The 72089-nt window shown below is 34.8% G+C and overlaps 3 protein-coding genes and 1 long non-coding RNA gene across 10 annotated transcripts; all 4 read right to left on the minus strand.

Annotated features, from left to right (window-relative positions):
- Positions 1 to 4457: 4457 nt before the first annotated feature.
- LOC112287434 (callose synthase 9) lies at positions 4458 to 23092 on the minus strand. Of its 3 annotated transcripts, none has more exons than XM_024530395.3 (48): positions 22339 to 23092; positions 21443 to 21540; positions 21185 to 21321; positions 20793 to 20916; positions 20355 to 20465; positions 20027 to 20155; positions 19691 to 19795; positions 19343 to 19437; positions 18834 to 18960; positions 18358 to 18492; positions 17864 to 18037; positions 17528 to 17704; positions 17073 to 17175; positions 16503 to 16626; positions 16103 to 16292; positions 15820 to 15872; positions 15424 to 15484; positions 15232 to 15313; positions 15009 to 15058; positions 14638 to 14724; positions 14230 to 14324; positions 13988 to 14101; positions 13695 to 13800; positions 13328 to 13494; positions 12785 to 12911; positions 12435 to 12583; positions 12226 to 12313; positions 11841 to 12001; positions 11517 to 11626; positions 11047 to 11250; positions 10743 to 10811; positions 10407 to 10599; positions 9926 to 10040; positions 9527 to 9646; positions 9235 to 9356; positions 8971 to 9054; positions 8608 to 8720; positions 8334 to 8386; positions 8038 to 8214; positions 7828 to 7875; positions 7485 to 7640; positions 7248 to 7361; positions 6898 to 6986; positions 6606 to 6764; positions 6278 to 6500; positions 5996 to 6046; positions 5586 to 5768; positions 4458 to 5392 (listed from the first exon to the last, which is right to left on the minus strand). In XM_024530395.3, exons 1-48 carry the CDS (start codon positions 22574 to 22576, stop codon positions 5156 to 5158), a joined length of 6027 nt encoding a protein of 2008 aa, XP_024386163.1. In that variant the 5' UTR covers positions 22577 to 23092; the 3' UTR covers positions 4458 to 5155. The 3 variants fall into 3 exon arrangements, with proteins under 3 accessions (XP_024386163.1, XP_024386162.1, XP_024386165.1); XM_024530394.3 differs by having other exon boundaries at positions 10407 to 10602; XM_024530397.3 differs by having other exon boundaries at positions 10407 to 10602; positions 18830 to 18960; positions 22339 to 22573.
- A 3623-nt stretch (positions 23093 to 26715) lies between these two features.
- LOC112287344 (histone H2A.6) lies at positions 26716 to 28336 on the minus strand. The gene is made up of 3 exons (XM_024530258.3): positions 28059 to 28336; positions 27709 to 27886; positions 26716 to 27336 (listed from the first exon to the last, which is right to left on the minus strand). The coding sequence occupies exons 1-3, from the start codon at positions 28233 to 28235 to the stop codon at positions 27104 to 27106; spliced, it is 588 nt and encodes a 195-aa protein (XP_024386026.1). The 5' UTR covers positions 28236 to 28336; the 3' UTR covers positions 26716 to 27103.
- A 2839-nt stretch (positions 28337 to 31175) lies between these two features.
- On the minus strand, positions 31176 to 31759 carry LOC149988277 (uncharacterized). Its single transcript, XR_016505162.1, has 2 exons — positions 31683 to 31759; positions 31176 to 31208 (listed from the first exon to the last, which is right to left on the minus strand). It is a non-coding gene; the product is annotated as an uncharacterized LOC149988277 (long non-coding RNA).
- A 77-nt stretch (positions 31760 to 31836) lies between these two features.
- Positions 31837 to 38773, minus strand: LOC112287945 (uncharacterized). 5 transcript variants are annotated; one of them, XM_090253737.1, is made up of 15 exons: positions 37627 to 38773; positions 37130 to 37414; positions 36498 to 36526; positions 36137 to 36248; positions 35861 to 35958; positions 35582 to 35678; positions 34966 to 35055; positions 34787 to 34849; positions 34591 to 34665; positions 34279 to 34344; positions 33946 to 34023; positions 33681 to 33788; positions 33420 to 33497; positions 33071 to 33114; positions 31837 to 32384 (listed from the first exon to the last, which is right to left on the minus strand). In XM_090253737.1, exons 2-15 carry the CDS (start codon positions 37169 to 37171, stop codon positions 32252 to 32254), a joined length of 1113 nt encoding a protein of 370 aa, XP_090109863.1. In that variant the 5' UTR covers positions 37172 to 37414; positions 37627 to 38773; the 3' UTR covers positions 31837 to 32251. The 5 variants fall into 5 exon arrangements, with proteins under 5 accessions (XP_090109863.1, XP_090109864.1, XP_024387373.1 ...); XM_090253738.1 differs by having other exon boundaries at positions 31837 to 32389; positions 37627 to 38572; XM_024531605.3 differs by having other exon boundaries at positions 31837 to 32389; positions 37130 to 38758.
- Positions 38774 to 72089: the final 33316 nt, after the last annotated feature.

A 72089-nucleotide genomic window follows, 5' to 3' on the forward strand; every position in this document is an offset into this window, starting at 1 on the left:
TTAGTAAATGAATGTAGCATATGTGTTTTATGTTTGTCAAGAAACATAAAATTCAATTTAAAATGCCAAAAATTAATTGACTTAGAATAAGAGCTTATTATGAAAGAATAGATTTAGGATGAAGAATCTTCTTGACATGGCATTTTTGCCAAGTCAAATCCTATGAATGTGTCTATCAAAAGATAGATTCTTCGTGGGATGTGTATGACAATAGAAATTTAGGACCACTTTATTCTTGTGGGACAAGGTGAGAGAACTTAAATTTTAAATGTTTTGATTGGTTGAAATCTCTTTAAGTTGGCTTTATATTTAAAAGAAGAAAATATTGCATTCCATTTCATCTTTTCATATTAGGGTCTAAAACAAATATACTACTTTTTGTTAGCCAAGTTTCAAAGGCTCTCAAAATAGCTGCTGAAAATCTCATATTCCAGCTTTGTTCGAGGGATAGAGTGAGGGCACTCACGAACACCAAAACTATTTAATGTTTTGTGCTATGGAATGTATTAATCGAGGTGCCTTTTGGAAAAAAAATATTGTTGGTATATTCATGTTCTTAAGAAATAAAAGTATTACCATAGATTGTCTTGTACATCGTCTTCATTTCTGACTAGGCTGGATATGGGATAAGGAATTTTTATTGGCCTTCTCTATCCCCTCCACACGATGAGACTTTGTATCTGAAGTACTAATTAACATCTGCTCCCTACTCAGACACCACCTCTCTCTTGAACTAAGAATACATTGCATTGTGAAATCTTTAAAATATTGTAATTTAGATGGTTGATTGGTAGATTTGTTGTAAATCAAACAAACTTTGATGTTTATAGATCACATTAAAGTAGAATATTATTTTACTTGTTTTTTAGTCATTATATATATATATATATATATATATATATATATATAGTTTTCAGTTTTTCTTTGTTTTAAGAAACTAAAACATTGGGGAAAATAAAGATGAAATTTACTGCTAATTTATTATTATTTATTATTGATTTTCTCAAAATCAGTAATCTTAATGTTTTGAAGAAAGAAAATTGAAATCAAAATTAAAATATTTGGCATAACAGTGAAATTGTAAAACTATCAAATACACATGGTGATTGGCAACAAATTCCATTAACTCATCTTAGAAGGCACAAGTTTTTAATAAGAGACATTCATTCAAATTATTTAAGAATCATATGTTATACACATCTTGTGATTAGGTTTAAATGAATAAATTTTTACTATTTATTTAAATATTTGAATTATTACTTTAGATTACTTAACAAATAAAGAAGAATTTATTTAAAGTAAATAGGTTTTAAACACTTGGTATTAAATAATAATATAAAATCTCATATACAAGGCATTTAAAATCATCATTTAAATATATATATATATATATATATATATATATATTAGAATTTATTTTAATATTCTTTTGATAATATAAATGATAAAATATATAGCCATACTATTACAAAAATAGACGATTTTCTTTAAAGGCATTTTTAAAGGCATCAACTTGATTTAAATCAATAAATAAATTTACTATCATCTAAATTCTACTTATTCTATCTATAAGTTTAAATATTAATATATATTTTTAACAGTGTTAAAAATAATTATATATATATATATATATATACATATTTTTGCAAATCTAAATTATGATATATATTTTTTTTAATAAAAATTATTATTTTAATCTAAAATTATAAAATAGTTACAACTATTATAAAAAGTTCAAGTCTAAGATATATTATAATTTATTTATTTTTGTATATATATATGGAATCCTGAAACTTATATATATATATATATATATATATATATAGAGAGAGAGAGAGAGAGAGATTTATGTTATACATAAAAAAGAATAAACTAAGTTATAAAAATACTTATAAATAATTTGCAAAATAAATAAAAAAATATGACCTGGAACTCCATTGTGTTAGCGTATTATATATATATACATATATATATATATATATATATATATATACATACAATATCAAAATAATTCTAAATAATTTTTTTAAATCAATTTTAAACCTCGTCAATAAAATGGAAAAAACAAATATATATATATATATATATATATATATATATTGTAGTTTAATTTTTTATTATCATTAATTAAATTATTAGATTTTTCTTCCTAAAAATATCTTCAATTCAATTCTTCTAAAATAATATTCTATTGTTAAGAAAAAATAATACAAACACTTATTTTAAGTATTAAATAAACAAAGAATAAAATGCAAGAAATTATAATAAATTTTTATACAGTAATATAATAATTGGTCTATTAATATCTATACCTACATAATTTAGTAATAATTATTATAAAAAATTATTATATATTATATATTAAGTATGCTATTAATAATACTAGAATTTTCTTAAGCTTAAATATATTTAAACATGGTTGTTTTTACTTAAAAAGTCTTAATGTTATGATTGTTAATATTTTAAATTTAATTTTAATAGTTAAAAGCTATATATATATATATATATATATATATATATATATATATACAAACATACATATACTTGTAAAGCTTTATGTTGTATATTTTATTATATTTTATGCATATATAAATAATTTTTTAAAACAAAATAATATAATTTATTTTAAAAAAGTATTAAAATGACCTACTATTTACTAAATCAACCCACCCTATTCTAACCATCATTAGAAAAATGGATCATCCCAAAAAACAAATAATACAATCATGGCCCTTATTTCAATCTTCTTTGAAACCAAACCCGACTCCCTTTGTTCTTAGCCTCTATTTTGACCTACCTCATTTCTTCCATTCTTAAATCCTCCTCATCTCTCTCTCTCCTCTCCTTTCTCTCAATTTGCAGCCTCCACTCTTAGCCTATAATAACATTTTTAAGCTTGCTGAATTGAATCCACCAGTTGGAGTATTAATGGTTGAAGAAGCTAAATTCATCTCAAGTATATCCAAAAACAAAAACACTATAGGTGGTAAAAGCACAATAACAATTAAATAATATTTAGAGCCAAAATCATGTATTGCCATTGACTTTCATTTTTCTTTGGCTCTTCAACAATCTTGATTGTAGTAGTTTTTAGAATGCTTGTATTGGTAGAATGTGAATTTAGAACTTGAAAGTTTGATGTTGGACCAATTTTATTTGCTTTATTTAAAAGAGATTAAAGAACTACTACCTCTAAAGAAAGTATAATAAGAAAAAGACCAAGAGAAATTATGTAAATGTCCACCAATACAAACTTGCTAGGACTACAAAGAAGATTCAAAAAAATGATAGGTGAAACTTCTCCAACAAGTTGTTCGTCAAGTGCATGACTCCCTCCACCAACCTAACTTAAACTATAAGAAGATGAATATATAAAAATATTGAAACAGAAGGACTAAAGATAAATGGTATTGCCAATCAAGATCTATACAAAAATCGAGTCCAATTTGAATCTTTTTCTTTTTCTTTTTGTCTTGCAATAGATTAAGATAAGAGAAGTTTAAAAATATAAACTTTCTATATTTGATAAATAAATTGATCTGATAATTGGAACTTTTCAAATCACCACCCACAAACATATTCAATGTCATTGCATCAATTTTGTAATTTAAAAATATTTCATGAGTACAATTGATTGTTCATTTCCTTGAAAAAATTCAAAAACATAATATTAATGTCATGAATATTGTCAACTAGATCAATAATAGAGCTTTGAGGATGCAGTAGAGGAAAATTTTTTTTGCATAAACCACCTCTTCAAGACAATGGAGATTATTATAGCACAATACCTCTTAATTTAGTTCTCTATCATACATTAATTGAGTTCATCATGCTTCTAACAATCATGTGCAAAGCATATTTGATTTAAGAAAGATATGCACAGAGTTGCAAAGCTTTCTACATATGAGGAAGCATTCATGACAAAGTTCCAATCTCTATGCACTTTCTCTGCAAAGTAGCCTATATTTTCACTTAATGAAGTCCATGAAATAACATTGATTCTAACATACCTATAATGTCGAAATGAATATTCAAGCGCCTCCATTGTGCTACTGTATTGATAATATTGATGAGATCCAAGTTTGGCATTTGCCCATTGCGCCCTTCAACATAATCTTGTTATCTCTCATCTGACTTTGTTGTGTTTCTACTTGGAGTTGTAGTATTCATACAACATTTGGCATCCAACAATTGTTACCTCTTTGGACTATGACGTGTAACATTGGCTTCAATATTATCTTCCCACTTAATCAAAAACGAAATAGGTTCTTGTTTGCGTCTATTATCCAATATTTACCATGCACACTTACTTTATTGAAGCTGCAAGTCAAGATGAGGGCTAGTAATGGTGATAGATGCAACAAAGAGGAATTAAAAGACTAATATTACATACACCTGAATGAAGGAAACTCAATCATCGTCATCTTCCACATCAAGGATTCTCAGAAAGCTACAGATAATTTTCAACGTAGTATCTTGTCCTTTCAATTTGTGAAAGCATGCTCCTTATCACATAGGCTACAGGGCAGAATCTGTTGTTCGAACCGAGGCAATGATCTGAAAGGGGACAAGACGTTCCGATCAACAGATTCACTGATCGATTGTAGCTTCCAATACACTTGGTCTCTCGAACTAGATACTAGCCCGGGATATCCGAAATCAAAAACTAAACTGATCATGGTTGCTATGTCTGTGTCACATACAATAAGCAAAATTTCTGGTGAAAAACATAGGTGCTATCCACTCCTGTAGATTGCTCTAAATTACTGCCCTATAGCCTCCATCGGTGTTCTAATCTGACGCTACCAATTCCTTGCGCTCCTTGAAAGACTCGGACGCCTCATAATGTCTACCTCTATGACGTCAACTTAAAAACGTGAAAACAAATAGAGCGGGACCACACATTGAAAGTGTAGGTCCTTATCCTTGACAGACATGGGATCAAGGGGCCAAATATCCAAATAAAACTTCTGGCCGTAATAAAAAAAAGATCGACCGAGAGATATAGATCGCGGGGTCGAAAGGAAGAAAAAAAAGAAAAAAAGAAAGAAAGAAGAAGACACTACTGAACGCTTAAGACATAATTTCGGAAAAACCAAACTTCAACCAGTGGAACTGGCATCAGGATGCTTCGAAGTTAAGTAAAAACTCGATACTACATATTACTGTTAGGATTATTTCCAGCCAACAACGTCGAGATCTCCAGTCCCCTACTGAACGCCTGATTAAATACAAGGCGAGTTTGGAAAGTTGAGACAAAAGGAAACCAGGATAGTATGGCAATGGGAATGAACACAATAGCTCCCATGAAAGCTTCATAAAGTCTTGCTATAGCTCGAATCGACTTCCACAAACCCAGCCGCTTCATAACAGGCCGAATCGCAATTGCGATCTGCACACAAAAAGATAAAAACAAACAAAAAAGAAAAAAGTTGGTTCAGATTTCTATGTTTGCACCTTCTCCCACCTGATTAACGAATCCTGCTTCTGACCAGACTTAGAATCATAAACAGCATTATTCTAGATGCTAAACAGATGCAAAGAAAGTGCATACAAGCGAAGAACACCGAAAAAATAACACTTACAGAAATTAGGCCCCAGCCAGTAGGGATGAGTGACAAAGCACATGCAAACACATCGCCAATTGTAAGAGCCGTCATCGCCACAGCGACAATCACACCGCCGATAATGGCCAAGAAAACCGTCATTTGAAAGAGCCGCAGAAAGAGTTGAAAGTTTGCCCATGATTTTTGGTTCATAGAAAACACCTGAAAACTCAAGATCAAAAAAATGATCAAGTAACGAAACAAAATGAAATAAATACATAATTTGTGTCATCTAAACCCCAATCTAAGCTGATTGTTATCTTCTTTATACTTATTTACTTAGTTCTTTTCTTTTCAAATTATTTTTTAAAGACGATTTTTCCCTAACGAGTTCAAAAGAAAAAGCACGAATTAGGAAATTAAGGTAGTGAAAGAACAATGCTGCTTACTTTGAATGTGAGTACAATCCCGACCAGCACACACCAAGAGAACCCATAGACCTGCATATAGAACAACCACAAGGCGCACAAAAATTCAGAAAGTGTAAGGAAGCAATGGACACATTAGGTATATCCAAAATGATCAGAGCCTCACATTACACGATACAAGACAATCTCTCGAAGATCTGGTACTTAAACCAGGATTTACTGAAATATTTATAACAAACTTGGTCAAATATGAAAGAGACATAGTAATGTAGAAGCTGAAAGGAAAGGGGGCAGAGATCTAACCCGGAATCCTTTGTCATGACCAACAACATTAAGTGCATATATAACACCATACTGGACTAAGAAGAATCGCAAGCTGAGCACTATCTCCCAAAATCGCCCTCGAGGTGTTTGAATGTGTGCTTGCTCCTCCAGCCACCAGACTTCCCAACTTTTCTTACCCTCGTCTCCGATGCCTCCTTTGTGGAATAACCAGTTCGTCCAGTCATCGAAGTCGGCCACAGTCCTGCGTGAGGGTCCATCAGTTGAGAACAAAAGGATAGATCACAAAACAGAATAGATAGACAAAGTAGGAGAACAAAACAAAGGTAAGGAATTCTCTGGTGCTCACTTTTGCCACTCAAATCCTGAAGGATTAAATATGTAAGGAGCCCACAGCCATGAAATGGCGAGAAACCAACTGCTAAATGTAAGAAGAACGTAGGTGAGAGTCGTCCGTTCTGAAGCCCCGTATGCAAGGTATACAATGAGCAGCAGCATAATCTCTAAACTGCATCCAAAAAAAAGTTAATAAAAAACTGAAGGCAATGCCACTTTTACTATTGCATCAGAAAATATTGAGTTAAAGATAATGTTCACTAACAGACAATGTGCACGGATGCTTGGACTGAGTAACAGCTTACGCTTTTACGAAGTGGCTCCGGGAGTACATTCGATAATTTTCAGCAAATGGAATATGTGCAACCACAAACCCTCTCCCAGTGCTTGCATACTGCGTGAACAACAAAACCAACTATCAACAATACACGAATACAGGTTGCATGTCACAGTTAATTTTGCCGTCAATTCGATTACTGTGTAGAATAAAAGGATTAGCACCGACTATTTTCAAATTACATTTTAGTACTGAACATTCTCGAAAAATCTAGATCTTTATTTAGAAAATATTGCAATGGTGTGCCTCGCTACCAAAAAACTGCAGTAATTCATCAGCAATTTTAACAAGCAGGAGGAAGAAGTAAGAAAACTGCACCTTGGCACCTCCATGGAGAATGGTGCGGCCAAAGTAGTGCGTTCGTGTGCCAAGTGAGAAGGTAAAGAAAACCGAACTCAATTGAAGCTGCATCGTAAGAAAGCTTATAATTGCCTACATTCCCAAAAATAGAAAGTTAGAGGACAGATTAAACAGCATAGTCACAAAAACTGACAAACAGATACGATTTAAAGAAAATATAACAGGAGAAGAAGAATGGTTGAACAAGTTTCGTACCTTCAAAATTCCTTCCTCTAATACGAAGTTCATAATCATAGGCACTGCAGTGAAAACACCTATCTGCAGAAGGAACTGAGTGTCGAGTGCTGATTGCAACGCCACATTAGTGGAAAGACCTTGGTCTTTAAGATTTTGGTCCACTCCTGATAGTGCCTGTAACAACATGTGAACCTCTATAACTTAGAAAAACAAAAAATCAAAAAAATAAAAACAAACAAACAAACAAACAAACAAATAGAATTAAACTTGAAATTATCCCACATAAAGTGAAGCTACAATTCAAACCCATGAATGTTAGCAACCATAACATGCTGATTGTAAATACTAGGACTGGACATACCAAATATACTTTGCCGTATAGAAACACGTAGACCGTCAAAACAGTCAGCTGTCAAACACAAAGTACAACAGCCTTAATCGTAAATCATAGAAAGTACAAAATGCATAAAATGGAAGAAAGCCTCCTCTAAGGGAAACACAACCGGCTTATGTTTGCATCCATCCAAAACGGCATTGATTCATCTGTAAACAGGTTACATATGAAACATACCATAGTCGTGAAATAATAACCAACAGTTGTAAAGAAGAAGGACAGCATCCGGAAGAAGTCAAAGAGTTGACCCAACCGATAGATATCACGACTAAGGGTTTGTTCCCCGTTTCCAGAGGCCACTTTCCCTTCAAATGCCGCAATTTGATTCAAGCCTACGTCTCGCCCCTTGCCACACTGGAATTCCCAAACAAGTAAAAATTATCAACTTAACAGCCATTGAAAAGTAAATATCTAGCACTCGAGATAAAAATCTGCAATCGAAGTACAGTAGGTCATGTGAGGATGCAAGTGACCTGAATGTATTCATGATGGGTAACATTCCCTAGTCGTAAAGTAGAATTGAATCCTGCAGAAAAGCAATAGAGCTTGGTTGTAGCTGACCAGAGGATAAAGTTCCATAACAACGATTAACAACGATTAACAACGATTAATAACATGAACTCATTATGTACCCTCATCATGAGTCTGCATCAACAAACCCATCATACTTTATCTGTGGTTCATGGTATTTCTTGGGAATCACTACATTCAAAGTAAGAAATCAAGATATCAGGTGAATGATGGAACCTGCAAAAATATCTTCACTAAGGTTAATCTGCTTCGATGCCTTACTGATGCCTCCCCTTGTGATATGGAAAATGCGGTCAAAGACATCCGGGTGTCCATAGTGCATTCTCACCCTACAGCAAATGGTGCGGTTACAGCAGAAATAAACTTCATCGAATACCATTTCCGCAGAATGTTTGAAGCGTACGAGCATGACCGTAGCGAAATACGAAGCATTACGAGTCAATTCGTACACTGCAGCATACTATAAGCCAACAGAAACATGAAGCTGAAAGATTCAACCTAATAAAAATCCATTTTAGATTAAACAATAATGACCATGTAGTTGGCTATCAGTTTCTCATAGGGTTTCGAATTACTTACTTGAGTGGATTTGCAAGAACCCGTTGGCCAAGTGTTACGAAGCTCCGCTCCTGGAGAGACATGAACCATGCCAAAGAAGACACACTGCAACCAGAAAGATAGTAATTCAGGGGTTTAGCAACATGCTGTAGAACGGAAGCTTCCTGCTGAAAACGCAGATTGAGAAGGTGTAGTTAAAAAGCCATTTGATCATAAGTAATGCTCAACTTCCACCTCAAAATTTCAAGCTCAGAATTTATGGAAGATAGTGATGTAGACTTGCACCTTCCAGTAAACACATGCTCACGAACACCAAGAATGGTGGGATTTCGGTGCCCATATCTCCTAGATTCATTAAATTCTTCCAGAAGGTTCCTCATCTTGAAAGTTTCTTCCAAGTAATGCTCCTGCATCAATGAGAGGGTATCCACAAATATGACGTCAAATCCCACCAACGTTCAAACTCTACTGAAATTCTGCAGGTAAAATATAAAAACCACTAATTCATGTTTGATTTGAAAGGAGAGAGCTATCAAAATAGTTGCACCACGCAGAGTCCTTCGCAAGGTAGACAAACCTGATTCATGTCAATAGTCTGAAGGGCTTCCCCACGAGTAAAAATAATCGCATGGTTTTGATTTTCAGGCTTGCCCTCCCCTAAAATTACTTCTCCGGGCAATTTTATAGAGTAAATTTCCTGCGTCCAATTCCATACCGTGAGGATTTTGGGGATTTCAATCCTTGTAAAATAACAGGAACAACATGATGAAAAGTTACTTAATTAAATGAAATCAAATAAAAAATATAATAATGTGCTTCTTTGGTCATCCAAAAGCTAGAAACTTTAGGTGTTGCATTGCAACTCAGAAATAAATCAATGTAAATAAGTATTATAAAGATGTGATGACTACGAGGATATTTGCGGCATGTCATGAGAACTAATAAGTCAATGAACCAGAATTGATTGTATCATCACCTGATCATTTCCACTAGGATCAGCTTTCATAAGTTTTGAATAATATTCAGTCACCTCCTTCCCTTCAGTCTTCACCTTAGCCTTATGGATGTAGGATATTCTCAAAGAATCAAACCTGTCAAGTCAAATGGCAACATAGGCAACCTCTATTAGATGTGGTGGCATTATCCAGTCAAGAATGCCTTGCGTGCTTCTGCGCACATGGTTACTGAAAAAGCGTAGAAAAGTTTGTTAACTAGCTCAAAGGGCCAACGTTGTTTTGGCCGTCAAAGCATGCTTAAGAAATTCCAGAGGTTTAAGACTTGACGACGAAGAGAACAACGTTGTGTAAGAGCGGTGAGAATGCCGAAGGTACGATAGCTGAAAATATGAATGAAGAACAAGTCGCACATTCCACATGGGAAAATTTAATCCTAACAAATGACTGTAAAACCACAAGAACAAAAGCATTAACAGAAGGCAATTCGCAACAAGCACTCACGTCTTCATCAAGTACGAAATGTCAGCAGCTTTTTGTCGGCCTTCAGCTCCCTTATCTCCCTGGTTTTGTTCACCATAGATTTGGGCACTTACCACATAAAGAAACTTCAGTTCTGCCTGAGCTCTTGCATTCAGGACACCGGGAACTTGAGAGGCAGCCGACGTCAAATACTGACGTCCTTGTTCCAGATCTTCTGCTGAAATCCATACCAAACCCATTAAAGTGAAGTGAAAGTATCTAGCACAAAAGAACTTGAAACTGGATGAAACCTGATCGTTGCAACGTTATCCAACAAAACTAAATCTCGTTAACATCTTTCAACTGCAGAAAAATCACCTGATACAGTTGCTCCTTCTTGCTGCGACTGTAATACAAGAGCTCTTTTGTAATACATCATTCCACGAACTACAAGACAGCACAAGTATGTTACTTTGGAGCCATGTCTTGCAGCAATACCAGCACTACAAGAAATAAGCAAGAGAATCAAAATAATTAATTGCATCGCAGCATGAAGCATAGCGACATTGGTAAAATAAATACCAAAAGGATTCTGCCCACTCTTACTATGAATACTCGTAGATCCAACTCACCCAAAAACAGGAGGCAGAGAAGAGACCAACATGCCCAACAATGCACTTACCTGTTCGAGCAAGGGTCTGGCCTCGATAAGAAGCCCAAAGGCGCAACTTCAACTTGACATCTTCATTAAGATCTTCGGGTTTCCTTGGCTGTTCATTCTCCTTGAACTTGAACTCTTTAGGAAAGATTGTCTTCAGAAGAGCCTTTTTCGCTTCACGGTCTTCCTTCTTTGGATAAACCCTCTCCAAAAAATTATTCCACTCATCTGTAGAATGCCATGTACACAATCGAACTCATGTGGATAAACAACTGCCTCAGGTCAAATTATGAGAGTATTCTGACGAAATCTAGATTACAAAGGTGGTACGTATCATGAACGTGAGAAACTAGAAATAAAAGAATCCTCAAATTGAACCAAACGAATTCCTTAAAATATTAGACGTGCATATCCAGCAGTATTTAGAAAAGTGTTTCATATCACATGTAGTAGACGAAGAGGGTAACCGAGGGCCAGAACATAAAGACACAAACCTGGAACAATTGTCCTCAAATAGTACATCATAGAGATGCCATCATCGTTTTCTTTGGCAAGCTGTTGGGGACTGTAAATCACGTCTTCCGAATAATACGGTGTAAAAACACTGTACCCCATCACTCAAACAGAGAAAATCTTTATTAATATCAATCAACGATACTAACAAAAGTTGCCAGCAATGGCAGTGAAGATCCTTGTACCCATCACTAAAGGTTAAGTGACAAAGCATGAAAACATTATGCAAACTCCATGACCTCCGCTCTAATTTATTAGATTTCTCACCAAAAGATTGAAATAAAGACCACAGCAGTATGGCTCACCTGAAAGAAAGCATTTTACGAACAGACGGTGCGTTGGGCATTCTCATAAACAAAGAATTACTGAAGAACTCCAATCGTCGACGAGCTTCCAGATTCTCTGGTACATTTAAGGCTGATTCCTTAAATGTCAAAATGCTATGTAGTCTTTCAACTAGTGCTTTCTGTACATCGGAACGATTGTGGTTAGGTAGAAATCTATTGTCTCGGTAATACCAGCATTCTTTACATCAAGTCCTAGATAATCTAAAACTCCAAGACAGGCAAAGTATTCGGAAATACTGAAATATAGTTCAAAACATGAAGATTCAGGAAGTGTATATCCCTCAGAATCTAGAATTGCATTAAGTGAACCGAATAATTCAGAGGAAAATGTAAAGAAACGTACTGATTCTTCGGTAGGTAAAGCCAAATCTGAAAACAGCCGCCCAGACTGTTTTGCAGTTTGAAGCTCGTAATTACCTTCAGCGTCGTTTCTATTCACGAAACCATACAAGGCTCAGATTACGAACAGGAAAACATATGACCCACTTCAGCATACATATTGACTACTTGTAAAGCACCAAGCGACAGTGTCCACTGATCTGAATGCCAGACCTCAATTCCGAATCGGCAATGAAATCGCGCATCACCACGTCATAGAAATCTAGCAATTCTTTCCGGAGAGATTCTGTATATTCCTTTTTCATTTTGTCGTCTAGAGCACCTTCCTTCACGAGATCATCGATTTTTTTAGACTCGCGGATCTGTTAAGTAGAGAACGAGACCCAGCAAAGTTAATTCACAAACGACTTCCCAAGTCGCACATGTTGAGCGTGTCGCTGAACTCAATGCCTCATATTCTATAACACAACATTTACTTGAACCATTTCTAAACTTGCAGAGCCATGATCTTATAACAAGTTTTGTGTAGATAAATCAAACAAAACACTGTACAAGTCACTTACCACAACAGTAGTAAGCCCTGCAGCCTTATCCAACAATTTGCGGAGTTGGCTCTTCCTCAAATTGAATTTATTCCTCAACTGACGAACATGCATAGCCTGTTCCAAACCCTCGTAGACCTTGGTCACCCTGCCATCCAGCCGGGAGCAGAAAAGGACGTAATTGCGACCTCCAGTCAGACAACGCTCAAGAGCTAGTCTTATGCATAAAAAGGAACAATGAGAAAAGCCCCCTGCCATTAAGATGTTGAAGCAGTCGACCAAACACAAGATAGTATCTTCGGCCATTCATAACTAAACAACCTACAGGAAGGATCGAGGTAGCAACTTTAAACTAGACATTTATGATAGGTAGAATGTAGACCTACCGTGCAAACAACATTCCTCAATCTAAAGGTGAAGTGAAGAGTATGTAGAGCATGATTAAATCCATAGAAGATCGAGAACAATGTAAATCTTCCGCAACTCTCTACGCAAAAGGAGTAAACTAAACCTAACGTCATTGCCAAAATGCATTGTGAGATTATTATCTAAACGCAGACATACCAAAGAGCCCCTTGATCATTCATCAATAGATACTCCAGTATTATTCGTAGCACGTAGAAAGCCTCTTGTACGGCAAACATCATGTAAGGATCCTTCCCTATTTTTTCGCAGAGGTCATCCTGATTAGCTTGCTTATGTACTTCCGCCATGTCACAGGCGACATAAACCTGCATCCAGCACCCAAAACCAAGCACTTGGTAAACAATTACCCGGCTAGCCTAAGATTTACAAGATTAGCAGCTCTAATCGTCTCGCTCAAAACACACAGATCTATAGGATATGTGACGTGAAACCAAATGTAGTAAGGTCCCATCATGGTGCCATCATAGTGACAACATTCAATCAACAAAAACTAAGAACCACACACCTTATTGGCTAGTAAGAACAAAGGCCACTGAATCAGTGTAAGAGGTTGTGAAGATGTTGTCAAGGGTGTTGAGATATTAAGTGGCATGACTAACAAGTCTCTCTCTCTGCACAGGCATGACGACAAATAGACAGGTCCTCATCAGGTACAGAGCAAGGTCATCAGGTAGAAAGTGCAAACAGCATAGTTTCGCCTATGAGACTTAAGCGATAAATAGTGAAAGAGTATCAAGATGGTATGGAAAAGAGATAAATCACTCTTCAGAAGTCCAAAACTATAGATATTTGTCTCACTTATTGCTGATGAGATCTTCTTCACGTAAGGATATGATCACTTCGTTCCAAATAGGAGCGAAACGTCTAGCATCAAGCTTTGGTTTGCGCATATCAGCTGACTCCCTCATAGCCCTGCGAGAATGAACGTAGGGATTCAAATCCAGACCCAAATCTAATGTCACAGAACTTAATGTATTTTGAGACTTATCATAACGCAAGATTTAGTGATCATAGGTCTTTTTTCACGCGAAGTGTAGTACATAAACTCTTGATGAGGTTGGTTAGGTTGCAGACGTTTCGTAAATGCTGATGGCAAGGACGAGAAATGAGTACGCAACATGTGAAGAGACCGAATCTGGCACATTGAAAGAAAAACAAACACAAGATTGAGTAACCAAGTGTCACTGAATTCGAGGCACATTCTAATGCATACTAACTGTATCTGTACCAAAGATTTACTGGGGAGCATAAGTTTGCCTCAATTGACTACACTATTTAAGTTTTCTGGAATAAGACCACTGCAAATAGATAACCAAATCGAACGAAGCACTACAAACTAGCACAAATATCATCGACTTTTGCACTCATTCCAGCTTCATGCAAGAACAGAAATTTCATATCCTGCATTTGGTTCACATAACGTACACAAGATTTGAATCATCACCCACCTCTCCAAGTCCTATTCTGGCTCCATTGAGCCCTCCAACAAGTGCAGAGATAACCGTATACCAAATTTGCAGATCCAGGAAATAAATCTGGAACATGAATATTGGATCATACAATTAATAAAGGTTAAAACCCTGCACTCGACCTCAATGATCAAATTCATACACATTTTTCATATCATGAAAATTACGAGTATCATGGCCTTCTCAAACTGGTGCAAAAACCGTACACCTCACAAATGGGAACAGTGAATCTAGAAGCTCAAAATTAAAAAATACAAGAAGGCAGCTTTCTTTAAACTTTTACACAAATACTTCCTCAATCGAAAACTCAACGTGACTCAGAACACTAGTTGATGGCACGAGTAAAATACCATGACAACAGGAGCCCATAACGAAACAAGAGTAAGCGCATTATGATGACCTAACAAAACATACAAAGAGTTGTTAACAATCACATCGTGTAAGGCTGCGAGTGACAAAACCTCAATTCAAAAAAACGAACTGAAACAAGAGAACAAGTAAAACAACTTCTATTGAACATGTCGTTCAGCAGAGACTGATACCCTGGAAAAGATAGTGGTTTCGGAGACATACTTTTTGAGAAAATATCTCTCCATCGATAATCGATATTTTTGATGTCGATGATGGCTCGTGTTGGCTTCACCATAGTGTTGATCTGCATTGCGCGTCACCTACCTTTGTTAGTCACTCTTATGATACTCCATTACTCTGATCACAATTATCTCCATTACCAGTACTTTCCTGGACACGGTGAGAGGAAATCACCTGAAGGAAATAGCTAAAGGAGAATTTGCAAGCCAAGACGAGCAGCCAGAACAAAATGTACCTGCCATATGACAAAGTCAAATATCAACTTATTGATTTCTTTATGATAGTACCTTGCAGATCCTTTCAGCATTCAAAAGTGTGGGAATGTCCCAACAAGGATAAGAAAGTATCCTTCTCTATTGTTTTGAACCTTAAAGCTGTCCTAGAATTTCAAGTACTGTATCTTTGTAACTTTGGTGAAATATGGCTACCTCAACATGGCTAAGAAGCACATAATTTCCTACACACATGTTTTAGTTCATTGAACCGCCTCAGAGCATTAAAGACTAAAGATCGGGATTTCATAGTTTATCATCTAAACGCCTAAAGGATTTGAGCGTTGACATTGCTTACGAGAGATAATCGCCAGTGCTTTCATACATACCACGTCCCACATAATACCGTTCCTGGTGTGAAAATAGCACCCAAAAATTAGAATCGCAAATAAATTTCTATTTTTGTTTATTTCAGATTTCGTTTATTTAAATTATATATATATATATATTTAATGAATATTAAAAACTTTAAAAACTGCTTCGTATAGATTTCGCATACATTTCCTAAGCACAGAAAAAATATAATCAATAGGAAATAGAAAATAGAGAATAAAAAACATCAACTGCGAAATATGAGTTACCTGGTGCACCCAATTCAAAAACGATAAAGGACCAAAGTTAAAGTACTTCTCAGTTAGCCGTCGAAGCCAAGGCATATTCAACAGCAGCGCAACAAAGAGCTGTGATCCTCCGTAAATTATCAAGAGAATGCAATAAAGTCTAAACCATGTACTCGAATTCGACCCACTGTCTTGTTCCTGAATTGTCTTCCTGCAAGTATCGAAATTAAATCAGAAATTTTACATCAAGTAAAAAGATACCTTCGGAACGTAACCAACCAAGAAGTCGGCCAGAAATTAGTAGAACGTCAGCAAGGGCTTGGTTACATAATCCAGTCTGTAATTAAGGACACGAGTTTAAAACTGTACGAACAATGTGGACCGTAACCCACAATCCTTAAGAAACAGAGAAAAGACTTACACAAATAGAATAATAATAGCTGCTGAGAGACTGGCGAACCAAATCAATCGCAGCCAAATTCTTGATAAAGTGCGTGCTCGTGTACTTCTGTATGCTCCGATCATTAATATCACATCTAACACAGCTGGACAATACAGCAGATAAGGTTTATCAGAAAACAACACTTCACCACTTTGTAGACAAGCCCTTTAGGCAGGAACAAAAAGCGTAAAGTATACTTTTGAAACTAATAAATTCACCATCTCTAATATGATCACTAAAATGAAGAACAAACTGTAGTGAGCAAACCATTTTCTGAAACATATCAAACTTGACGGCCAATTTAAAAGAGCACACTTTATAACAGAACTGGTGTTGTAAGTTAAAATTCCCGGAACACTAATACATTTCTTCACCAATGATCCACACAAACTATCATAGAAACAAGCGCGAAGATCATATGTACACTTTCAGAAGAACATCATCACAATTAAAACATCCAACAGAAATGCGATGCGCCAGAAATCATCTTACATACATCATGCTGCAACTTGATGTTAGTTTGCAAAATAAAACCAGAGGTTGACTTACATTGTAAAAATTTCATGGCAACAAATGTGGGACCAACGCTCAAAATGTACTTGATGCTGACCGAATTCAGCTTCGCATCGCAGAAGGCAAAAATTGCGAGTCCCTAGTAGCACCGAAAAAAGTATATCAGTTTTGCCAATGAAACCCTGTTGCAAGATACGAAGACATTGTTCCAAAAACAATTACTGGATAGTCACAAGGACGAACGACCAGACACATCGTCCCAACACATCAACCGTACCATTTCAGAAAGTCCTCGAAAGGTCTTCAGAAAAACAATAAAGCATAATAGCAGATAAAAAGTTCTACACAGAATTACATGAGATAATAAAGGGTCCAAGTTACAATGCAAAATGTTATCCGATTCAAAGCCCGAGCAAGGTGTTGACAATGGATAACCAAGACGCACTCAACCTTACAGTTCATTAGGCAGAATGTATAAAAGGTCAAACTACCTGAAGCATGCAAACAAGGAAAATCCAAAGTCGGTGAAAACTATGATACAAGTGTAGGCCGCTGCGGTGCTCGACAAAGTGAGATTTCCCTGCTTTTCTCTCCCTTCGCTGACTTGGTTCCGAACGTTGATCTCGATCCAAAAGTAGTGGAACTTGATCTTGTGCTTCTCGGGATTTCTGAACACCAGCTTCAACCGTATCAGTTTAATCAATCCTAAAACTTAAAGCCAACAAAATTGGAGTTGCAGTAATTATCGAGATTCAGATCAAACTCAATTTTACCAAGGGCACCGAGTTAGGGTGAATACATGCAATATGCCCGATATGTCTACTTACAAATTTGCTCGTCTTCTTATTAGTGATCTGCTTCGGCTTTACGAAAAATCCAGAATTCAGCCTCCACGGCCACCCCAACTCAAAGCAAAACGGAGCCCAAAAATACTCATTAAAATCATCATAATTTCGCCACCTTGAATGTGGAGATTTTCCATGGTTGCAAACCTTGGCTTCCTGAATTGGTTCAACAAATGAAAAGCCAGAGGAAAACGGTGTGAATTTGAAAAACGTTAATACTTGATAATAGGATAATTGAAAATTACTTCTACTTGCAACGTATTCAACTGGCAACTTAAATTCAAAAAGAAGACTGTAAAGCGGCCATTTTGTTGCAGGTTTTCTAGACATGATTAGCTGATGATTCCTACAAAATCAGATTCATTCTGTTCTAGCATCGTCTGAAAATAATTTGTTCAGGACATCACAATAACAGAAACAGTGTATTCAGGGCAATGATGAATTTGGTATTTCGAGCCCTGTTGTCGAAACCTTACCGCCGCAACTATCTCATGAATGGGTTTGATGATCGCATCCAAAAATGAGTCACTATCCCTCAGGATTATTGATTTTTGACGGAAGCCATTCTTTGACAAACTATCTGTACCTTCTGCACAAATTTCATATGCCATCTGCACACCCCAAAAACAAAAGAAATCCAAATATTACATCAATTGAGGTCATAGTAATCTGATGAATATCGTATTTTCACGAAAACAGAAAACATTGTTTGGCATGATATACTTTTTCAACAATACGAACCTCATAACAAAACACTTGAAGTACAAACCGCATTAGGAAATTTGGATTTCAACTCTCTGAAAAGAATTATGACGACATGGCCAAAAATTTAACCTCAGAGATCTCCCTAATCAAAATTCAACACGGTAACTCACAGAAATCACATAACTAGAAATGCAAATCAAACCAGCAATGAGACACAGAGAATGGATAATAACAAGGACATACTCACGTGATGATAGATGTAACAGATACACTCTGGCAAGAACCGCACGTTCGAGGCCTCTCCCCAGATCAAGAGGTACAGGGCTGAGAACAAGAGCCGCGGTTGTGGTATGACAGCAGAATCTTGAAAACGACTGTAGAGTACGTGTGTTCACACGACAATCAGAAAGCAGATGTTAGAATCAATAGCATGCAATCAAGTAATACAGACTGAATCAAATTGTTCTGCACCAAACCAAATATAATACTCTAATTAACTTCCAGATAGGATGACACAGATATTGACAAGTTCCTGACAGGTAATAAAATGAAGGGGAAGAGAGGCATTCCAGCAACACCTGCAACTTGTGCGAATTCAATGTCCTTAACAGCAAATTTGGAGCAAATATTCATACATTATAATGCTAAAATGCATTTAGGAACAACTTTCTTAATTATCATTTTTATTTTTAAATCATGAAATTTATGAAAAAGTATGAAGCAAAATAAGAATGAAACAAAATAATAGCTGCTTACAAATTTGAATACTTTTCCTTCCTTAGGAAATCGCACCATCGTTCATAGTTTTCCAGCAATTTACTATGTACACTAATGATGGAACTTTGATCAAGCTGAGAAACACAGTAGAGTACAACATCAATTAGCCACTATGCCAGAGGAATACAACTTCAAAGCTTCCAAAACTAAAGAAAAGCAGCAGAACTTCACTGCAATTCAAAAATTTAAACCTAGCAACCAATATGTAATAAAGGCAAGTAAATCAAGTAACAAAACTAAAAATAGATTTTAAAATCAAACAGACGATACTAACTGATGTGGCTTCACCGAAGGATCAGAAATTATGCACCTAAAGAAAGGATGTACCTTGAGTGATGCATCAGAATCTCTGTTACCAAGAGACCCAAGGTGTGATTGAGAGTTGGCCAAAAGGAGAACTAGATGCTCTCGCTGATTCAAGACGTTATCAGTCTGTTGCTCAATCAACGTACAAGGCATCAGTACTCAAAGAGATTATGTGGAAACAATGAAAATGAACATCAATACCTAAAAACCACATTCCAATTCAATGATATAAACATGAAAGATATGATACCTGCACAGTGCTATCAAGTGGAATCGCAGAAAACATGCAATAATAGATTTGCGAGAAGGGAAGGATGAACGACGGGGTAGGGGGAGGGAGAGAGAGGAGGAAAATACCTGAAATCCAAAGCCATATTGCAAGAAGTCAAAGATATCCAGGTTCCTTGTCCTTGGCGGCGTGAAGTCAGCACCAAATTCATAACCGTCAGGAAGATTCAAAGTAATAGTGTTGATCGCTGCCATTACCTGCACTTGCGAGACATGTCAACAGGGAACAAACTCATCGACGAAGGCAATGACAATTTGTTGGATCAGGTTTTCGTTACAATCGAAATGACCTAAAAGTATTGATTTTCCAAAAAAATATTGAGAACGAAGGCAAGGCAAAACTCGAAGTAAATAACCCAACGCCTATCAGTACAATGACTCGAGTTCCAGGTCCCACCTCAAGAGAGTTTTCAAAAGGATTAACCACGCCAGGAGCCTCGAAAGGTAGGATGTTGTAAGGCTTGTAGTCCTCAACCTTTTTAGCCGTCTTCTCTAGGTCCTCTTTCAACTGAAGAAACATTTAACATAAGCATCTGATATGAATCGCTCTCTCATACCCAGGGTTATATCTATACTTAAACGTTCTTTACAGGATTGCGATTTCCGATTTAATTAAGCAAAAAAACTATCATAGAATTGAAGTAAAATTTGCAAGATTCGTAAGGGTAAGACACTTAGTCAACCACCAAAATTAATCAATCAACTATATCGCAATATTAAGACCTTGATCCTCTAAAGAGCAACTCAAACCAATGCCCTTCATGATCAATGCCAGTAAGAGATCCAGTAGGGGAATTGTTCAAATCATTAATCTAGCAAAAGAAGCCCAGCTTACATCGGAATCAAATTCAACGTGACGCTGCATTTCTGGATTCTCCTTTATCAGGAAATCAAGCACCTCGTTCAGTATCTGACACGTGACATAAATTTTTCTTTTCATTTCCGTCCATTCTTCCGGACTGCATGACAAGACGTCAAAAGAGCATGTCATCTCCATAAGAAATCGAATAAAGAAAATCATAAAATCATTGCAACACAGAAATTAGCAAGCTCATTGAATACTCTAAATGACCTACTTGATAATTTATACATCTCATCAAAAGATGAAAGCAACAATATAATCACTGACTCCTGGAATTGTCCAGGATTTCACTACACGCATATCTAACAGCAACAATACTGGATACTATCAGGAAAAACATGGAGACAGGATAGAATAAGACGTACGATCTTTGAATGTATTGAGGCTGTCGCCGCAACCAATCCTCATCCTCAAGTTGGTCAAGATTTCTCTTTAAATGTTTGTAAAATTCTTCAATAATATATACATCTTGGCTACGATCTGTTTTCTCTCCACGAGTTTGCTGCAGCAAAAGTGAACGTAGTGTAGATGGAAACGTGAGCAATCATTAGAGCTCAATATAATAGCACTTAATATCAACGAGATAAAGACCTCAAGCAAAATCTTTAAAATACACATTTTACCTTAATGATTGATAGCAAACCCGTCTTGAACTGCAAAACACCTCTGGATTCACTCCGTGGATCCAGGTTTTGTGATAGCGCATATGCATACTCGAATACTGACACACACCCACACACACAAAAAGAATTTTGTTAATCCACTGATCTTTGCATCATAATGAATGAAGAAGGAATTCATAGGAACAATCCTTATGTTTAGATATAAAATACTTCAGGACTTCTGACTACGATTCCTCCAATAAATGTTCTTGTAGACTTTATTAGTGTTTGGTAAAACACACCTTAATTAATCCAAAAAAATTAAAAACAAAACAAAACCAAAAACATGAAGAGGAAGCAGTGCATAATGAACCCATTATGTCGCAAATTACAGCATTCTACCAAGCGTAACTACTAATTTCTTCCTTAGAAATAACATAACAATCCTATGCGATAATGGAGGTTAACGCAACTGCCGAATACTACTGGGAGTCGAATTTTCAACAAAAAGAGTAACGCTAACAAAGACGTGAGTGTTACACCCCTGCTAGTTACATATTCTAAACAACATAATAATTCACTCTTCAGATTGCAGCTCGTAGGAGGTAAGAAATGACATAAAATCCGATAACGAAACGTTGCACAATCCTGATAATCGCTTGGGTCACACGTGATGACTCTACTCTTAAACAAGATATTTATTTAAGTACAATTCTACTTCAACAGTTACAACACTCTTTTCCACAATTAATGTGACCGGAAAATGTAAATAAACATGTTCGACTTGTCCAATTGGAAAAAATCATGAAAAAATTGAACCAGCAGTCAACTGGAGAATCAAGCACGAAATTTGTTTATATATATGTAACCATGTACAATTGCAACAAAGAGAGGCGAAGATTCAAGTTAACACATACAGATACGCGCCACTTGTGGATATGTCTGCTCCACATCACGAGCCGTTTGCAAGATGTCGTCGATATTTTTTTTCTGTTGCAGAATTTGAGGCACAACAGAAGTATCACCGTAGCCATCTCCATAAGATTCATGCAATGTTCGCTCCTCCTCGGCCTCGATCGCAAGGCCAACTAGCCTCTCCCATTTCGCCAACACTGCCTTGCGAACAAGATGCGGCAACCTTGGCGGCATCGCCATAGGTAACCAGATCTCTTGTCTCACATGTGACTAATTGATTTCACTGCACGCGACTATCCCTACGGATTCTAATTCTCCACGCTCAGTAACCGACCATGCTCACTGTCCTGCACACACTCTCACACACTACTGCTTCTTTCGCATACCAATTCACCAAACTCTCCTGCACGGAGATGACTATGAACTGCACTTAAGAGCTTTGCTGAATCCAAACAATATCTCAGACATTCGAGCACAGCACGCAAACCCTTCCTCCCTGACGCTCTCGCTACAACTCTAGCACAAGAAGAACTAAACCCAATAGGAGTACCCTGAAGCTTAACGCATCACAAGAGAAAACGAGTAAAATTATTTGTAAAGCAACTGCTAAGAAGTCGGCTACGGAATATTGGCAGCGACGGTGGAAAACCAGGGAGGGGAAGGCGGGGCAAATGCGAGAGAGAGAGACAGACAGACAGACAGAGATGGGCGTGGTGAATCCGAAGAGCCTTCTTCGCCTTCTTCGCAGTCTTGACCAAGCGGGATTATGGGGGGTGAATGAGCGGCGAAAACACCTGAGCCCTTCTCCCCCGCCCTCTGACACGCTTCCCGCATCGTATCCCGCTTCGGATTTCGGGTCTAGGTTCGGTTGGTGGGCACGGGTGTAGGAATGGGCTGAGTCCAATCGAACCGGCGTCCGGACCGGCCGCTTCCTCTGTGTCTCGTCGACGTCAGCCTTTCTCTTTCGAATTTTGAAATAAGCGCCTCCGAGGAGGCTCCTCCACGTCATCGCCCTCGATAAATAATTGACTCACAAGCAGAGCGTCTGTCTAACAACGTTTTTTCTTTTCTTTTTTCATTTAAATCAGGTGTTCCATAAAAAAAGAAAATGAAAATGTAAAATTTATTTTTTTTATTTTATCTCAATTATTTTCAATGTGGTTTAAAAAGACTTTTGTGTCTAAAGGAATGAGATGTTCAAAATTTGTCTTAGAAACAATTCTTAATACTCTTTAATAATACCCACATAAGGTATTTAGTGCATGCATGTAAATAGTTATTTTAAATTATTTTTTAATTAAAATTTAAATGTTAATTTATTGAAGTTAAATATAATAATTGAGTCCTAAATAATTTTCAAACTCTAATTTAAAAAACTATGTATATATATATATATATATATATATATATTGTTATCCTATTAATTAGTCTCCAAAAAAGTAATGATTTTTAATAATTAATTAAAATTTTAGAAACAAACTCCATTCCATGATGCGTAAATAATAACCTTTGATTTCTAATTAGTTATTGAATTCTATTGACCTTCATTAATCAACAAAAGTAATTAACAAATGCCATATGATTGGAATGCTATGTGGCTATACATGATTGAGCAAGGCAAGTCCACATAGCTCCCATGGGAAAGCAACTGCTCTATATTGGAGGGCGCTTGCAAAAATAAACTATATTTTTCCTTTAATAAACCACCTTTCATGATTACTAACCTCTAATAATTGATAATTTTTCTTGCAACAAAGAATGTTAATTAACAAGAAGAATAATATGTGTATTTATATACATATATATATATATATATATATGCACTCTACACACATCATAACACAATTATAGCTAATATAATAACAATAAAAAGTAATAGATTTAAATTATATTTTGATTCAATTTTCAGTTTTTATTAGCCATGCCATTAAATCAATAACCAATACCTTATAAGATATTGAACAGATTTAGTTGCTTATGACATAATCAGCTAAAACATTTGAGTGGTTGTGTACAAAAATGACTTGTTGACTCTACTTAATTTCCTACTCCGGGATTCTTTTACTTTTCAATATTAATATATCTGGATATAATCATTTTAAGAAATAAATATTAAATACTACATAGAAAATTCAGGAGGGTATAAATCATTTTAAAATTGCTATACCGTAGAGTGTTTAAATGATAAAAAATTCTTAAAAATTCAAAAAAAATCTAGTTGTCTTTATTTTTATTTTTTTCTTGTATATAAAATTTAAGTTTTCCGATAATAATGAATCTTATAAATATTCACATCTACTTTTGTAATGATTTTGTAACAAACTGTTGTCACTAGACATACATAGGATATTTTTTATTATTTGAAAACGTATTTGACATCAAACTATATATATATATATATATATATATATATATTTGTGTGTGTGTGTGTGTGTGTGTGCTTTTTAGGTTAAATCTTATTTTTTAAACCAAATCCATATATTTAATATATTCACAAGTAGAATACAAATTTATCAAACAAAAATAGATCGGCTAATGTTAGCACTATGTTATTTTAACACTTTTCATAATTGTTGGAATGGTTTTGTATAAGTAATTATTATCAATGTGAGACAAGAGACACATAAAAAAATTGATACTAATTTGCTATTCAGACAATATGTGTGATCTTTAAATCATTAGATAAAATCATGGAATCATCTGGAATATTGAGTAGTAGAATTATCACATTACAAATTGCAATTAGGTTACAAAATCACATTACTTTAGCATATGATCTTAGACACAAATAAAGTCATATATATAGTCTTGAGCTAGCTAGCTTGTGATGTTGAAGAGTCAAAGATGTACATTATAATTAATAGAATTGAAGTGTTGACTAGGTACTAATTTAGCACATAAATTGTTGGTGTAGGTTTGATAATGTTTGATAATTGTTATGATCCCTTGTAATATGTCAAAAACACAATAATATACTTATTTGCAACAAATATACTAACTTGTTGTTACTGTACAAACCACTATACTACATTATAAAACATATAACTTTAGTCTCCTGAATGGTAACACTGATAAATAGTTATTCTTGTTTAATTCTCATAGGGTTGCACATTTATTTTGTTTAACTGACCTTAGTATTATAACAACCTCAATGGTATTATACCTACCAAATTACTTAAGATTTGTTGCAAAATCATGACTATGTCAATCCAAACTTCAAATTATTTAATCAAAACCTATATTTTTTGCATCCACGATGTGTTTATATATTTTAGTAGCCATGTCTTTTTGTCAAAAACAAATTTATAATGGTTACTACAACCATTTGTAACTGTTTTTTAAAATAAAATAAAAAACAAAACATCATGCAAATTAATAGATATAAATCTGAAACTGTAAAATGTTTGATATGGACAGATTTGATTGTTTCCATTCAATGAGTTATCTAAATATTGGCAATCCGTAGCGTTCCAAAAAAACTGAAGTAGAAACTTGATTGATTTTTGTTTTGTTTCGTTTGATATTTTTTGCTTATATTACGGATCACACAAATTTGGGACAACTACATCACTTTCACTATTTAAGGAAGCATATCTAATTACAATCAAAGTTAAATCGGAAACAACTTGAAATCTTGCACCACATAGATTTATTACTTGCAACTATTGCACCTATAGTGTTCTCCAACAACAATTTATGCATCCATTTGGTTGAACTTCGGATTACATTCATATAAGAATTGTTCTTCAACATTGAACCTCACATTATGCACTGAAATTTCTAATGCTGCAACAATGCATTCTCTACGAGATAACGTACTCAGCAGATTTTACCTCATACGCAAAGCTAGCAATGAAGAAAAGCGTAACTTCAGTTTATTATTTCAAAATTGATTTGCATGATAGAAGAGACACGAAGTTAGAGGTACTCTTCATTCCTTTTAACCAGTCAGTTTCTGTTTGCTTCTAATGAAGTCCTAATATTTGATGAATTGTTTGAGGAGATGTCTCTGATCATTGTGAGTGTGACAGAATCACAACTGTAAACATAATCAAAATACAAACATAACTGATGAGCGCGTTTGTGACGAGTCATCAACAACATTAACTATGTTACACATCTTCTCCTTCCGCTCAATTTTATCTTTAGAAAGGTAGGCTGAAGAGAGGAAGTATTCTTCTGTTTACATGACAAAAAGACCTCATCAGTTGAACAAACCAACTATTATCAGCTGTACAACGCGGCAATGAGTTGTACTGTGTATTTCAGAGTTTTGCACCTGGTTGGACACTCAATTGTGATGGAGCTTAATCGATTCAACATGCGATCTCATGTCACTTTTAAACATACCTCAAGAAATTCTGTAAGGAGAGATATAGTACCATCAAATTCTTTCAACATGTGATTGAAAATCGTAGCACTAACATTTTGTAAGAGCACTCGCATCTCGTACTCGACATACAACAACTTCTTACGATGTTGGTCAGCTAAGACGGTCACATATCTACTTGCCTCCTGACCGCTACAGAACTAGCTACCACTTCGATCCACTCCGGCATCGAACCAACTAAATAAAGAGGGTTCTCCGCCTTCAGCCCACAGCGTAATTGGACAATGATGAACTCTACTCTTAGATCGGAACGTGAATCCACAGAGAGAACATATCGAAAATTTATCACCATGGAAAATGCAGTACCAAACGATGCCCGCTGAAACAGACACCACACGTGGCGTATGTGACCTGAAAATGAAGTATACTTTCAAGGCCTAATTGATGTATTCTGTACGGTAACAGGATCCCCTCAGGAGGTGGCATGCACGCCAAAGCTGTAGTGACCATACCACCCCGCTGTTTGATAGAGGAAAGACATATCTCATGGTAACTCCTCTGTCACGAGGCAGGCCAAGTGTAGAGGTCCTTCGCCTGGGGTCCCAAAACGTGGAATTCGATTCAGATCTCCAATTCTGCGGCGAACTCTCCCAGGCGTCGTTACAGAGATCTGTGCACTCAAACAAGAATGAACAAGCATAATAGGTCATGTTCTCGCTCTCGTAATCGACGATCTAAGTCAGTGAGTCATTTTACAACGACTTCGGCTTCATGGAGATCACGACTCATTAGATCATTCCATGTTACTTCGCTAATTAGAAGTTTTTGCGTGACAAGATGCCACCAACACTCCCGGTGTTTGGACAGGAAGAGATGGAACCACATGCTACAGACAAGAACAAATATTCCGCAAGGAGGTTGATATGTATGCAAATAATTGGTGGTGTTATGAAACACCATAGAAAAATCCCGGTCACCGCGGAATCAAATATTTAACCCTACTCGGGTGAACCGGCCTTCCCGGGCTTTCCAGATGTCACACCAGTTTTCTTGGGCAACAAGACTGTATGGATATTGGGGAGCACGCCTCCATTAGCAATAGTAACTTGTCCAAGCAACCGACTAAGCTCCTCATCGTTCCGTACCGCTAGCTGAATGTGTCGGGGCACAATTCTGGTTTTTTTATTGTCTCTTGAGGCGTTTCCGGCAAGTTCAAGCACCTGGCCACGAAGAGGACAGTTAAAAACGAACAGACTATCCACCTAGACAGATTAAGGAAACAGCGACGGATTGAAATGTATATTCAACCACCCGAAACCACAACCGAAGCCAAATCAAATTACAGAGCCATCGAGGGATGGCAAAAGAGTGGAGAAATCAAGCGACAAGTACCTCAGCGGCCAAGTATTCAAGAACGGCGGCAAGATAGACAGGAGCACCAGCGCCAACCCTAGTGGCGTATTTGCCAGCCTTTAAAAAGCGGGCTATCCTCCCGACAGGAAACTGAAGACCAGCCTTGCTAGACCGAGAGACGGTCTTCTTTCCGGAGCTCTTCCCTCTTCCAGACATAGTTAATGAGAAATAAACGAAAACTCTACAACAGAAGGAAATAAGAGAGCGGCAAGAGGCTGCAACAACGCACAATTGAAAACAAGCAGAACGTTCGCGTAGAGTCACAACAATACCGATACAAAATGTGCAGGGGCTTTATATGCTGTACTCCTACTAGAGGAGCCAATCAAATGCAATCTTGCGGATCGACTCTTGCTCGATCTCGTCCGTGGAATCGACTAGGCAGGAGCATCCGAGGGTGGATTTTGATTTTTCAGTCCCTCCGAAGGAACCCTGAAGTTGGCGGGAAATCCTTGCTTCAAACCCTCGAAATATGCGCCGTCCGATCTTCATCTCAAGACGGTGGAACTGGCGGGTTTCTGGTGCCCAAATTTAGGGTTGCCCGGGAACTCGTATTGGGGGCGAGTCATCAGCCTACATTTTCTTTGAAGGTCTCTGGTCCTTTTGCTTGCCACAACGTTAACATCTCCTCGACTTTTGCTTTATCTCTTGGAACCTTTCCAAACGGTTTTTGAGTTTTTGATGTTTTCCAAAAAATGTTATACTACATACATAATACTAATCATTATAATAATCATGATACTTGGTTGTTTGCATGAAAACATGGTGATTGCGTTTATTTCAGCAATGTTTCATTTTTCTTTTTGATGCAATGGAAATGGTGTTTGCAATTGTTTGGATTAAATTACAATTACATTCATATGTCTTGGTTATGGTAAAATATCGCCATCTATGTACATGTTGAGCTTGAGATTACTTCCAAGATGCATGTGGGTTGTGACTCCAGCAATTGTTGTGTGCTTGGTGTAGAGGGCATTTAGTTGATTTTGCCATGAGGTATTAAATAAACAAAGAACCAATTTTAATTATAATATTGACTTTGAATATCATATGGTTTGCATGTCATGTATTTGAATTAAAACTTGTTGAACATAGCACTGTTAAATAATTGAGAAGGTCATGGTAAAAACCATGATTTTGATTTTATTTATTTATTTATTTATTTTAATTTCTGGGGTGAAGTAATAATTTGTTTGATCAAAACCATATTTTTCATTAATGAATTACACATATATGTAATATCAGAATTCAAATCATGAAAAAGTAAAATGGAAATTTTGCATATTGTTTAAATTTTAAGAATGACATGTTCATGCAAACCCCGTTCCATGTAGCACAACTTAAAGAATAAGATTAACAAGATAAGTACACTTTTAATATTTAAATTAAAATATGCTGGAATACAAGATCAAATTTTCACTATTCTATTTGCATTTGTGTATTTGAATTCCATAGCAAAATCACACTAGCTTACCAGTGAAGAATTCTTGTTGCTTTGATATATATATATATATATATACATTTATATAGTTTAAACTAAACATAGAACACTACAACACAAAGTTTTTACAATTTTTTATACTAATAAGCATTTTTTATACATGCTATAATAAAACAATTTCAAATACAAAACTTCATTTATTAATTTATTGTAAACATATATAAGACATTTTAAATTTTATACAAGTAGATTTAAAGCGGTTTAAAGAATAAAAATGAGAACTTAAAAAAAAAAATACCAATGTATTCAACACGAAATGCTACTGTAGTTTATTTCACCTTTAGTTTAATTTTATGCAGTTCATGAAATTTCATGGTTAATATTGTTACAAACACAACTGATTTTGATTATGTGTTTAAAACACACTATTGGTGAAAATTCATCACAGCAATCAGACATTTATTTGAAAAGCTATGGTTCAATAAAATAAAATAAAAAACAAACTAATAACTAAAATTTTGGTATTAAAGCCGAGACCATTAACTTTGGCAGACCTAAATGAAAGGTCCATAGCTACAGTCATTCGTTTGTAGACGATTTCGCCAGGCTGACGTGGCGTCCCCCTAAACAAGCGCAGTGCCCGCCATGCTGACGTGGAAATTCTGCTTTGCCCAATCAGTGCACTGCAATCTATTTGTAGACAGAACGATATTTAATTAGGAAAATAGATGAACGTCTATATATATTCAGAGACTGAAGAATGAACGTGAAATATTCCCGGATGGAACCTCTAGATTCGCAGGGGTTTGCTTCGTTGTTGAAGACATTTCGAGAGCTTCCGGGGACGTGAGAATTTGCGCCGTTGTGCTGTCTCTCTGCATTATTATCTACTTGCCCCAATCGTTGTTGCGGTGATTGTCACAGTCCCTCTATGAGGAGATTCGGAGGCTCTCAGAAAATGATGCATTGTCCAGATATAGCGCGGGCGAGCTGCAATCTCCCATTGCAACGATTGCTCTTTCTGTGGGGGCTGGCAAATTTTAAACAAGAGCTGGTGCTGGAGTGTGCATCTTGCTAATGTGCTCGAGTACCTGGCTGCATAGGTGAAAATCTTCATCTCGAGACTTTGGTTTATGATGTTGGTAACCTTTGTTAAGTGCCGGTTTTGAAGTGCTTAATGCTGCCTTGGTAGGGTCTAAATTTTGTGCGTTTGAGGACATTTAGGTTTAGCTGGGTTTTCTTGTGTGGATACGATGTTCGTTCTGTCTAGTTCGCGGTACTTGGTTAACATGACATTGTGGCTTTGTTGTCATCTCGTTGTTAGAGTTTTAGACTACTAGAGCCGTCAGTTGATGTCCCTGTAGGTCGTTTAATTTTCTTCGATTGAGTAGATGTAAATAAAAGACACGTAAAATCACCACTCTATACTCTAAGAACGATGATTGTTGATTATGATTTGGTGCATGAGAAAGAGGATTCCTGCATTACTGAATAAACTTAATTACCATTTTAATAATTAAAAAAATCAATAACTTTTATTTTTCTTAGAAAGCAATATCATTGCAGAGCTCTGTTAACTTTGCAGAAACAAGCATGTTTCATTCCACATCTGACAACCTAATTCTTGTAACAATCTGATAAGGTCTACCCTACAAGGAGAGAAGCTGGACACATGAAAATAAAAAATCCTGTTTCAAGCAAACCAAAATAGTTAGCACCAGGAAACAGAAACCTATCTCAAACCACTTGAGTGCTAGAATTCAAGAAAGACTATATATACGTAATGTAAACTTTTCAAGCCTGATAACTAAGAGTTTGGTGACCAGATAATAGTATTTAATTTAGAAAAAACCATGGACCCATTTTGTTAAAACACGTGGATTTGTTACAACATTCTTGTGAGTATTTTAGTGCAAGAGGATATTGAACTTATACCAAGTAATTTTCATAATTTTCACAATTTTCAAAGAGACAAACTTACATAGCAGGGATGTAACACCCATTTAGATCTGAGTCACTGCCTTGGGAAAAATGAAGTGTCTAAAAACTTCCAAGTGTTTAGTCTGGAAATTATTATGCCAGTATTCACTTTGCCTACTATTGATCCAAAAAACAAAGTTGTTTCACAGCATCATTGATACAAATTTGAATGACACATTTACCTACACAGCATTTCATTTGAGTTGTCATATGGGCACATCATGAGCTTTGCCATTGTGACACAGCAATGTCATGCTAATGTTATGGATGACATACAATTTCTGTCACCCACACTTCATCTCATACATTCTGTGTAGCATCATAGTCAAAACAAGGTTGCTGTAAGTTTCCTTCACATATTCATGTTCATATATGTGAATATATAAATATACATATATGGGATATAGTACATACTTGATCAGAATTGACCAGAGCTTTAACTGCATCTGATCAGAATCTAAACCTTCAAAAACTCAACAGTGTACTGGACTCAACCCAACCCACTTAAATTACAGTGTGCACTCTCACTGTGTCTCAAGTAGAACTCTAAATTTACATACCCCTCTGAGAGGGTAGTCAATACAAATGTAAAATAATATGACTCAAAAGCTTTTCCTTCAAAAAAAGGTCTAAGAGTCACTACACAACATCAAGTTACCCATGGGAGAAAAAAGAAAAAAGAAAACTGTTTAATAGAGAAAACAAGTCTTCAAAAAAGTTGAAGTAATTACATGTCAAATCAAAAAAAAAGTTAATGGTACCCTGTGGGCACAAGAGGTACCCCATGAAATTGAAGTGGTCCAAGACCCTTCCTATGAAGAAGATACTCATCTCCAATGCTGGATGTGTCCTTTTTGGTTATCCTGACGTTCCCATACTCCCCACTGTTCTGCAAAGGCATATCTAAACATTTGAACATTGTATGGAAAAAATACTTAAATCAGAAGTAAGAGTAGTGCTGCATTTATCATGAAATCTGAAGAGAAAATGGTTTTAATTGTTACCACCAATCATAGGATGCAAAAGTAATTAATTTCCAATTTCCATACCAAACACATTCAAACTGGACTTACCCAGCACTCATCATTTAAAATCTACTACTACAAATGAGCATGATCATCTCATGAGTACAGAGCCATTTTACACAAAAAGAATACTCTAAATAAATTTGGTTGCTAAAATTTTTAATTCTTTGAAACTTTTTGCTTCTGTCACTAAAAATAATTAGATTACCAGGCTTATTAAGTGATACTGCAGTCCAAGACTGCTGTCTAAAAAATTCAAGTTAACTGAAAAACATATTTTGATCGGTCAAAATTTTTAACACCGGTTTTTTCTAGTGAATAACCATCGTAATATCTCCCAACCATCTCCACTGTTTCAGCTATGAATAGTAGCAGAGTTTAGACTAGCGCTTTAGGAAGATGTGTTGGAAGCCAAAAACCCAGAACCTTACATGACTATCGACACAATCGATCACGAGAAAAGAGGGTGAAGGATTGTTTAAGAATCCTAGGTTCATCACAGTGTCATTTGCCGCCTTTCAGGCACAAGCAAGAAATTTTAATACCTGCTGTTATCCTGCTCGGACATGTGCTTGTTCATCAGACTAGCCTGGAACACCGTACAAAAACTCATAAATAAACAGTAGGTATTAAGAAACTTGATAGACGAGTACCGCAAATGTTCTGCACAAATTCTACGCATCAGAAGAAAAATTGAATCGCAGTGTTTGCACATTAGAAAAGAAAGAACTCAACCGATTTACGAAGCCTCCGTCAGAGCATTATCATCGAAAAGTCTTTGAGGTTATACAACACTCGTTTTACTTGTTTATTTCTTTCTAAAGAAGTATTCGGCGGTAAAATACAACAGTCCAAAATATAGCTGCTGGGGGTTGTAAGAGTGACAATTCTCACCTTGATAATAGACATTTTAGCACGTAAACTTTGTTCAATTTGATCTCTAGCCATGTGAAACGGTAGGTCAAATACATCCTGCACCAAGTGCATCAATTCAGTTTGGTGAAGTGAATGATTGAAAGCTTCGCATCTAAACTTTTGCCTGTACAGCCAGACACAGGACATGTCTACAACTGATTATTTTACCAGTCTCAAGAGCAGGAAATTCAGCAACTGAAACTTACATGAGCTTGAAGGCAAAGTACACATGAAAATTACCGTTTGGCCAGTCAAAGGTGTGGGCGATGGTTCTAGTTCATGGAAACTTGTTCCAGTAGCTGGTCTCATTGGACCACTAGGGGAATTAAGAAAGTCGCGCATGTCACCCTGCATAATAAAGAGATGCAATCGGTTTCAAACATCAAAATTACCAAATTTCTAGTTTTGACGCCTCTTGTGTGTCTAGTATACGTATTTCTTGGTCAGAAACGAAACATGCAATCATAGTGCCGATGAAGGCCAAGGTTAAAGAGTTGCGACGCACTTGCATAGATCGAAGTAAAGCTCTCAAGTCAGAATTTTCAGCAACAAGTTCCTGCTTCTTAGCTTCATATGCATCTACCTGCATAACAAACATTACATCGATCAGAGTCGAAAGAGCATTTTGTCTCCTTAAAAACACTGGCCATCCACGTAACATACTAGAAAAAGACTTCCATATACTACCGACTCGAATTTGAAGAAGCATAACCCACTCAGGTGCAGAATCCATGATGTCTGGGAGGCTCAAACCTGACTTGATCATAATGGTAAATGAAGGAAAATACAGTATGCATTGAAACTTGAAACTTTGTAGGGTGTTAAACAAGCTTCTTACAATCATTTTATAGAAATCAGCATCCGCTTTCTTGTTGTTCCAAGTGCCCCGTTGCCTTCCCTCTTTCTGCTCAAAGAGAAGAGAGGACTAAAAGTTATCGAGACAAATTCATCTTTGACTATAAAGTGATCAATCCATCAGAGCAATGAAGAAAATAGCTTTAGACTAACAACATCCACACAAATTCGTTTCCATCCAAGTTCTCTAGGTTAGTGATAAGCATTTTGCAGGCAATACTTGAGTTTTGTGGGTGAGCATGTATCTGATATGTAAGAAACGTTACAATGGCTAAAGATTCACAAACGTAGATACCTGAAGCAGATTCATAATCTCTATACCGGCTTTGGACTCTTTTTTCTTCTCCATCAAGACTTGGTTCAATCGTTCCTGTACGAGACGGTATGTACTCAATTCATTTTAAGGGTGGACGAAACATTCTAGAAGAGGATTTGTCATCAAAGAATGCTCCGTAAGAGAATGGTTATCGAAAAAAGGAATTTTACTGTACCTGCAGCTTGATATATTCCTTCTCTTTCTTCTTCAACTCGTGCATCTGCTGAATCTTCACTTGCTGACAGAATTCAACCCGAACATTACGTTACGCTGTTGCTTCGAGAAACGTTTCACGAATCACAACAAAACGTGTCTTAGCTTCAGATCAATGTAGTCAAAAGTTTGTCTACTCACTTGTGTAGAAATCACCATTCTTTGAAACTCGTCTTTCTCATGCTGCAACCTCTCGATCTGCGCTCTGCTAGTAGCTGATGCTTTCTGCTCCTGGTGACATCACAAGTTCAGAACTTCATCAGAACTTGGAAAGTTAGACCTGACTGCAAACTCTATTAGCGTTACTGCCGAATTCCATTTGTTAGTTGAAAATAAAAGTATCTTTCTTCACAATATGTGAGCGAATGAAAAATAAACCAGCTCAGCCAAAACTGTTATTCAAGTTGCCTGTAAAATATTCTCAACTTATAAAATTAATACACGAGTAATGTTGCTTTGGGCAAGAAAAGTGCGACTTGTAGTTTGTCACATCCTTGCAATATCATCTAAACGTGAAATTTACAAGCTGCCTGCTTGAACTCCTAAGAACTGCTAAAACTAAGCACCTGGAGCTCAGCAGATGTGTAAAGAAGAGCATGTTACCAACTTGACAGTCGAAGGACGCATCTAATCGCTAAAAGGAAAGTAACCGAGAAAATGCAAGTGCGAAAAGCTCAGTACAGAGGGTCAGAAGATTTTCATCTTGTATATATGATAAAGGTGGTTACATTTCCTAGGCCTAAATATTTAGGAATACCTTGCTTGTAATTGCTTGCAATTCACGTTCCTTACTGACCAGTTGGTCAGTCAGCCTTTCCACTTTAGCTTCAAGCCTTGCCATATCTGACATTAGCCTGCATGAATCGCCACAAATTTCAACATGGACTATGAGAAAGCAGTCACTTGAACCAACATCTGAGAGTTTACGACTAAATATGTCGAACATTCTGTGCACTACATGATGAGAGCACCACATTCGAGAGATTCCATGATTCGATTTTATTGAAGCACGGGCACGAGGAACTCATATTCGCACCTTTGCCTTGTGTCATTGGCTGCTTCACGATACTCTATGTCCCGTTGCCGCTGCTGAATCATGGAATATATGCAATTGCATGTTCGCACGATTGAAGCCTGTGGAGATGTAAAAACATTTGCAAGTAATATCAGGGAGATTTCACAAGTAAGATTATGAAGACAAATAACATGCATTAGAAACTACGTTTTCTACAGAAAGCAATGTGAGTCGACAACTCCTGACAGTAAAAGCCGATAAGAATCATGAAGTTTGTAAATGATTAAGATCACTTACGGGATCACTAGAGTAAAGATTGAGTCCCGATGGAAAGCCAAATGTAACTAAAGACTGGTTGAGATATTTAATGCAATGGTCCAAGTTGTGAACATCAGCAAAAGTATCGTCCCTGTAAAGCGGAGATATTACAAGATCAGCAACGATAGGATTAAAATTTTAAATTTAAAAAAAATTAAAAATGGACAACGTTGACAACTTACCAACAAAACATTTAGGTGAAAGGAGGAAGGCGGTTTAAGAATCCAAGGACTAATCAGACGAAGTACCGTCTAAAGGTCAGTGACATTGTATGTGTGACCACGTTCACAGGTTACAGGATCTGGGGAGGAAGTAAAAACGTCCACCTGCGACAACTTACCCAGAAGTGTAGCTAGTATCGTATGAACCCTGCAAAGAGAAGTGGTGGAACATCAGTCAGGCACACCTCCTATACCATGCAACCTGACATGTCTAAAATCACGGATAATGGATTATGATAGACAGGTTTTGGCAGTAAGTCGTCTATCTAATATAAATATCTGATCCGTTTCTACAATTCGAGATTGATCGCAGAATAGGTCATGAGTAGTTTGCTTTGTAAACGTCCTACATGGGTTTCAATAAGCTGCTTAGGTAGGATGTGTAAGACTTTCAGGGACGTCCACATTGCCAACGCACAAAACGTCTGTGGACGTACTCTGATAAAATACTCAGTTCTGACTATGTTGAATCAAAAGAGTACGACAGTTAACAACATGCCAAGACATTTCTAGGAACGTGGTCGTAAAGATCATTATCAAACAGGGCAGATAATCGTCTGCCCAGGAAAGAGTACCAATTGGATATATCTCTCGCTCAATGAACTAATTGCTCGCTATTTGATTTAGATCGTCAACAATTAAAAAATCTTCTAAACCGTCAGCCTCTTCTTCACGGAGCTGCGAGATTGCACTACTCATAACGCTGATTCTCCATGAAGCTCCAAAGAAATCAAATGAAAGAAGAACTTACCATGTAGCCCGCGTCACTGCTGCTTCTCTCCATGGTTGCCATAGCTAATTAAATTGTTCACTCTCTCAAAAAATGAAAAGAAGGCCACATGCTTTGCTTAAACGTAATGTATTCAGACTGCAATTATTGGTCCCATGCAAGTGCAAACGACTTCAGAATAACGCATTAAAGTGACCGTCGCAGCAATTTTTTTGTTAAACGCCCCAAATGATGCAAAAACCATCGCTCATTCCGCCAGGGGTAGTCCCCAGTAAATACAGGGCAAATTCAGTAACGCAATCGCTCCTGGAAAAGGAGCAGGAATCCGAGTCTTTCAGTGACAGGCAGTGCTACCAGCACCGAATGCGAAGGTGGAAAGGACACATAAATTCCAAATGATGAAAACTAGAGCTCCCGTTTCCTCAATTGAGTCGGAAACATTTATGAACCAATATCCAGAAAAAGAAAATCTACATTTTGATGCAAAATGAGTACTGCCAAATAATGAGCTTCGACACCTTAAAGATAGTTAATAGTTAGCTCTGCAGTGCTGACGGAGACAACGATCAAGCTCGCAATGATCTACACCTGCAAAATTATGAACAAAAGATTGCCCGACTTGTTGTGTCGGAATTGACCAATCAAAGGCACCTTGGTCGGGACAATATCAAGCCTTATATTTAAAAAACTAGTGGTTTGATCAAGCGAAGGCACCAGCAGGTGACAGTTGCTAAATTGGATAATAATGTTCCTGTAAAGATCAAGAACAAGAGCTGAAGTAAATCCGCATGCTTCGTCAAACGAGGCTGCACACCGGAATCAGGGACCAGCGAGCATTTGTGAGATAATCGCATAAATAATTGCGACCACCTCAGATGTATAAGAAAACCTCGGCTGTTTGGATTCTATTCTCCACAGATGCCAACTCGAGAGTAATTCGCTCAAGAAAAAACTTAATTGCTGGGTCCCGAAGGTACAATTGGCCAAAGGACCAAAATACTAATAGCTAATAGTCCAAGATTGCAAGAGCTCCAGAAACCAACTTATCACCACCAATCACGACTCTCTTAGCGGTCAGAGCTCTCACAGCTAGCAGCCAATGAAGTCGCAAGACAAAAAAATTAAGAAAAAATTAAATTAACAAAATGAAGCATCACTCCATATCATAGCCACCAGCCGCAGGAGTCACCAAACTACGACAAAGAAACAGTGCACGAAAAGCGGCAGGAATTCTGCATGGAGTCGAGGGATGCACAGACCGCGAGTCACCAATCACTATCGACCAACACATATATCCTCAGTTCCGCATCCTCCCAAAACTAAACTTCCTACTTCGACTCTCTGTAGGAAAACAATAATCAGAAACTGCAGCAACTAGCATCCAAATCACTATTGGCACCGCCTCTACAGCTTCGTCTCCTCTCTCGCTCACTCTCTATCTCTCTCTCGCTCTGTCTCACACACACACTACATTACATCAGACACAGTCTGATGCCTCCAGACCGAGAGAAAGCCAATTGAAGATAAGCTGACGGACTTCGCAAAGAGCTACGCATGTTTCAGCCTACGAAAGGCTGCCTAAGACCAAGTTTGGACCAAAAAAGAGCACAATGCGACGCGAGCAGTGGCAGAGCGGAGTGGTCGAGAATCCTAACCAGCTGCAAACGCAACGAGATGGAGTCGCTGCAAAAAGCACCACGCGACGCAATGCGCGGGCAGTGGGGAAGGAACGGGTCGTTCGGCCCGGTCCCCCGCGGACAAACGACCGCTCCCGTCCGATACCTACCCGAGGTCGGCAAAGTGTCGGATATAAGTCGATCGGGTTGTAGATCGGGGTATAAATAGGAACATGGTCCAAGTTTGACCCTCGGGATGGTTAGTGAGGTCAATGGTTTTAGGATTGCAGCTTCCCCATGAAAAGTTCTTCCTCCTTTGTTCGGTGATTTCCTGCTATCGGTTGTGGGACAAATCACCAACTTGTGAGAGCACCGCTGTAGGACTTGCTGTAATGCAAACAATAGAAGCCCGGCACCCCCACAACCCACAGGAAAATTGCCGCTCAGAATGCGGTGTACTCCCTGCACGAGAAAAATCCCCCTGAAGCTGCACTACCGTCCATCTCAAGTGCTGCGGACACTGACGCCGCATCGTTTTCGTGTTATTTATTGTGCTTTCTTCTTCACGCCTGTGTGTTTTCCTCCTGTCTCCGCGGCTGCTGACATGACTGGAAACGTCGCTAATTCCAGGTGAGAGAGCTTACATGACGTTGTTGCCGGATATCTCTGTCCTGCTGCCCTGATGTTTTGCAATCAGATGAGATTGCTGAGTGGAGTGATGCCTTCGGTATTTTTTTAATTGTCTTCATTTCCAGTGTCTAACCTTTGTGTTGATGTCCAGGGAATACTTTAAGTCAATTTTAATGCTTCAACAGATTGCATTACCATAAAGTGCTTCTAAGGCAGTAGATTCGATGTTGAATGTTCTGAATTTTCAAATTATTCATTCACTAGAGATAATAAACAAATGAAGAAAATTTCTCTGTCACAGTGCACAAATAAATAAGAAAATGTATCCTCAGGCTTGCATATTGGAAGTTTTGGTGAAGATTAAAATAGAAGATTGTTACATCTTTGTAATATAAATAAAGATATGTTAGAATCAACTCCAGTTAAAACACTTACCACAACCCCGTCCCATATATCAACTCTTTAAGTCCTTGTGGATCATTCTTTAGTGGAATTGTGTACATGGTTTCCAATCTTGTTTCCAACCTTGTTTTATATTCTCGCTCAGCCAAGCCCTGGAGGAAAATGTATGAAATTGCATTCTAGTGTACAGAATAACATGAATATAATTCCGAGCAACACATGCTAGATTCCGAGGATCTAGCATGTGTTGCTTATTACCCAGTTTTTCCTCATCCTGACTATTTTTATCATTTTATGCAAATGATAAATTTCATTTATTTAATTAAATGATTCCAAATTGCTGCCTATCAGAGTGTGTGAACTGAGAAGTCAGATCCTTAAATTCATGAAGCCTTGCATGTTATTCAAGGTTGAACTCAATTTATCCACAGTGATATCACAGAGAAAGGAATCAAATTGGTGATTTAAAGTATTGATTCCCATCTGAACATTGCTGCTATGATATCCTCCTTTCTTCCAAGTGATTGAAGTTCCTTACTGATTCCTTAAAAAGAAACAAGTCTCATGAAACATATATTTTTAAAAAATCATAATATCTGGAGATTGCCCTCAACCTATTCTACAATCTACTTGTATGCATAAAAATGTACATGCAACTTTGATGTGTGGTTGATGTTTATTTGAAAAGTGTGCCATAAAATCCCAGGCATTAGTGGAAATTATAAGAGAATAGAAACTTAAAATTTTTAAATAATGCAGATTCTTGTACATAGAAAATTTCTAAACATCACATTTTTAATCAATTTAATAGAAAATAAAAATAATTACATGCGTATACATACATACACACATACAAACAAACTGTTCGAGTTTCATCATGATACATCCATGTTACATGGCCCATAAATTGGCAACTTTTTAATCCTCAATTTAAATAACACTTTTAACTATTAAAAAGGAACTTTATTGGAGGCCCAATATATTAAAAAAAGTATTATGCCACACACATTACATAAGGAATTTTCAGCCGATTCATTCTCCTCTTCTACAGTCTGTATAGAGAGTGGAGTGGAGGATTTAGGAATTCAACATTGCAAGGAAGACCTCTACATAGTGTATTTTAATAGATTTGTAATTCTTTAAAGGAAAGAATTGAAAAGAATCTTGCTACTCTCTTTGTTTTCTTAGTGAAAAACTTTGCTTATTTATTGTATTATAAAGAAAAAAGAGCTATCTGACATTAAAAATAAAATAAAATAAAATAAACAGAGGTGTTGCAATATTTTTTTTTGTGTCAAGATTTCTACAAAGTGCCAAACCAGATGGCTTCAACAAGTTTTGTTAGGATTGAATACCTTTTGCAATAACAGGACTGTGTACATCTTAAGAAGTGTAGTTTATTTGTATCTGAGTTAAATACAACAAGAATTTAATGAGTACCAAATTTACAAATGAGAACATGGTTAGTAAATCAATACAAGCATCATGGTGAAGTTGTCTAGATTACACAACCTCAGTTTTGTTGAATAAGCAACTCAGTCTTTTATAAACGTGTGTGTGTGTGTATATATATATATATATATATATATGAAAAATGTGTAGACATTTATGGCCCAAACTTATGTTGTTTTAAGCTTTTAAATAAAACAGCTGTTGTACATTTGTTGCAATATGTTGCTACACTGCATATTGAATTTCGTTTTGGACAATATATCAACATTTTTTGAAATCCATAAAAAATCTTCATGATACCAAAAAAACTATTATATATCTATCATAGTGTTTTATGTTTTTTTAGATAATATTATAATACATATAATAATAGTTTATATATATATATATATATATATATATATTTTATTTTAAATGTATACATACATTCATACATACATATATACTTAGTAGTAAAATTATTCTCAATATATATATATATATATATATATATATATACATATGTGTATACACACAAATCATTATAAAGGTAATTTTTAATAATATGATCTATAAAAAAAAATCAAATAAATATATTTAAATAAAAATAAGCATTACAATAATAATATTATATTCTCTTTAAATTATAAAAACTAAGCATTTGATTTCCATTCACTTTCTTCTATTGAAAAAAAGAACATAATACATAATTACTCACACCAAAGCTATTCTTGTTAAAATTAAAAAAATCACTGATATCATTAAATATATATATTTTTATATTTAGATTTATGATATTCAATACTTTGTAATTGTGCTTATAAATAATATAAACTTTAAACTTCTTTGTTCAATGTTTTGATATATTGTTCCATACTTTTGTAATAAAATTTTAAATCCCTACAAATTAAAACATAGATAAGTTTTTTGTTTTTGTTTATTTATTTATTTATTTTATCTTCAATATAAATGGATGTAGTTATTTAAGTTATATGATTTTATACAATTTGATTCAATCATATTTTTTAGTTTTATAAACTAATTTCATATATATATATATATATATATATATATATATATATATATATATTATTGATTTTAGTTGCTATATTATTTTTAAAATTTTATTATAAAGAATATTATAAAATTTTCTAATTAATAAAGATAATTAGATTATTTATTTCTTATTAGATAATAAAAAAATAAAAATTTATTTTTAAGATTTTAAAATCTAATTTTAAATTTATGTATTTTTTTCAAGTATTTAAAATATATTTTTTTAAAAATATATTTTTATATCATTTAAATTAATATTAAATAATTTTAAATTAAATTAATACCTTAATATGATCTTTGTAATAAAAAAATATATAAATATTACATGACTAATAGTCTTTTTTGAAAATTTGTGAAAAGATTGAAAAAAATAATAATTTAAATGTATATACATATTATCAAGGACATGAATCTTGAAGAAAGAAATCCTTATTACACTCTTATATCACTCAAAAGAACTAGAAATTTATTCAAAGATGATTTGATATTGAACTAGAATGGCTATTATCAAAGACAAGAAGACTAGAAAGTCTTGAAATATTATTAAAGACTAGAAAGGCATTGATAAGAGTGAAGAAGGCTGTACTCTTGCTTTTATATATACTCTTAACTAGGAGCTACATAGCAATGTCTAATAGGACCTTTAAAATGTGTTGACTTTGCAAGACACATATTTTAACTTGCAAGATAAGTTTTCTATGTACACGCCATATAAGTAGCTTGTTTTGCAAGCTACCAACACGTTGTTAACTTGTTAACCTAGCTTCTAACATACCAATCAACTACAAACATATTTAAGAAGAAATTTTACGAAATAAAATACTTCTATTTAATCATATAGATAAATATTAGAATATATATATCAATGACATATATCGACACAATTTTTTTTAAAATTAAATATTATTGATAGATAAAAAATAATTAAGTCTAAAATTTAAATCTTAAACACTATATTCTGATAATTTTTAAAAAATAGATGCATAAATTCATATTAGATATATATTTTTTTCTATATCTAATTCAAAACCTCTTGATATTAGTATATGATGACTCTAAAATAGTAAATGATGACTAAGTTAGACTCAAGTATTTAAAGTAATTTTTAAAATGTTGGTAGTGTAAATCCTATTGTTATATTGTAATAAAATTATTAGATGAAAGAAAATAATAAAGATTATATATTAAGGATAAGAACTCCAAGAATATACATAAATAAGTAAGACATATTGTCATGGACATACATTGGAAGATTCTTCGAATATTCTTCTAGAATATTCTCTAAAGATTCTCTAAAGATTTCTTTAGAAGGTTCTAGAAGATTCTTAGAATATTCCCTAAAGATTCTCTTAGAAGGTTCTAGAATATTCTTAGAAGGTTCTAGAATATTCTGATAGATTCTAGGAAGTTGCTCGAGAAGTTTCCTAATTAGTAGAAGTTGTTGGAGAAGCGTCCTAGTTAGCGGAAGTAGCTCGAGAAGCTTCCTATTCAGTAGTATATATAGGAGTCGAGGCTGAAGGGTTCTTCAGTCTCGACAACACATCTCTTGGAGTTCTAGCTCACCTTTCTGGTGTTGTTCTTGTACTCATCTGTTTAATCTAGTTCTCCCACTTCTTCTTGAACTTCTTGTTAGATTTCAAGTCTGTATTTTGTGTCCGTGACAGTTTGTCGAGACTACATTTTCACTGGTATCAGAGCTAGTTCCTTCTTGTTAGAGAGTGGATTACCCCTCTTCTTGAAGGTGTGCTAGTGTTTTAGAGGTTGCGGATTACCCTCCTCTAAACTGATATCTCTTCTTTCTCAATATTGGAGCCTTATTCTTCTTGGAGAGAGTGGATTACCCCTCATCTTGGAGTCTTAAGGCGTTTTAGAGGTTGCGGAGTACTCTCCTCTGAACCAATATTGTCCTCTTGTCAAAACTCTTTTTTCTTCTTTCTGAAGGTTAGCCGAAGGTTAAGACGTTAAAATGGCTGAAAGTTTGGAATCCAAACTAGACGCCATCATAAATACTCTTGCCTCGTTGTCACATAGGACAACAGAGATCGAAGGAGTCATGGTAGGACTCCATAACAATGGAGCATTTGGGATAGCGCCATCTAAAGCATATCAGCCTCAAACTTCTGCGCCAGAAGAAGCAGTTCTACCTCCATTTCAACAAGATCGAGTAGTCCTACAACGAAAGGAGCCTCGAGTTAGTCTTCCGGATAAGTTTGATGGAACTCGTTCCAAGTTTCGAGGTTTTGTCCACCAAATCAGGTTGATAACAATTTTACAGCCCGAACGTTATCCGACGGAGGAAGCGCGTGTTGGGCTTGTTGGAACCTTGCTTACAGCACAAGCTCTGTCTTGGTTTACTCCCTTGTTCGAGAAGCGATCGCCAATCCTGAGCAACTTTGAAACGTTCTTGGAGGCGTTTGCAGAAGCATTTGGCGAGCATGATAAAGTTCGATGGGCTACAACAAAGATCCGATCGCTACGACAAGGAACACGCTCTGCATCAGTCTATGCCTCGGATTTCAGACAATTGGCAAGTGACATTAATTGGGGTGAAGAGGCGTTGGTGAGTCAGTTTTATTGGGGCTTGAAGGATGATGTGAAGGACTTGCTGTTATCTCTTCCTGATCCTCAAACGCTCAACGAAGCTATTAGCGAAGCTGTAAAGTGTGACAACCGCCTATTCCAGCGTCGCCAAGACCAACGTCCAAGACACCAAATGACTCGTTACGACATGACTATGTCTGCAAATAGCTTAAACTCACATTCGGAGGCAACAGACATGTAAATCGACACGGCGCGTGTCCGATCTCTTACTCCAACAGAGAAGAAACGGCGTATGGAGGAAGGGTTATGTTTGTACTGTGGAGAAGAAGGTCACAAGGTTGGAAATTGCCCAAAGAAGCAAAATTGGCACCCTGTCAAGACTAGAAGTGCGATGATTCCGGAAAACGACGACGCCCAGCCACAGTAGGAACCGTGCGGCTGGACAATCTAATATCACGACAACAATCAGGTTCCTCCTTCTCTGTCCAACCTGCCCGTTGTTTTACAATTCGTTTGTTTTTAGGCCCTCAAAAACAAAAAAACTTTAGCTTTATTGGATTCGGGGGCATCTACTTGTTTTTTAGATGAAGAGTTTGCTAAACGCCACAAGATCCGTTTAGTACAGAAGTCCAAACCTGTTCACGTAGAGGTGATAGATGGACGTCCCTTATTGTCAGGCAACGTTACCCACGAATCAGAACCTATAGAAGTGGTGTTTAAGGACCATAGTAGTCACGTTATTTTTAATATTATTAGAACCCCATCAAGCCCTGTTATCCTTGGTCTTTCTTGGTTAGAAGATCATAATCCGTCCATTGATTGGAGGCTACGAAGGATATCATTTCCTGAAAAAAATAATAATAAACCTGTTGGTAGAACCTACATGAAGAAATCCATGTTTATTGGAGCGAGAGCGTTCCTAAGATCGTCCAAGGAAGGCGCACCATTTGTCATTTATGCAGCTCCAACTAGCGGCGAGAATATCTCAACATCGAATATACCAGAGCAATATAGGGATTTTGAAGACGTGTTTCAGAAGAAGAACGCCAATATACTGTCGGAACATCGACCATATGATTGCGCCATAGACTTAGAGGAAGGAGCGCAACCACCTTTTGGTCCAATATACAACCTATCGCAGACGGAGTTGGCAGAATTGCGGAAGTACATTGATGAGAATCTAGCCAAGAATTTTATTCGACATTCAAAGTCGCCAGCTGGAGCACCAATCCTATTCGTGAAGAAAAAGGATGGCTCACTGCGGATGTGCGTGGACTACCGAGGACTCAACAAGGTGACCAAGAAAAATCGCTATCCCTTACCTTTGATCTCCGGCCTCTTAGATCAACTTGGACGTGCAAGGATTTTTACAAAGATTGATTTAAGAGGAGCCTACAACCTTGTGCGAATCAAAGAAGGAGATGAATGGAAGACAGCCTTTCGTACAAGGTATGGCCATTTTGAGTACAATGTCATGCCTTTTGGTCTTACCAATGCTCCAGCGGTCTTTCAGCATATGATGAACGATATCTTTTGGGAGTACCTCGATGACTTTGTTGTCATCTATCTGGATGATATTTTGATATTTTCCAAGAATGAAGAAGAACATGAGAAGCACGTTTGTTTGGTTCTTGAAAAACTACGCGAACGAGGACTCTACGCCAAGTTGGAGAAGTGTCAATTTCACCAGAATGAGATGGAATTTTTGGGCTTCATTGCGACTACAGAGGGCTTGAAGATGGATCCAAAAAAGGTAGAAGCAATTATATCTTGGGAAGTTCCGAAGACGGTTAGAGATGTTCAGTGTTTTTTTGGATTTGCTAACTTCTATCGGATCTTCATCAAGAATTATTCTCAAGTTGCTGCACCACTCACGCGTCTAACAAGCAAAGACAAGCTCGAATGGGGATCACAAGCAGCAAAAGCATTTCAAGATTTCAAGACGGCATTCACTACGGCTCCAATCTTGGTACACCCTGACTTTGCAAAGGCTTTATATTTAGAGACCGATGCTTCAGATTTTGCTTTGGGAGCTGTGCTTTCACAGATGGGCATAGACAAGAAGCTTCACCCAGTTGCGTTCTATTCACGGAAGTTCTCTGTTGCTGAGATCAACTACGAGATCCACGACAAAGAGCTGCTTGCTATAGTGGATGCCTTCCAAGAGTGGCGTCACTTCCTCGAAGGAGCTGCACATCTAGTGACTGTTTATACGGACCACAAGAATTTGGAGTACTTCATGACAGCTCGAATTTTGAATCGTCGTCAAGCTCGATGGAATATGTCTCTATCACGATTTGACTTTATTATCACCTACCGCCCTGGAAAACAGCAAGGATTATCTGACGCATTATCGAGGAGATCGTATCTTGCGCCAAAGGCTGGAGAAGCAGCGTTTGATCAACAATGTACAACATTGTTGAAACCAGAAAAATTTAGGATTTTTGCTACTGTTGCAACTATCGATGACGGCTTCCTCAACGAGGTACGTACTGCGACCATTGAGGATTCTATAGCTCTTGACATCAAACAACGTGTCGATAATGACAAGTTTAAGGTGGAGGGAGATCTTCTGTATTTTGAGGAGCGGTTGTATATCCCAAAAGGACCAACTCGACTCCGAGTACTTCAATCTCGCCACGACTTTCCAGCTGCGGGACATTTTGGATTCAACAAGACTTTGGAGCTCATTTCACGAGATTTTTGGTGGCCCCAAATGTGGAAGGATGTGAAGGAATTTGTCCTTTCTTGTGATGTTTGTTCAAGATCCAAGATCCCTCGACATCGTCCGTATGGACTTCTCTAGCCATTGCCTATTCCGCACCGACCATGGTCTTCAGTTTCTATGGACTTCATTACGGACCTACCGCCATCGAATTCATTTGACAGCATCTTTGTTGTGGTGGATTGATTTACAAAGATGGCGCATTTCGTGCCTTGCAAGAAAACATCATCAAGTGAAGACACCGCAAGACTCTTTCTTGATAACATATATCGTTATCATGGCCTACCAGATGATATCGTGTCGGATCGAGGTACTCAGTTTGTATCCAAGTTTTGGAGGTCCCTCTTTGAGATATTGAAGGTGGATATTAAGCTCTCTTCGGCTTTTCATCCTCAAACTGACGGTCAAACGGAGCGGGTGAATCAAGTTTTGGAGCAATATTTACGATGCAGCATCAACTATCAACAAGATGATTGGACTGCATATCTACCGCTTGCTGAGTTCGCATACAACAACACTCTTCATGCGTCAACTCAACAAACACCATTCTTCTCCAACTACGGATACCTCCCCAAGCTCGATTTATTGAATTCTTCAGCAAATAACAACCCAGCAGCTGAAGGATTTGTGAAGCAACTATCGGAGCTTCAAGCGACGTTGAAGCTTCAATTGCAATCTGCCCAAGAGAGTTACAAAGCATCTGCAGATAAATATCGAAATGAGGCGCCTACTTTTAAAGTTGGAAGTAAAGTATGGCTTCTTCGACGGAATATCAAGACCAAGCGGCCATGTGACAAATTGGACTATCGGAGATTAGGGCCATTTGTTATCGAGAAGCAGATCAATCCGGTGGCATATCGTCTAGAGTTACCTGCTACTATGAAGGTACATCCAGTCTTTCACGTGTCTTTGCTGGAACCTTATCGAGAGTCAGCTTTTTCCCAAAGAGTACAAAGTCCGCCACCAAGTATCGAAATTGAAAACCATGAGGAATACGAGGTGGAAAAGGTACTAGATTCGCGGCGTAATAGGAGAAAATTGGAGTATTTAGTGCATTGAAGTGGATACGACATCAATGAACGAACGTGAGAGCGTGCCGAAAATCTTGCCAATGCACCAAAAAAGGTACAAGAATTTCATCAACGATATCCTCATAAACCTAAGCCGATTCAACGATAGCTTCTTGCTGAAGCTTGCTCATCAAGTAGCATAAAAAGGGGGGAGGGCACCTCCAAAACCCATAGTTCGATAGTGTAGAACTTTGTTAGCAACTATAGTTTGCTCTTATCATTTTAGCCTTTGGACATGGATAGTCAAGATACTACACTTGTTATGTCATCTCAAGCGACTAGCTCACGAAGACGACCGCGAGATGAAGAACCGCCTGCACTACGACGACGTCGGAGGATACCGAGCAACAGATCGCTAGTAATTGTATTTGAGGTCGAGCCTGCCTACGACGGTCAGCCAGAAGGTGTGTTTGGAGGACAGTTTCACAATGAAGACACAGAAGTCCACGCTTGGTCAGAGGTTGAAGGTGTTGGTCACTACCGTTGGCTCCAAGGGCCGATGAATCATTTGCCTCGCGAACAACAATTGAAATTCATAGCAGATGTGATGCGACAGATTTTCATTTTCTTGCGTTGGTATTGACTGATAACAACATTGCTTCTCGGAGACCTCGAAGTTAGAAGAGGAGGTGATGTCATGGACATACATTGGAAGATTCTTCGAATATTCTTCTAGAATATTCTCTAAAGATTCTCTAAAGATTCCTTTAGAAGGTTCTAGAAGATTCTTAGAATATTCCCTAAAGATTTTCTTAGAAGGTTCTAGAATATTCTTAGAAGGTTCTAGAATATTCTGATAGATTCTAGGAAGTTGCTCGAGAAGTTTCCTAATTAGTAGAAGTTGTTGGAGAAGTATCCTAGTTAGCGGAAGTAGCTCGAGAAGCTTCCTATTCAGTAGTATATATAGGAGTCGAGGCTGAAGGATTCTTCAATCTCGACAGCACATCTCTTGGAGTTCTAGCTCACCTTTCTGGTGTTGTTCTTGTACTCATCTGTTTAATCTAGTTCTGCCACTTCTTCTTGAATTTCTTGTTAGATTTCAAGTCTGTATTTTGTGTCCGTGACACATATATGAAAGAAAGACGACAAAAAAAGAAAAAGAAAAAAAAAAAACTAAACAAATATATTTAAGAAGAAATTGGAATGGATATTGCTAAAGAAAAGAAGATTAGCAAGTCTTAAAACAATACTAAGAACAAGAGAGATAATGACAAAAACAAAGAAGACTTCAATCTTGCTTCTATATATACTATTTAATAAGAGTGTAAGTCATAGAATTGACACATCAGTGTATTTTAGTACAAAAAATGCATTTATGATACTTTAAGTCACTATTCTAGTGAATCAGTATAAGAATTTTGAGATAAATAGCAAAATAATAGAATTATTGTTGTAAGAAGGACTCAGGTAGAAATTTTGAAAAGAAATTCCAAAAAAAATATTTTATCCTTACACTAGCTAATATAAATTATAATATTTAATAGTAATTTTATTATCATGAATTATTTAATTAGACTAGAAGCTAGAAAGGATCTTTGATACAAGTCAATTTTCACGGACATACTCATGTAAGCTAGAAATTATATATACAAATAGGTGGAAGTAAGTAAAAGTAGGTAAAAATAAATTAATTCTATAGTATTTAATATGGAAGCTTCCTAAAAGCTTCATAGACGCTGCTTTGACTTCATAGGTGTCTTTAATTGACTTTTTGGATTAGAGACGTGGTCAACAAGTTGGCCATGTGCCACACATGTTGTTAGCTTAAAGATCAAGCTAACTATGTGACCCACATATAGAAAAACTTGCCTTATAAGTCAAGGCATGTGTCTTACAAAGTCAACACATATTGAAGGTCTTATAGAACGTCGCCACGTAGCCCTTAATTAGATAGTATATATAGAGACAAGAATGAAGCCCTCTTCACTCTTGTCAACTCTTTTCTTGCTTTTAGTTTAGTTTCAAGGGACTCTAGTTTTCTTGTCTTTTGGCAATAGCCATTCCAGTTTCTCTTTCAATATACATACTTGTTTATTTATATTTTTTTACCTTTATTTGAGTGAAGGCTCACTTGTTTGAATTTCTTTTTTATCAAGTTCTTTTCCTTGATAGATTGACAAGAGTACACCTACAATATTAGAGCTTTATCTAATCTTGATTAACAGTGGGTTATCTCTTTTTCTTGATAAGATATAAGCATATTAGAAGTTATGGATTACCTTCTTCTAAACTAATATTGTCCTTAGTATTTTCTTTGTTATGAAGTCCTCTCTTCTATTTGTCTTGAGCGATATTAAACATCTTCTCTTTTCTAAGTCTTATCATGGCAGAACTTGTTGAAATGAAGAGTGCAATGGCACAAATGCAAGAGCAATTGGGAGAGTTAATGCTTGCAATGCATCAATTCAATTTACCACCACAAGGAGCAACAAGATTGGCAAGAAGTGAAGATATAGAAATGGTTGGAGCTACTTCAACATCTGCACCAAATCATGTTCTTTCTCCTATGGTGGAACGTCCTTCCAGTGTTAAAGAACTAAGAATTACCATACCCAAGAAGTTTGATGGCACGAGATCTAAGTTTTGAGGATTTATCAATCAAGTAAAACTTGTGATTGAACTTCAATCCCAAAGCTATCAAACTTCAAAATCGCAAGTTAGATTCATTGGTATGCTTCTTTCAGGTTCAGCACTATTGAGGTTTTCATCTTTTTTTGAATGATGAGATCCAATATTAGATAATCTAGAGGCTTTTCTAGCAGAGTTTTGATCCATGTATGAAGAACATGATGCAATTCATGTTGCAACCAATAAGATCCGTATTTTACGGCAAAGTAATCGATCAGTAATATTATACACTTCATAATTTTGACAACTTGTAAGTGATATCAAGTGGGATGATGCTGCACTTATTAGCCAATTTCTCTACGGATTATAATATGAGATAAAAAAATTAATGCTCAACTTACCTGATCTTCAAACATTGAGTCAAGCAATTGACTTTGCTATGAAGTGCGACAATCGCCTTTTTGAATTTCGATCTGAGAACCAACCATAATGTTACTATAATTCAATGGCAACACCGACATCTCTTCAATACATACATTCGGAAGTAGAGGATATGCAAATTGATGCAGTACATTTCAAACCTCTTACTGAGCAAAAAAAGACTCGTCTTCGTCAAGAAGGATTATGTTTATATTGTGGAAAACCAAAGCACACTACTCAACATTATCCAAAAAAATGATGTAATCACAAAATGAGGAGTATGGCTGTGAAAGAAGACAATATGTCAGAAAACGAGTTTGTCCAGCTACAATAGGGATCGTGCGGTTGGAACCTTGCACAACATCTAGTAAAGGTCCTATTCTCTCCTCAGAGCCCTCTCCTTATTTTACATTAAATGTTATTTTAGGACCTAAATATTACAAAGCCTCTATCTTATTAGATTCAAGAGCCTTAACGTATTTCTTAGATGAAGAATTTACTAAAAGACATAACATATCTTTAGTAAAGAAAACTAAACCTGTTCATGTAGAAGTCATAGATGGTCGTCCATTGTCTTCTGGGAATATTACTCACGAAATCCTTCCTATAGAAGTAATAATTAATGGTCATAATAGCTTTGTAGTATTTAATATCATTAGATCTCCCTCTAATCTAATCATTTTAGGTTTATCGTGATTAGAAAAATACAACCCTCAAATAGATTGGATTTCTCGAACTCTTAGTTTCTCTAAAAGTATAACTAACAATGTAGTTAATCAAGTAGAGAGTCATAAGTCCAGTTCAATTAAACCCGTATTTATAGGTGCAAAAGCTTTCTTGCATGCTGTTATGAAAGAATCACCATATATTATTTATGCCACACTCGCTTCTACTGGTAGAAAGACTTCAAGTGGCATTCCAAGCCAATATCAAGAATTTCAAGATGTATTCAAAAAAAAGAATGCGGATACACTCCCGGAACATCGTCCCTATGATTGCTCAATTGACCTTGAAGAAGGAGCACAATCGCCATTCGGACCAATCTACAATTTATCACAAAATGAGTTGACTGAACTCATGGAGTATATTGAAGAAAATCTAGCCAAGAATTTCATATGCCATTCTAAATCTCCGGCAGGAGCTCCAATTCTATTTGTGAAGAAAAAAGATGGATCATTGGGGATGTGTATTGATTATTGAGGACTCAATAAGATTACTATAAAAAATAAGTATCTACTACCTTTAATATCTGGACTTCTTGATCAGCTGAATCAAGCTAAGATCTATACAAAAATAGATCTCTGGAGAGCATACAATTTAGTACGCATCAAAGAAGGAGATGAATGGAAGATTGCGTTTCGAACTAGGTATGGATATTTTGAATACAACGTCATGCCTTTTGGACTTACAAATGCACCAGCAGCTTTTCAACATCTAATGAATGATGTTTTTTGAGAGTTTTTGGACGATTTTGTGGTCTATTATCTAGATGACATCTTGATCTATTCTAAGAATCCAGAAGAACATGAACTTCATGTTAGTTGTGTGTTACAAAATTAAGAGATGCAGGACTCTATGCGAAGATAGAAAAGTATATATTCCACACTACTCAAGTCGATTTCTTAGGTTACATCATTTCAAATGATGGACTTATGATGGATCCTAGGTAAGTTTAAACTATTATAGATTGGAAGATCCCAAAAACGATAAAAGATGTCCAATGTTTTTTTAGGATTTGCCAACTACTATTAAATTTGCATCAAAGACTTCTCTCGAGTTACAGTTCTACCTACACGTTTGACTTGTAAAGACAAACTCCAATGACATCAAGAAGCGGAAGTTGTTTTTGAATCTTTGAAGATAGCGTTTGTTTTTGCACCAATCTTGTATCGTGTTGATTTTTTTCAAAGCATTCTTTATAGAAACAGATGCATCAGACTTTGCTGTAGGTGCGATTTTATCACAAATGGGAACGGATGAAAAACTTCATCCAGTAGCCTTTCATTCAAGAAAATTCTCAGCAACAGAAATCAATTATGAGATCCATGGCAAAGAACTTCTTGTAATCGTGGATTCTTTTCAAGAATGGCATCATTATCTAGAAGGTGCTTTCAGTCCAGTCACCGTGTATATGGATCACAAGAACCTCAAATATTTTATGTCAGCACGCATATTAAATCGTCGTCAAGCTCGTTGGAGCATGTCTTTATCAAGATTCAAGTTCATCATCACTTATCGACGAAGAAAACAACAAGGTTTGTTTGATGCATTGTCTAGACGTTCTTATCTTGTACCAAAAGAAGGAGATGCAATATTTGAGCAACAAAGAACGGTTCTCTTGAAGCCAGAGCAATTTCATCTTCGAGCAATAAAATCAACATTGACTGCTGATTTAACTTTTCTTAAGCAAGTCCAGTTAAGTATGTCTTCAGACCCTCTTGTTCATGATATCAAGAACAATTCTTCTAAATCTCATGATCCATCTAAATTTGAATTCAAGAACAACCTACTTTATTTCGAAGGACGCTTATATGTTCTAGAAGGAGAAGTACATTTACGTATTCTTCAAGCTCGTCACGACTTTCCAGCAGCAGGACATTTTGGATATAATAAGACTTTGGAGCCGATATCTAGGGATTTTTGGTGGCCTCAAATGTAGAAGGCAATCAAAGATTTTGTACAATCATGTGATGTTTGCTCAAGATCAAAAACTCCTCGTCATCGATCTTTTGGACTTCTTCAGCCATTACCCATTCCAAAACAACCATGGTCTTCTATTTCTATGGACTTCATCACGGATCTTCCAATCTCAGGTTTATACGACTCTATATTCATGATAGTAGATTGTTTTACCAAGATGGCACATTTTGTACCATGTACAAAATCTATCACAGGTGAAGAAACAGCTAAGCTCTTTCTTGACAATATCTATTGCTATCATGGATTATCCAAGGATATTATATTAGATAGGCGAACTCAATTTGTATCAAGATTTTAGCGGACTCTTTTCAAGATTCTAAAAGTGGATATAAAACTATCTTCAGCATTCCATCCTCAAACTGATGGACAAACGGAGCGTGTTAATCAAGTTTTGGAGCAATATTTAAGATGTACCATTAATTATCAATAAGATGATTGGACAACTCTTTTGCCATTGGCAGAGTTTTCTTACAATAATACGGTACATTCTTCTACAAAATAAACACCTTTCTTTGTTAATTATGGTTATCATCCACGACTTGATACTTTTGACTTTTCAAAAGTTGATAATCCTATTGCGAAAGATTTGGTGATTCTTTTATCAAAGCTACATGTAAGGATGAAGGCGCAATTAAAAGAGGCTCAAGAACAACAAAAGGTCAATGTGGATGTCTATTCAAATGAACAACCACCATTCCTCTTGGATGATAAGGTATGGCTACTTCGTCGTAATATCAAGACCACTCATCCTTGTGACAAGTTGGACTATCGAAGACTTGGACCATTTTCTATTTCTGCACAAATCAATCCAGTTGCATATCGTTTACATCTACTGGAATCAATAAAAATCCATCCAGTATTCCAGGTGTCTCTTCTTGAACCATACAAGATAGTTGACATACCAAGAAGATGACAAGCTCCACCTCCTTCTATAGAAGTGGACAATAATGAAGAGTTTGAATTGGAAGAAGTCTTAGATTTAAGGCGGCATCGAAACAAATTGGAATATCTTGTCCATTGACGTGGATATGATATTAGTGAACGCACATGGGAGCCAATAAAGAATCTTGTAAATGTAGTAAAGGCGGTGGAGGCTTTTCATTGACGACAACCATCAAAATCAAGATCAAAACCTTCTTTATAAAAGAAACAACATCTAGGCAAGATAACATTCTACTTTTAATCCTTGTTCGTAGCTTCTTTATAGTTATGACGCTCAAAAGATGGAGAATCAAGAACTAGTAGATTCAACTCAAGAGCCTTCATTTGCTGACCTATCGAATGAGACATTATGATTGTCACAACCTTCAAGACGACGTAATCGAGATGAAGATCTTCAACAACGACATGTTCTTCCTGGAATAGATGGTGAGATACAACGCGTTTGATATCATGATTTGAGAAGGGACTCCCGATGTTTGGTGATTTTGCTAGAGATAGGAACAACTCTTGATGGTGTTCCAAATATTCTATTTGAAGGAAGTTATGAAGGCCTCAACAATGATCAAATAACTGGATGGTCTTCCTGCCTTGATATAGGACACTACTGATGGTTGAGAGGCCCTATCAATTATCTTCGAAGAAAACAAAGATCAGAGTATGTGGCGAATATAATTCGTCGCATCATCGATTTCCTCAGCGTAAGATGATCGCTCCTCGTGGAATTTGTCCCTAGAAGGGAGAGTAATGTCATGGACATACTCTTGTAAGCTAGTAATTATATATACAAATAGGTGGAAGTAAGTAAAAGTAGGTAAAAATAAATTAATTCTATAGTATTTAATATGGAAGCTTCCTAAAAGCTTCATAGACGTTGCTTTGACTTCATAGGTATCTTTAATTGACTTTTTGGATTAGAGACGTGGTCAACAAGTTGGCCATGTGCCACACATGTTGTTAGTTTAAAGATCAAGCTAACTATGTGGCCCACATGTAGAAAAAGTTGCCTAGTAAGTGAAGGCATGTGTCTTACAAAGTCAACACATATTGGAGGTCCTATAGAATGTCGCCATGTAGCCCCTAGTTAGATAGTGTATATAGAGACAAGAATGAAGCCCTCTTCACTCCTGTCAACTCTTTTCTTACTTTTAGTCTAGTTTCAAGGGTCTTTAGTTTTCTTGTCTTTTGGCAATAGCCATTCCAGTTTCTCTTTTAATATACATACTTGTTTATTTATATTTTATTACCTTTATTTTAGTGAAGGCTCACTTGTTTGAATTTCTTTTTTATCGAGTTCTTTTCCTTGACATCAATCCAAAAGAAAGAGGTGGAAAAAAAAATAGAAAAGGAAGAAGAAGAAGCCAAAAAAGAAAAAGGAAAAAAAGAAGAAGCAAAAAAGAAAAAAAAAAGAAAAAAAAGGTTAAAGAAAAAGTGAAGAGAAGAAGAGAAGGAAAGAAAAAAGAAAAAGAAAAAGAAAAAAAGGACGGAAACTAATAGGGAAAGAAATGAAAAGCAAAGTGAAAAAGGGAGGAAACGAAAAAGAAAAAAAAGAACGAAGAAGATGAGAAGAGAGGATGACAGGAAGGGCGAGGGGCTGCCTCCGGACCCTGGATCTCTCTCTCTAATTTTTTTCCTCTTCTCTGTGTATTCGGGTGGAGCTCCGAAATTTGTGAAGGAAGGCGTTGGTTCTCTCCTTGAGTTTTTCCTATCTAAGTTATTCTATGGAGGTGTTGCGGTGCAACATTGCTCCTGTGGGTACTGTGGCTGGAGCGGTTTGGCATTGCGATGGTCAAATCTAGCGGCTAAGACGTGTGTGTCGTGTGGCGGTGGTCTAGATTGTGCTGCAGTTGTAACTAGAGCGAGGACACTCTTGCATGGTGTGTGAAGAGTCACCCAACGTTTCTCTGCTGTTTTTTTGTTTTTTGTAGCTATTAGAGAGATCCGCACTTAGGCGGAATGTGTGTAGATTCTCCAAGTACGATGCTGCTGTGGTGGGGATCCGTGTTGCTGTCTGTTTGTTTGTTTGTTTTTGCTTTTGTTTGTTATTTATTTATTTATTTATTTATTTGCGATCACGGTGGAACGGCTATAATTGTATAAGGCGATGGTCACCTTCAACCTGCGTGGCTTTGTTATGTTGTCCCCACGGCGAGAGTAGGAGGTCCTTGTGCAGTATTGCGGCTGGGGTGGCGGAGCTACTTATGGTTCGGAGTGGCGCTGTATTATCAAGAGTTGCTATCAATTCAATTTCTGTATTGCAAGCTTGGGCTCCGTTGGTACTTGATTTCCATTGCAGAGCTGCTCAACATTGGCATTGTGAAGTTTAAATGGCTGCTGGATTCATTGGTTGGCTGCTGTGCGGTGCTAGGATCGGTCCAAGTGTTCTACGTTTTGTGCGGGTTGTTGCAGTAAGGCGTTTGTCAACGCCTGTTGGGTCTCAATTGGAAATTGGATTCCTGCGGTTGAAGGCGTACGGCTGCAGGTTTTGATCTGATCTACCGCGGTCTGCTCTTATTGCGATGGTTTCTCCCTCGGTAGCAACTTCAAGTTGCGACATCACCTGGTTGGTGTGCACTATGCGATGGCTTTATCGATAGCCGTGTTGTTACAAGATCCAAAGTCCAAACAGAAGCACACATTGATCAAGTCGACCTTTTGGAGCAATTATATTTTGCCCTTGTATTTATTTCAAGGTTTCTTGTAGGTTTGTCGAGAGCGCACCATAGTCGCTTCTCGAACAAATCAGTGATGCTTGTTCTAGGAAGAACCGGATTATTGGTTGATTTGCGTTGATATTGAGCCTGATAGAATCATCGGGAAGTTGTGGTTCCAATGGACGAGAAAAATGCTCAACCACAAGCCTTGAAGCAACACGAGACGAGTAGGATGAGGATTCGGCAGCGATACTACACTCGATTTTGCTGAAGTTTGAGAGTGGAGTGCAAGAAGCTTCAGTAGGGATCAAAAGCATTGGCGAAATCAGACTCATGTTGCTCAAAGCCAAGCTCGGCAATTGCGATGATTCGGCAACAAAAATTCACTGTTGCGGCGTGCTGCGGGGCATGGAGCGTGGAGCTGATTGCAGGCCACACCATCTTCTTTTCCGTAAGAACTGCAAGGAAGATCGGTTTAGGTGGATGGAATATGGTCGGATGAACTCTAATTGATGGTAATGAACTTAGGTTGGATTGAATTAAGTTAATGTGGATGAGTTTTTATATTGGATGAGAATTAATTAAAGACGGAATTAATCATGGATAAAAAAAATTATTTTTGAATGATAACTTATACTTAGATGATTTTTAATGGATGAAATTTAAATAAATAATATATACAAATAAAATATAATAAAAATTAATATATATATATATATATATATAAATAAATTAAAAATTAAGAGAAGGAATATAATAAGCATGTATTTTGTGAAAGATTCATTATTGTAGTGATTCAAAAAATTGTTTCAATATTGACATATTTTGGAAAGAATGGTATATTATAGATGAATTATAGTGAATAATGATACATGGTTTGTATAACAAATAAAGTATTCTTTTATAGCTCAAACCAAATGACCCCAAATTGAAAAGAACTCATTAGGTAATTGTGGAGTTATGACCAATCTAATTTGGAACAATATTGAAACATTTTTTTGAGTGTAGTATCCAATTACATATTTGTAACAAGATATAGATAAGATATTTATATTATTGATACACACGAATAGATAGTTGGAACCATATTTGAGAAGTTATGGAAGTTTCTAGAATTCAGATTAGGTTAATGGAATATGTAGGATCCATTGTAGAATATTTTAGAAAGAACTTAGGGGGATTATCTAGGTGGGATCTACCATTGAATCTTCTATAAAGAGTTTGAGGTGGTTATCTAAGTGGAGTCCATCATCTAAGAACATTTTAGAAAGTCCAAAGTAATAGAACAAAGTATAAATAGGATGGTAGGGCCTTTTGGACATCTGGTTAGATATGGCTTTAGAAGTTTTATGTTGCTAATGATTAGGAGGGTCTTATATTCTTGAGATAGATTGGTCCTATTTCATTGGTATTAGAGCAAGTGTTAGACTATTCTTTAGTAGTGTGTCAATAGTCATCATCTAGTTTGAAGTCAGTTGTTGTCGTCATACTAAGTACTATGTTGAGACTACCATGAGCAATTCTTAAAAATTCAATTGAAAGATGAGAAGGCATTATAATAGTAGAGTCCAACAAGGAATTATAGCATGGGAGATATGGCAAAGCAATCCTAGATAGACGCTCAAATACAACACTTATTATGCCAAATAGCTACTTTTGCAAAGGCAAATAGCTTCCGCATTTCTCAAGTTCAGAGCTATGGAGCTCAAGATAGATTTTGTGATTAGAAGGAATTTGAAACCGAGTATAGGAATCAATTTCAGTCCATCATTGCAAAGAAGTTAGCACACAATTAGTTGATAATTTTTCCTCAATCTAAGTCGATGTAAGATTATATCTCTTGATTTAAATCACTATATCTCTAAATTGAGAATGTTTCAAAGAGAGAGATAATGGATCAATTTCTATAAGGTTTGAAACTTGGGATTCAATGAGAGATAGAACTAAGAGATCCACAAACATTTGAAGATGCAATTAGGATTTTAAAGATGGTCGATGCTATAGATTTCTGAAATCTTAAAATACAATCTATAGTACAAAATCCTTTGCCGCTATCTAATGCTATCGCACAATAACCTATGCCAATGGAGATTGATGCCTTACAAGGATCATTGATACTACAAAGATAAAAAATATTGGTACAAAAAGGATTATATTTCTATTATTAAAAGCTAAGCTATTAGATTGGAGGTTGTTTAAAATGTCAAAATTCAAGCACCAACAAAACAAATCAGGTTCAAAGTCTCGAGACTCATTAAGTTGATAGTGAAATAGAGTAGGAAAACAAGGTCGCCTAGTAAAGGCACCAAAGGTTAGTATTAAGAATAGCTCTTGTCTCTTTGAGACAAATGACATGGCCTCGGATAGCTATAAAAAGAGGTAATTGGTGCATCTAACGAGACTATTAAGAGAACAATCATGTTGAGCACTTATAGATTGTGACTCTACAAAAAATTGCATCTCGATTGAAATTATCAATCGACTTGGAATTAAAACTAAGATAATCAAAGGAAAGAATATATACCTTATAAATAATTGATAGAACATATTGAATGAGACATGTGAAGAACAAACCTTCAGGTTGGCTAATACCTATATCTTAAGAAAGAGGTTTAAGGTAACAAAGCTAAGATATGATATTATCCTTGGTGTATAATGGCTAGAGGTAGAAAATAAGCAAGTTGATTGAATAGTAAGGACAATCTCCTTTAAAGAGGGTGGACGTAAGATAATTCTTTATACCTTTGCATTGAGTGAAGAGGAAAAATAATCTACAATTAAAGACTTACTCGTAGGGATGACTTTTATGAAGAAGCAAATACAACATAAGCAATTGATATATATGGTGGTTCCAAATCTTGTATCAATAGTGGAAAAGACAGTTGAAGGAGTAGAATGGGCATAGCAACTCATACAAAAATATCAAGATATCTTCATAATTAACTTATCTAATGGCATGCATCTTCATCGAGGTCCCTCTTTTCAAATAGAACTATTGCCTGGAGCCAAATTAGCAAGTTGGCCAATTAATTACTTAACACCAAATGAACTTGAAGAGATACAAAAGACATTATATAAATTCTTGGATAAGAGCTTCATTTGAAAAAGTACATCAATATAAGAGGCATCTATATTCTTTGTACTCAAAAAGAATAATAGACTTTGGCTTTGCATTGACTATCAAGGCTTCAATAAGTAAACCATTAAGAATCCATATCTACTTCTACAATCGAATGATTTTTTTGATCAACTTTAAGATAAAATCATCTTATGAAATTAGTTCTTTGGAGTTTCCATTGGTAGACATCTATTACAAAAGAAGATATAGAATAGATAACATTTCATATGTACTATGGACATTTTGAATGGATTGTTTTACCTTTTGGCTTTATCAATGCTCGAGTCTCTTTTATAGGTCACATGAACAAATTGTTTCAAGACCTTTTGAACAAGTATGTACTTATTTTTATTGGTAATATTCTAGTATATAGTAAAATCTTTGAAGAGAATGAGTAATACCTATGAAAAATACTATGCCGACTATAAGATAGTTGCTTCTATTGCAAGCAATCAAATGTGAACTTTGAAAGTCGAAAGTCACATTTTTGAGACATATGGTGTCCTCCAAAGGTATGCACATGGAACAAGTTAAGGTGAAAGCAGTGGAAGATTAGCTAACCTTCAAAGATGCTTCTATAATCCACTCATTTTTAGGCCATGCTAGATATTATTGCCATTTTGCTCAGCAATTTGCACACATTGCTGTCTCATTAACAAATCTATTAGTGAAAGGTGCTCCATTTTAATGGAAACTAGAGCAGCAAAGTGCCTTTGATAGGTTAAAGGAGGAACTTATTACTGCTCCAATATTGTGATTGTATGATCCTAACCTTCTTTGTACACTTGATATTGATGCTTTCGACTTTGCTATTAGAATGGTCTTTTAACAAGACTTTGGTAGAGGCCTTCAATTTGTGGCATATGAATCACACAAGTTCAGAAAGATAGAGTGCAATTACTTTGCACATAATCAAGAGCAATTAGAAATTATACATGCCACAAAGGTGTGGCAACATTATCAATTGAAGAAGCCAATGGTTGTTCAAATTGACCATCTATCCCTGCTACACGATTTGCATGTGAAAAATATGAAATCATAACATTATTGTTGGAAAGAATAATTGCATCTTTTTGATATTCAGCTTGAATACAAACAAGGGCAATAACATATTGTGCTAGACAGCTTATCATGGATAGTAGACTTGAAGACCAAATTAAGAGATAAGGTAGAAGTCACTACTATTAGTAGTGTTATTTCAAAACTAATTAAAGAGGCAAAATAAAAGAAAGCTATGCATCGAGATGCTTATTTCAAGATGATTAGTGATTGGCTAAAGGTAGGCAATATAAAATATCAAAATTACAAACTTAGTGATGGCTTATTCTATTTGAAGAAGTAGATTTATATACTTGACAATGCTATATTTTGAATGCCTATACTTCAAGCAGGATATGAAATTCCAATATTTCGACATCTAAAGTAAGAGAAGACTTTAGAATGGATCTCAAGGACATGATTTTGGATAGATTTGGATCATGATGTTTGAGCTTTTGTATGCTCATGCAAATCATGTCAATGTAATAAAACATGAAATGCAACATCTCTTTTTGACTATTGCAGTTGATTCCACTATCTATGGCATGTTGGAAATAGGTGACTATAAATATTCTTATGTGTTTATCATAGACTCTTAATAATTATACTACAATTACTGTCTTTGTAGATTGATTCTTCAAGCAACTTCACTTGGCTATGGTGTGCTCAAATATTGATGTCATAGCGCTTGCATGAGTTTTCTTTGATACTGTCTTTTGTCACCATAGATTACCTTAAATCATCATTTTAGATTGGTATCCATGCTTCATGGGAAGTTTTTGGCAAGCTTTGTTTAATCTATTAGACAAATGACTTGTTATGTCTACAACCTTCTATCCTCAAACAAATGGACAAAAAAAATATGTAAATTCGACCTTAAAAGATATGCTATGGATATTTAAGGTACTTTATCATTATGACTTGGATGAATATTTAACATCCTCAGAGTTTGCTTACAATGATAGTATTTAAGTAAGTACTAGTCATTCACCATTTTTTCTTAATATCGATCATCATTCAATTATCCTAGTAACTTTTCATCATTCCATCAACACCAACAACCTAAGAATAGAAGTATTTATTCAACACTTAAAATGGTCTTACAAGAGACACAACATTGCCTCTTTACTACACTAAATTGATAGAAGTAGTATATACATAGCCATTGGCAACACAAGACCTTCTAGAAAGGTCATAAAGTATTACTCTTTAATGCCAACTTGCCACTTGTTACATCAACTCAAATCCGTAAACTGATACCTTGGTAGCTTGGATATTTTCACATTTCTATAATAATTTCTAATATTGTGTACCTCTTAAAGCTTCTACCACATAATTAGGTCCATCAAGTCTTCTATGTTTTACAATTGAAGGAATTTCATATCTAGCCAAAGTGCTTTCCGGATTAACATCAACTACCACCACCATCAATTATAGTTGATGATCAACAAGAATATGAAGTGGACAGTATTTTTGAAAATTGCTACTTTTACCACGCTAGTAGACGTTCACAACTCCAATACAAAGTTCTTTAGAAAGGTTGTCCCATCCACGATGCAATGTAGGAACATACACAAAACCTCATCCATTGCTAAGAGATAATTTGGAGATACCATCGTCAATATAATAAGGACATTTTGTTGTCATAATACGTGAAGTCTTGCTTGAAGATGCTCTAGGTACCTAGTTGTGGAAGGTAGAATAAAAATTGCAACAAAAAAATTCTAATTCTAATAGAATAGTAATTAAACTCTAATTAAACCATAAAAATACTAAGTAAGCTTTAATCAAATTCAAAGAAATCTCAAAGGAATTACAAAGAACTAATAAGAAATCTTAAAGAAATATTAGAATGATCACAAATATATCTCAAATACATCTCAATTCAATCTTAATTTAATCCTAGTTAAAATCCTATTGGACTTCATTCAAGCTTTAGGCCAAAAATTAATTAAATCTTAAATCCTAAATAAACCTAAATAATCCTAAATTCTAAACCAAATCTTAATCAAATCCTAAATCCTAAATCAAATCCTAACCAAATCTTAAACCAAATCCTAAATCCTAAATCAAATCCTAACCAAACCTTAAACCAAACCCTAAATCCTAAATCAAATCCTAGTAATTTCTACAATAGATTTAAATCTCAATTACTAATGAATGAACTATTGATCTTAATTCAAAATTTTCATTTTTTTTAATAATTAAGATGATATCAAGCAATTTTTTTTTTTTGAAAAGGATCGGAATTACCAAATAGACGATAGCCTCAAAAATGTATTTGGATATTAGCCAGCATCCTTCTTCGACCTTGATGCCAATCTCTTAGAGCTAGTATCTTTTTTTGTTTGCTTAGTTTTTTTGTTTGTGTCCTATTCTGTTTAATTCTATTCAATTTTTTTCTAATCTATTTTGTCCTACTTTGTGATAAGATTTTATGTTGTTGTGGATTATAAGGGTCTTAGATTCTTAAGATAGAGTGATCATGCTTCAATATCAATACTTTTTAGGATCTCTTTTGACCTTGATAATTGCTTTTAACATCTTAGGTATAATTTTTATTAACATTTGGTACAAAACTGCTTCAATATTATTCTATTCGACACCTATTCTTTCTCATAATTTTCAAATTTTCTTTGGTTTTATCTTTCGGGTGTTGAGCTGACATTTTAGGTACTCCCAAAGATATTCAATGGAATTAATATCAAGAGACTAAGCAAGCCAATCCATTACTTTAATCCCATGATAATCAAACCACTTCCATGCTAGTTTTGAATTATGCTTGGAGTCGTTATCTTGCTAAAAAATCACCTCCTTCTCAAAAATGCCAAATTCTTCAATTTATTTTTCAAGAATTTTCACAAATTATTTGGCATACATCCTCTCCTTAACCTTTTCCATTCTTCCAATTCTATTCTATTCCATATAACTCCATACCATTATATTTCCACTTCTATACTTAACTGTTTTTTGGATCTTCTTGTCAAATAAGAACTGACCTTTTTGTTTCCATATCCACTTTCTGCCATTTAATCCAAATCTGTTGATTTTTGTTTCATTTGACCAAATAACTCTCTTTCAATCCTTTATAGTCCATTCTTTCTACTTTAGAGCAAAATCCAGACATTGTTTCTAGTAGATAGTAGTTTTTTTTATTTTTTATTTTTATTTTTTCTTTGCTATACCTTTTATATTTTATTTCTTGAAAATATTTTGAATGGTTTGAATTAATATATAATTATTGATAATATTTTAAATATTTTTAGCAATCTCAACAACATTTTCAGCTTTCTTAGTGTTGATTTGGCAAATGATTTTCCTTTCATCTATTATAGTGAGCTTTATTGATCTGCCTAATTTGAGATTCTTCCTACTAAAAGTAATCTTTTTTACTGGCTTAGAAATAGTAGCTTTATTTTAGCTAAATTTAGAAGAAATTTGACCATAAGATTTTTAAGAATGAAGAAGAGCAAAGGTGATGTTGTCTCGGAGATAGGTGAAAATGGGTCTCATAGTTGTTCAAGGAATTGTCAAGGATACAAGAATCTGAAAAAAAATATGCCAAGATCAAAGACAAAGAATGAGATTTATATCAAAAGTGATTCCAAAGACTCATATTTATACTATAATAAAGATTACAAAAGTCTATGGTACTTTCTATAGAAGTTTTTAGAAGTCTAAATAGGCTTCTAGAAGCCTATGGAACTTTCTAAAAGATTGTGAAATATCTAGAAGGTTCTAAAAATTTGTAGAAGATTTCAGAAGGTCCTAGAATGTGGTAATTTGGAATATATCCATGCTAGGAATTATAATTAAGAATGGTACTTTTATAGCTAGTAATAAATATTAATGATATCATTAGATTAGTAATAATATTTTCATAGTAAATTTGATAATGATAGAATGCTATAATCTTGAGTAATTGATAGAATCCAAAAATTAGACACCACATTCAATAAATTGTTTTAATATTATTCTAAATAGATTGGTCATAGTTCTATAATTATCCAATGGATTCTTTTTAAATTAGCTTCATTTCATAGCTATAAAAGAGTACTTTATTTGCTATATAAACTATGTATCATTATTTACTATAATTCATGTGTAATATACCATTCTTTCAAAAATATATCAATATTAGTTTTTTTTAAATTATTGTATAAACATGAATTAATGATAGAAATTAGGCTTGATTACTTGGATGATTTAAGAAGAAAGAGTGAATTAATTAGGATTGAAATGAAAAGTATAACTTATAAAATTTTCATAATCAATCTACTTATGGTGAACTAGAATAAAATTCTAATTAACGGAGGTTTATTTTAGCTCTTAAAGAGCTACATAGTAATGTAATATAAGACTAATATATGTTCCACTTACAGAACACATATGTAACATGCAAAAAAAATTTCTATATGTATACCACATAGCCAACTTGTATTATAAGTGGCCTATATAAGTGACATATGGCCAACATATTGGCTAAATTTTCAACCTACTAATTACCTACAAATATAAATAAAATCAAATTTATATTAATGAAGCTTTTGAAAAGCATGTCTAAAAGATATTATCAAAATTTATTTATTTCTATTTATTTCTATATAATTCCTCTTCTCTAAGAAATTTTTAGTATTTGTTATATTTGTGACATTAGTTTCTTCTTTTAAGAATAAGTTTGACAAAGAGTGGTCATTAAATAATAAAAATTCTAAGATGCACCAAATTATATTTGCCACATAATCTAATCTTTGTTCCTATTGAAGATAGTTAAAAGATTTTCTTAGCCGTTGATAGTGTATTATACTAGAAAAAAAAGACCACCATGTTATTTGATTATTTTTGGAACCTTCATAACTTCCTTTAAATAGAGTATTTATAATATTATTAAGAATGGTTTTTACTTTCAATAATATCACCAAATATCAATAGTCTCTTTTAAAATTATATTAAAATATATATATATATATATATATATATATATATATATATTTGTCATCTATTCAGTATAAAATATATTATTCTTGAGGATCTTTATTTCTATTATGTTTGCTTGAAAGCATAAACAATGTCAATGCCTTATTTGGTTATTTAATAAATAATAGCTCCTAAGTCAATCTGTTGATTATTGATTCTCTATTTTTTTAAAATCTTAAATACAAAGAAAAAAAAATAGAAGATAGAATGCAATCTTTTTTTAATCTTATTTAGTTTATAGAAAAAAATTGCTTGACTCTTTAACTTTATTTTGATGGATATTACCAATAATAAAATATCAAATTTCTTTGTAATATTTGCAAGATTCCTAGATGGCTTCTATTTACATTCACTAGTATTATATGTGTACTTATATATAAGGTATTCTAACCTATTTTGGTATTGCCTTAAGTCTAAGACTTCTATGATTTTAAATTTTTGATTATTATCTTTTTTTATTAATTTTTTTATCTTCTTGATATATCTATTATCTTGTATAGCTCAAAAAGAGTTATGTAGAATATAAGATGGATCTTTATAGACTCCAATTGGTATAATCAATAAGCAACTAGATTGATATGTTTAAAAATAAGTTTTTTTTTTTTTTTTTTTTTTTTTTTTTTGTTTATAGTAATCTAACTTGTCATAAGAACAAATAGTCTTCATATTACAATAAAGTAAACATATCTTATTACCAATGTGAAATTGTGGTTGTTTCTTGTAATGTATATTTATATTGAACTTTTATTATTTTAAAACTTCTTTTAATTATGCCTTTATTATTAGATGTAACTTTAATAAATGTTTTGCCAAATCTTTTGTTGCATGATTATTAACTTTTGCAAAGTCAAAAGTACTAAATTATAGATAATATCTATAATTAATATATAATAGTAATGATTAAATAAAAAAATATATCATATTATTAATTTTTTTTTAAATAGCAAAATAGTTATCTAATCATCTTAATAGTAGTTAATGGTGTATTTCAAATATTACTCTAATACTTAATTTATCCATTTTTTTTGTTTATGACTTTGAAGATGAAAAAAAAAAACTTTTATATCCATCTTCAAGATATTAGAAAGAATTTTTTTAAAACCTTGATACAAATTGGATCCTCGTATTATATATAATATTCCTTGATAATCCATAATAGTAATGAATATTATCAAAAAAAATATAGTTTTTTCTTTATTTAAAAATAGTTTTTTTAAATAATATAAAATATATCATTTTGGTGAAACAATATACTATCATAAATATAAAGTCATAAAAAACTTGAGATTGGAAAATATCTAATAAAATCCATAGAAATAAAAGACCATGGTTTTTCTAATATAGATAATAGCTAAAAAAGTCCATAAGATTAATAACAAAGAATATTTGATCTTAAAAAAATATTATATGATTGTACAAAATCTTAAATTATCATCCACATATGAGGCCATCAATAATCTCTTGAAATTAATCCTAAGGTCTTTTTATATTTAAAATATTTTGTAGCTAAAAAGTCATGATAAGTTTGTAGAATATATAATTGTGTTTTTTTTTTGAAATTATAAGTATCTTTCGAAGTATAGAAGATTATTTTAAATTCAAATTTAAAAGTATCATGAGATTTAAAAAGATTATTTTTGAAAATATATTTTATTAAAATTGAGTAAAAAATATTAAATCAATTTTTAATATTGATTTTATTACTTAATTTTTTTTTTATTTAAAGTAATTTTTTTTTTTAGTTTCTTCTATACATTGAGCTTCAATCATTCAAAATTTATCTAAGTCTTTTAATTTTTTAATCTATTTCTTAAGAATTCTTGAATAATTAATCTATCATCTATTTATATCCTAAAAAAGATTTTATATCCATTACTAATTATAAAAAGATTGTTGATAATTCCATTGTCAATTATAATTCTTGATGAAGTATGTTAAAATTGAAGAGATGAAACTAAGTCATCATCCAATTTAAGGACTTCAATTTCTTCTTTTAAGGTCCCATCTACATCAATGCTAAGAACTTGTGGTTCCTTAACTTCTATAATCTCAAACATTCCATCCAAGAAATTACCTAATTTATAATAATCATAATTAGAATTTAAATGATCTCTTAACTATTATTTGATTTCTTCATCATCCTTCCAATACTAAAGATTAGAACTTAGACATTCTATTTTCTTTGAATCTTGGTCAATTGAATTGACTATGTTTATTAATTTGAATTTTATTTTAAAGTGTTAGATATCTTTTAAAGAATCAATGGGATTATTTTTTCTATGATCAAAGATAGGTTGTATAGAGATTTTGGTTCTATTCTTCTAAAGGTCAAAAGTGATGTGGAATTTATATCTTCTTTAATTAACTATGGATTCTAAATTCCTCAACTATAGCTTATTTAGCACTAAAATAAAAAGAATCCTCTGACATATACATCTAAATGACATGGTATGTTAAGATATATTCTTCTTCTCTAATCTAAATCTTATAATTTTTTATTTGGTCCACTAAAATAGATGAGATTTGATTTGTCATCTTAATAAGAAAAGAAGATGGACTAATGACATTTAATCCTAATTTCTCCATGGTTTAGAAGGGCATAATTTTCTACGATGGTATAGAAAATCATTTTTTCTATAATAAAAATCTCCATTTTTATTTCTTTTACCTCACTTCATTTAATATAAGCATCTATTTTTTCCACCACCCTAATCTGAGGTCTTTTTTGGCATCTCATTAAAGTATAATTTTTTAGTATCTTTCTAACCATTGGAATTTTTTTTAATAATTGAGCAAAGGTAATATTAGCCTTAAACTTGCTAAAATCATCTCATATGTTATACTCTTTTGTATTGGATTCTTCTATATCCTTGTATTATTGAGAGACTTCAAACATAGAAATTTTAAAATCTTTTTAATTATAATTATTTAGATTAACACTTGGCTTGTGTTTAATCTCAAAATTTTGAAATAATTGTTCTTCTACCAAGAAATTAAACCTTAAATTTTTTGCAATGTTATTCCAAGTTACCTTATTGTGTCCTTTATAACTTGTTTTAAATCTAAAAAAGAAGGTGGGCTATCTAAGATAACAGTCTCATCTTCTTAATGGACAAGTAAAGATGTAGCTCTAGATCTAGTCATTATTGCAAGAATTAGTACTACATATAAGTTTTTCTTCTTTGATTGATTTTTTTCAAAGATTATTAAATTCAATTCTAAGAACAAGGCTTGATTAACGTTAAGTTGTGAGGGATTTTGAATCTCTCTCAAATCCCCTATAGACCAAGATATAAATCTCACATCTTGAAATCCTTAGCCATTTCTTGATTGATTAGACGAATTTTGACTTTGAGGTTGACCTTGATTAGAAATTAATAAAATATATCTAAAATTAATTTGAAGCCTACTAGATGTATTTTTATTTTATTTATTATATTCATAGTTATGATATAAATTTGGAGGCCTTAGATTGTTAACTATTGGAGGTTTTCTTGCTCTCCTATTATTGTCAAATGATTATTGAATATAATTATTAAGTGGAGGTTGTAATGAAACTATTCTATCTAGTTTTCTACAAAATCCTGTGGGATGGTTGATATGATAATTTCTACACTCTACTTAGTTTTCAATCCAACATTGATTAAATGGGTGTCTTTTCTTGCAAAATGCATAAAAATCTACTTATTATCTTACTTAATCCTTAAGACCTTGGTTCCTAAATTTAAACCTTTGTTGCTTCAAATTATATTTTTGAAAGGTTTGATTTTTGTATGGTAAGGCATATGGTTAAAAATATTGGTTTTATAGAGGCATGGAGTTGTAAAATTGGACCAAATATCCTGATTGTCCACATTGAATGTACTATAGTTTTATTGTATGTCTTCTTGACTCAATGGGAGGTGGAAGGACGTTGGAGTTGGAATTTCTAGCCAATCCAGTCAGTTTTTTTGTCATCAATTTTATTTAATGAGAGATTTTGTTTTAAAATTCTAATTGACATGTCTTTATTTGTTTTTTTAAATTCTCTATCTATCTATTATTCTTAATAGAATAGATTAAGGCTAATTAAAGAAGTAGAGATTTAGTATTTAAATATAAAGAATATGTTCTTAAGGTTGTAAGGACAAATGGTGGTTGTTCATATATCTAAGAGCTTGATGTATATGGATTCTTACCATGTATAGATATAAAGCTAGGCACATTGTAGTCTTCTTTATGCTACAACCTTTCATGTTCTTTATTTATTTATTTTTATACTTCTTTTGCTATATTTTTTATTACTATAATATCTTTAGAATGCGCATGGAGGATTTCTTTAATTGTTTCTTCTTTAGCAAATCCTTAAATAAAAAAATACTTCAAGATACTATGTGAGTAAGGTTCTCATCAATCTTGTCACTACTAATTCAAAACATCAAATGTAGGATGTAATGTCTTCATCATCTTTTTTTCTGAGAGGGAATAATGTAGTTAAGGCCGTGCTTTGTCTTGTTCTAGGTTGAAAATATTCTACAAAAGAAAATTGAATCATATTCCAACTTAAGAAGGTATTGAGAGAGTGGTTGTGATACCACTTATATGTCCCTTCTTTTAATGTGGTTGGAAACCACACTATATAATAATGGCCATTTATGAGTTAAAATAAATCTCTACTAGTTAGAAGTTTATTTTAGTTCACAATGAGTGAATTAACTTACAAATTTTAGTAGTTAAATCTATTAATTAAATTCTAATCAAATTACTCTTTAACCTTCTTAAATAATCCAAGCAATTAAGCCAAAATTCTATAATTAATTCACATTCAAAACAATAAATCACTCAACAACTTAATGCTATAAAAATTTCCTTCTTTTAGCTATTTTTTCTATATTTTTATCCTTTATTTTTTATTATTATAATTTTTTAAATTTTATGTTGTTATTATTATTTTATTTTATTTTAATCCACCTATTACTCAAGTTAACTACAAAAGGCAACTCAGGTCGGAAGTAATTCTTCCGGCAGCGCCGCTTGTTTCCTATTAAACACTGGGGATGGCACTAGTGGCCATGAGGTAGCCACAGCAACACGTGCTAACTCCGTTCACAGTTCTG

The sequence above is a fragment of the Physcomitrium patens genome, chromosome 10 (genome assembly GCF_059467195.1).
Source record: "Physcomitrium patens ecotype Gransden chromosome 10, ASM5946719v1, whole genome shotgun sequence".
NCBI classification, from domain to species: domain Eukaryota; kingdom Viridiplantae; phylum Streptophyta; class Bryopsida; order Funariales; family Funariaceae; genus Physcomitrium; species Physcomitrium patens.

Bases quoted from the DNA above. Each gene is read 5' to 3' on its own strand.
- LOC112287434 (XM_024530394.3), bottom strand. From the start codon at position 22,576: ATGGCGATGCCGCCAAGGTTGCCGCATCTTGTTCGCAAGGCAGTGTTG. The intron at 20,466-20,792 runs GTAAGCTGGGCT...ATGTTTCTTCAG, and splicing joins ACGTTGAATTTGATTCCGAT to TTGAAAGAGGACCTAGAGAA. The intron at 15,485-15,819 runs GTAAGCAATGTC...GTCATATGGCAG, and splicing joins AGCACTGGCGATTATCTCTC to GTACATTTTGTTCTGGCTGC.
- LOC112287344 (XM_024530258.3), bottom strand. From the start codon at position 28,235: ATGTCTGGAAGAGGGAAGAGCTCCGGAAAGAAGACCGTCTCTCGGTCT. The intron at 27,887-28,058 runs GTACTTGTCGCT...CTTCGTGGCCAG, and splicing joins TTGAATACTTGGCCGCTGAG to GTGCTTGAACTTGCCGGAAA. The intron at 27,337-27,708 runs GTGTGACATCTG...TTGAGTGCACAG, and splicing joins CTTGTTGCCCAAGAAAACTG to ATCTCTGTAACGACGCCTGG.
- LOC112287945 (XM_090253737.1), bottom strand. From the start codon at position 37,171: ATGGCAACCATGGAGAGAAGCAGCAGTGACGCGGGCTACATG. The intron at 35,056-35,581 runs GTATTCCTAAAT...TGATGTCACCAG, and splicing joins TGCAAGCAATTACAAGCAAG to GAGCAGAAAGCATCAGCTAC. The intron at 33,498-33,680 runs GTAATTTTCATG...CACTTGGTGCAG, and splicing joins CACCTTTGACTGGCCAAACG to GATGTATTTGACCTACCGTT.